This window comes from Lathyrus oleraceus, chromosome 4, assembly GCF_024323335.1.
Source record: "Lathyrus oleraceus cultivar Zhongwan6 chromosome 4, CAAS_Psat_ZW6_1.0, whole genome shotgun sequence".
NCBI classification, from domain to species: Eukaryota; Viridiplantae; Streptophyta; class Magnoliopsida; order Fabales; family Fabaceae; genus Lathyrus; species Lathyrus oleraceus.
In genome coordinates, this window is record NC_066582.1 from 359942901 (window position 1) to 360014989 (window position 72089).

Sequence of the window (72089 nt, forward strand, 5' to 3'; positions counted from 1 at the left end):
GAAATTTTTTGTCAAACTTTGTTTGACCTTGTTGAACTTGGGATAAATCACTTGGACCTTTCAAGGTTGATTTGAAGTGATTTTGAAGTTTGGTCTTTCTTTTATTTTTAATTCAAGTTTATTTTAATATTAAAAATGCCAAAAATATTTTGCTTATTGTTTGATCTCCAATCTTCATCTCATTTCTGATTTCTCATTGTTTGACTTTGACTTTTAATGTCATTTGGTCAACACACATGGATTGGTACATTTTATTTCACCTTATGCACTTTATTCTTTCCATTTTCCTTTTCCATCATTCATCTCTCTCTTCTTCTTCCTCTTTTTCTTTTTGATCAATGAGTTGAAGGTTGATAAGTTAGCATTGACTAAGGAGACTTAACCTTCTTTGATTCAAATCTAATTCATCTTGATCAATTGATCAAATGAATGGCTTTGCATTAAAGATAGGTTGTTTCCTAAATCATGCAAAAGGCTTAAACCAATACAAGATCAATTCTCTTCTTCTTTTTGGCATGGCAAGTTGTTGGAACTTGGTTCACTAATCAAGACTTCTAACTTGTGTTGTTGCCTACATTATTATTGACCGGCCTCAGATAGTTGTGACTTCTACATAAGTCCAATTACGATTGCTTAACATAGCGCTAAATTTGCCTTATGGCACACTAACTACTAACACTAACTATTGACAATTAACATTTACTTTTTGCTCTTTACTTTTATGCAATTTACTATTCTTGTACATATTATCCATTTGCTTTTCTCTTTACTCACTTGAGCACATGTTTATGTTAATGCCATTTGTCTTTTGCTCACTTGAGCACATAATTGTGTATATACTATTGTGCTTGTGTTTTGTTTTGATTGTTGTGAACCAAATGGAGAATTGGACTTAGATTCTAGGACTTTCCCTATGCAAAGAAATGGAGAATTGGACTTAGATTCTAGGACTTTCCTTATGCAAAGTTGGAGTAAAAGGATTTTAATGATGAAGATGGATTAAAAGGACCAAATCTCTAAACTCACTCTTGTCCATTCTTGTTTTACTTCATGGAACTTTTGATGTGTGTGCTTTTGTGCTAAGAGTTTCCATTTGAGCTTAAATTGGAGGACCATTGCCATGTTCATCCAAAGTGAAAGACACAAGATACATTGAGGATCTCTTAAGAGACTTGTTTGATGAATGCTTAAGCTTTGTGTGATTGCTTATTCCAAAGGATGGGAGTTACTTGGATCATCAATATGATCTCAAGAGAGGAACTCCATTGTGGTTTTGTTTCTTCTTCCCCTCTCTTTTTGCTTTACTTAGGATTTAGCCCTTCTTCTTCTTCTTCTCTCCACTCTAACCCAAGCCAAAACCTTTTGTGCAAACATTCAACTATTGTTTTCAAACATTAGAAACCTAAGCCTTATGCTTTTGATTTTCAAACTTTCTTTTCACAATACTTATTTTGAATTGAATCTTTAAGTCAACTTTGACCATTTTTATATATACTTCTAATTGGTAAATATAACCCATTCAAATGTCTTTTGTGGTTCCAATGGCCACTTTCTTAATCAAATTTCCCATAACTTTTAGCTATTAGGTTTGAGTTATCCTTGTGGTAGATATAATACTCACCTATATCCTTAGTGAGGGACAATAAGTCTTCTATGCTTATTATAGGGTTAACCCCTCACTAGCATGTTGAAGCTATCCTCACATGGTGGATTTGTGGTTTGGTTGAGTTTTCTCCCTTTGATAACAAAAGACCTTAAGGCTTTTGGACCAATCAATTCACCAACTCATTTTGAAATTTTTACCCCGAACTACGAGGTTTTGATCCTAATCTTTTTTAAGATGGTACGTAGGCAATGGGTTTATCCATCCAAACACAAAATGTAAATAAACTTGTATATTCTCCTCTCATCTCTTCAATCATGTTTGCACAAATTTTTCACAAAAAACAAACAACCTTCACAACAAGTATGAAAAGGGCTCCGTAGGAGTACCTAGGATGTTTTGGGTGCCTAACACATTCCCATTGCATAACCAACCCCCTTACCCAGATCTCTGTTTCTTTTACTAGTTTTTGTTAAAACTATTAGGTTTTTGTTCGCTTTCTAACCATTCCTTTGGATAAATAGAAGTGCGGTGGCGACTCGACTTGTATGATTTACCTTGGATTTAGTCAATATCTCTAATGGTAACGAATACCCCGCTATAGACGGGAAGTCAATTGCTCTAGCAGCTTCTAGTTCTAAGTCCTCTAATATAGAGCAAGATGATAGTGGAACTAGTGATGGTGAGTGTTCGTATGATGAAGAAATGAGATTGTTTGTTAAAAGGCACCATAAGTATATCAAGAGAAATGGAGTGAAGCACTCCGACAAGAATCTCATCAACTATAGAAGGCAATCAAATACCTCAAAGCAAGACAAAAACATGAAGGAAAAACCTAAAGGTTCATGTTATAATTATGGAAGAGCCAGTCATTACAAGCCAGATTGTCCATTTCTTAAAAAGGATAAAGGAAAGAGCCAACACAAAAAGTCTAGCAAGCCTAGAAGAGCATATATTGTAACACCCCTTTTTCTACCCCAAAATACTTAACATATAATCAGAGTAAATAAGCACGCATATAAACAAAAGGGCGTCACATCGACGTTTTCAAAAACTAAAAGCTTTCAAAAACCAAACATCATTCATCATCAATATACAATACACCTGGTCATTTAAAATAACACATTTCAATCATCATGAATATTCAAGAATATGCGTTCGCAGCGGAAAATAGTGAATATCCATGCATTTCATAAAATGATCCATGTCCCATACCATGATCATCTCTCAATAATCTCTTCAACTAAACATGTTCATAAGTAATAACATAATGCATAACCAAATACGATATGAGTTCAATACTACCAATCTACCCAGTGTTACATGACCAGAGCATTGACTCACTACTTAGTCTCTAAACGAAGTACCGCAGCTCTCCAGCTAATCTCGAGTGAGCTACCGTCCACTTACTTCAGCGATACTACTCCTGAGTATCTGTGTGAAACCCATGTAAAGGTAACATTCAAACAGAAAGGGTGAGAATTCAAATCATTATGAAGAAGTATTAATCAAGCACAATGATTAAATCAACAATTAAAGGAATTCATCACACTTCATATAACCATGTAAATAATATTAACCAACATTTATTTCACATGTTTCAAGCACACATAAAAACTCAAGGAGTATAATATTCAAATCCAATATTATATTCTCAAATATACACATAACTACAATTATCACATAATCACATATTAAGTCAAGTTATGTATCCAAACATCATCAAATTCAATTACCATATCTCATACACACATCACAATCACATCAATACAAACATTCAATTATCACATAACTCTAATGTGACTCAATGCAAGACATGTGACTCTATGCATGTGGTACCGCAATGTGAACCTAACGTTTCACCGCTTTCCGATTCAATATCTAGAATCCAAGCCACTACGTCTATTTCCAATTAAGGATCAACGTCTGCTACGCCTATTTCCAATTAAGGATCAACGTCTAATACCACGTCTATTTCCAATTAAGGATCAACGTCTGCTACGCCTATTTCCAATTAAGGATCAACGTCTAATACCACGTCTATTTCCAATTAAGGATCAACGTCTACTACGCCTATTTCCAATTAAGGATCAACGTCTAATACCACGTCTATTTCCAATTAAGGATCAACATCTGCTACGCCTATTGCTAATTAAGGATCAACGTCTAATACCACGTCTATTTCCAATTAAGGATCAACGTCTGCTATGCCTATTTCCAATTAAGGATCAACGTCTAATACCACGTCTATTTCCAATTAAGGATCAACGTCTGCTACGCCTACTTCCAATTAAGGATCAACGTCTAATACCACGTCTATTTCCAATTAAGGATCAACGTCTGCTACCATGTGAACCCACAGTTTCACCGCTTCCACAATGAAGCCGACCATGCCATGAATGAATGTACAAATACCAACACATATGCAATTAAGATCATCTCTACCATCTTAACATTCCACATATCACCATAATTCAACTCTATGAATTACCCATCAATGATATATATACACATCCATAACAATATATCATTCACAAATCCACCAATGGTACATATACACATCCATAACAATATATCATTCACAATCCACCAATGGTACATATACACATTCATAACAATATATCATTCACAATCCACCAATGGTACATATACACATTCATAACAATATATCATTCACAATCCACCAATGGTACATATACACATTCATAACAATATATCATTCACATAATATGCAATTAAGATCATCTCTACCATCTTAACATTCATAACAAATACATCATTCACATAATATGCAATTAAGATCATCTCTACCATCTTAACATTCATAAAAAATATACCATTCACATAATATCTATTATAGTCACCTTTCTAATGCCTTAAACCCCAACCCAAAATGATTCACGAGTTGAAAGTTATGAATAAAGCCGTGCACGAAGGCGTTACTAAAAAGTTGTTGTTTTCTAAATTTTCCAACATAATTTTCATCTTCTTCAACCCCAAAAACGTCCATGAAATAATCTCCAAAATTATTTTATTCCTGAAACAAAGTTATAGCCTTCTGTTTCAGATGTCCAACGCTTCAAACGGCACTCGATTTGGACTTACGGATCAAAAATTATGACCAAAACGATTCCGACCGAAAAACATAAAAAACGGCTCGCGATTGCGACGGACAGCATGTAAAATTTTCTGCGGTTTTCATCGTTGGAGGACTTCCGGACCTCCGACTTCGATTCCGTAAAAAGCCAAATGTTCAGGAAATTACAATCCATGCAATACTATAATCATCTAAGATTAACTTTCAGTTTTAACATAATTAAATCATCACAAATCAAGAATACTCATCAAAATCTAACAATCCTAAAATCATGCAAATTAGGGATTTAAACCTAAACATACATCTACCCATTGACCCGATCATACTAACCCATAATAATAAGGATTTCCCCCTTACCTCTTCAATTTTCTGGAAACCCTAGCTCCTCTCCTGTTCTTCCCCTCTTCTCCTCACTTTTCCTCTTCTCTTTCTCTATTGTTGTCAAATGATCAATGAATCCTAATTCACACTCTCCTCCCCTTTATATACTAGTATTCTATTTGGGCTTAAAGCATGATACTTCTAATTTAATTAATATGCCCAATAAGACCTAATATTTAAATATCTCTAATTAGTTCAAATAAATCAAACCAAATTAATTAACACACCAAATTAATTAATATAATCAGTTATTATACTGCCTAACAACCAATTAATTAATTAACACTCCACATAATTAAAATAAAATATAATAATAATAGTATAATAAATAAATACTAAAATTGGGTTGTTACATATATCGCATGGGAAAATGATAGTGAATCCTCAAATGAGTGTAGCTCAAATGAAAGTGATGAAATGATAAATATTTGCCTCATGGCCAATCACAAGAATAAGAATGTAAGTCATTCCAAATAGGAACCTATTGATAAAATATCTTATTTCGAGTTACAAATTGCTTTTGAAAACCTACATGGTCAATCCATAGAAGTTATTAAAATATTGACTTCAAATAAAAGAATATGTTTAAACTTAGAAGCCAAGGTTTTAGATATGGAAAACAAATGGAAGCTCTTAAACAAACCATTTTAGACGCTCCAAAATTTAAAATTGAGGATGAGAAGTCTTCTTGGTTTGGTTGTGAAACTTGTCACATTTGGGAAAAAGAAGTAATTACTCTAAAAGAAAAATCGACCAAGGCTTTAGAACCAAAAGTTACCTTCGCTATTGATTCAACAAAATTTAATAAATCTTTAAACGTACAAAATAAAAAGTACAAATTTGTTGTAATGGAATCAAATAACAAAAGTCACTTTCATCATCACTTAACTTGTCACTATTGTTACAAGAAAGGTCATACCATTGCTAAATGCAAATTTAGGAGATACTTGGTTCCTAATGGTGTATTTCAATGGTTGCCTAATTGCAATAATGTTTCCACTCACTCTCAAAGACCCAATGAAAAGTGGATACCTATCACTCTTGTTTGATCTTGTAGGTTGAATGTCTTGACTTCATGAAGAGAATGTTGTTTCTCGATAGTGGATGTTTAAGGCATACGAAGGGTGACATTTCCCTATTCACTGACTCCGTGGAAAAGAAGAAGGGTTATATGACCTACGGAGACAACAATAAGGGTGATATGCTTGGGAAAGGTAGTGTAGGTAATCTCTCTTCTATTATTGTCTCTGATGTTATACTTATTGAAGGTCTTAAACATAATCTACTTAGCATTAGTCACTATGTGACAAAGTCTATTAAAAAACTTTCACAGATAGTTATTGATTGATTAAACATAATGAAAAGAAAGATTAATCGTTTAAGGGCTTGAGGGTAAATGATATATATATATATATATATATATATATATATATATATATATATATATATATATATATATATATATATATATATATATATATATATATATATATATATATATATATATATATATATATATATATATATATATATATATATATATATATATATATATGCTTAACTTGAATGGTGTATCATTGACAAATACTAAGTGTTTAGTAACCATGAGTGAAGACTCTTGGTTAGCCCTTGTGGAATTTAATTTACTAAACAATCTGGTCTCAAAGGATCTAGGTATTGGTCTACCTAAAATTAAATTTTCAAAAGACCACTTATGTGACGCATGCCAAATGGGAAAGCAAACAAGAGTCTCTTTTAAATCTAAAAATGTTGTTTCAATTTCAAGACATCTTGATCAACCATATGGATATTTTTGGTCCTTCAAGGACAAAAAGTTGAGGTGGAAATTACTATGGTTTTGTTATTGTAGGCGATTATTCTAGATTTTGTTGGACCATCTTTTTGCATAGTAAAGATGAGACTTTTTCGACTTTCACACATTTTGCAAAGTTATCCCAATATAAAATGCGTTTAAACATAGTTGCAATACAAAGCGATCATGGAGGTGAATTTGAAAACCAACTTTTTGAGGATTATTTTGATAAATGTGGAATTGAACATATTTTTTCCGCTACAAGGACTCCACAACAAAATGGTGTTGTGGAGCGTAAAAACCAAAATTTAGAGGAGTTTCCAAGTACTATGATCAATGAGATAAGTCTACCTAAATACTTTTGGGCGGATGCAATAAGCACGATGTGTTATGTTTTAAATAGGATACTTATACATCCTATTTTAAACAAAACACCTTATGAACTTCTCAAAGGTAGAAAACCAAATTTATCATATCTTCATGTCTTCGGATGTAAGTGCTTTATATTAAATAATGGTAAGGACAACCTTGGAAAATTTGATTTGAAAGCTGATGAAGGTATCTTCCCTGGTTACTCTCAGTCAAGAAAAGATTATAGAGTGTATAATAAGAGATTACTTACTATTGAAGAATCTGTGCATGTCACTTTTGATTAATCTTATCCGAGAAATGTCGGGAAAGGTATTTCTTTTCATGACACAGGTGTATCTTCAGAAGATATACTCAAAGACACCTAAGAAGGAATTGATAATCCCGAGGCAGTGAAACCTGAGAAGGAAGAAGATGACGAGCTTGAAAAAGAGAAGGAATAAACTCCAACTAAAGTGGATGACCTTAACCTTGCATAGAAAACTGCCAAAGACCATTCATTCAATAACATTCTTGGAGACATCACCAAAGGTGTAACTACACTCTCTAAGATAAGTAATTTCTGTTATCTTTTTGCATTCGTGTCTCAAATTGAACCTAAAAGCGCAAAAGAGGCCTTAATTGATGAGCATTGGCTTATGGCCATGGAAGATGAGTTGAATCAATTTAAAAGAAATGATGTGTGGGAGCTCTTCCTACCTCCGCGAGATCATAAAGTTATATGCACTAAATGGGTTTTTAGGAAGAAAACAGAGTGATAATAAGGAACAAGACCTGACTAGTGGCTCAAGGATATAACCAAGAGAAGGACATAGATTATGAGGAAACTTATGCCCTGGTTGCCCGACTCGACGCTATATGCATTTTACTAGCTTTTGCATGCTCTAAAGATTTCAAATGGACTTGAAAAGTGCTTTCATTACTGGTTATATAACTGAAGAAGTGTATGTTTCACAACCTCCCGGTTTTGAAAATCATGAGTATCCTAACCATGTTTTAAAACTAAAAAGAGCTTTGTATGCTCTCACAAAAACCCATAGGGCTTGGTATAAGCAACTTAGTAAGTTCTTACTTGATTAAGGATACTCTAAAGGGAAGGTTGATACAACACTTTTTATTAAACGTCAAGGAAAACATATTATTCTCGTTTAAATTTATGTTGATGATATCATATTTGGTTATACTAACATTAAATTGGTCAAAGAGTTCTCAAAGCTAATGTAGGGAGAATTTGAAATAAGTCTAATGGGAGAGTTGACTTACTTTCTCGGACTTCAAATCAAGCAGCTCAAAGAAGGGATGTATGTGTGTCAAATAAAATACTGCCAAGAGTTGCTTAAACGCTTCGGAATGGAAGATGCAAAGTCAATCGACACTTTAATGCCCACTAACGGGAACTTAGACAAAGATGAAAGTGGTAAAGATTTTGACGTCGAAATATATAAAGGTTTTATCGGATATATTTTATATCTTACTGCATCTATGTCCGGTATTATGTTTAGTGTGTACATGTGCGCTCCGTATCAATACGCTCATAAGGAATCACATTTAAAATCTATAAAGCACATTCTTAGATACCTTCATGGTACATCTAAGTATGAGCTTTGGTTTTCTAAAGTTAGAAACTATAGTTTGGTTGGTTACTCTGATTTCGATTTTGCTAGTTGCAAATCAGAAAGAAAAAGTACTAATGGAACTTGCCACATGTTTTCAAACTCCTTAGTTAGTTGGCATGACAAGAAGCAAGTCTCTATTGCTTTGTCAACTGCCGAGGCAGAATACGTCACAACCGGTAGTTGTTGTGCTCAAATTTTATTGCTCAAATAATAACTACTTGACTTTGAAATTAAACTTCAATGTATTCCGATAATTTGTGATAATACTAGTGAGATTAACCTAACCAAAAACCTGGTGTTACACTCTCGTACTAAACACATTGAGAAACATCACCATTTGCTGAGCGACCATGTTGAAATAGACAATGTCGTTTTTGAACATGTTGATAGGAAAAATCAACTTGCGGACATTTTCACAAAATCTCTTGCGACTGAGCTATTTTTCAATATTCTACGGGAATTGGGCATTCTCGATATCTCAAATCTTGCCTAAATATTTTGTTATATACACTCTTCATATTATATTCAAGTTTCATTAGAAAGTTCCATTTCATGTGAGTTCATCTGTCGTCTCTCATCCTACGAGGTAGTATTGTTTCACTTATCTTTTTGTTCGTGATTTTTTTTATTGCGTGTTTATGTTCCAAAAATGTTTGATATATTTGATAAATGATGCATTTCATGTATGCTCACTTCCAAAAATTTCATTGTTAAATCATATGTTTTCAATCTATAAGTTTATAGCGACTTCATGTTATTATGTCATTATCATATGTGTTTCATGCTATTATATCTTCACATTAGAGGTATTTTTGAAGCTATTGATGTTTGTGTTGGTGTAAGCCCTAGAGGCCAATACTTTTGGTACTTGTATCGAATTATTTAAAGGCATTTTCTTTATTATGGTTGATTAATAAATTCCCTGGAATAGATAGTCCGTTTAATGTATTAAGTGTGACTTAATCATGAGAACACATTAAACATAAGGATACTATTCTTAAAGTATCCGTAGTCGAGCTTTAGTGTGAAGTGGGATAACATTAAAGCATTGAGACTATTATGTTTGTAGACTGATGATCACATCTCATGGATCATGGATAAAGAGTTATCAAGTCTTAAACATAGGTATGAATATTAGGAGTAATATTTATACCGGATTGACCCGCTATGAGAATACTATATAAAAAGTTATGCAAAGTGTCATAAGTTATTCTCATGGTGATAATAGTGTATACCACTCTTCGACCTGAAACCACTATGGATCCTAGATGTAGAGTCGAGTGCTTTGTTGTTGATCCAACATTGTCCGTAACTGGATAACCATAAAGACAGTTGATGGGTACTCCACGAAGCATGCTGAGGGACATGAGTGTCCTATATGGAATTTGTCAATCCTGCGTAACAGGATAAATGTCTATGGGCCCAATATTGAACTGGACAAGGGTGACACGGTCTATACCTTGTGTTCAATATAGACATAAGGGCAAAGGGGTAATTATACACATAATTATTATCACAGGAGGTTTTGTCAGATCACATGACATTTTCGTGACTTGGGTAGCAGTGATGTGTTGCTAGATACCGCTCACTGTTTATTATGTTAAATGCGTGATTTAATATAATTGCCAACGTCGCGAAAATCTATAGGGTCACACACAAAGGACAGATTGATGAGAGATAGAATAATTAAGGAACATCGTAAGGTACGGTGTACTTAAGTAGAATACGAAATATGGTAAGGTACCAAATACTTAAGTGATTTTGGCATATTATGAGATATGGGCCAAAATGCACTTAAGTGGGCTTTTTGGCTTGAAGCCCACACAAGTGGTTCTATAAATAGAACCCCTTGGGTAAAAGCATTGTCACTCAACTCACTGAGACAGAAAACACAACTGAAGAGTTGGAATTTCGTATCTCTCTCTCTCTCTCTCACTCAAAGCCTTCATTCATAACAGCTAGCACTGCGATTGAAGGAATCCGTTCGTGTGGACTGAGTAGAGACGTTGTCATCGTTCAACGTTCGTGATCGCCCCGTGGATCTGTATCAAAGGTTTTGATCATTATCAGAGATCTGTACCAAAGGTTTGAATCGCCACAAGAGGTAACGATTCTATCACTGATCATGCCCATTCGTAAGGATCACTAAATGGAGAAAATTTTAAATTCCGCTGCGCCTTGGATGGCAATTCTCCTACAGTTTGAGCATGTTATTTATCGACTCTTGCATGAAAAATGGCATTTTTGCATGAATTTTTCCAAGTCCACATTGTATGCCTCAACTCAATCCTTTAGAGGTCGACATAAAGCCTTCAAATTTCTAAAAAATAATAATATGTATAGTATGTGTCGACACATAGGTGCTTGAGGGCGACACATAGCCTCAATTTCTTATTTTTTATGTTTAGTATGTGTAGACGCCTACATCGTATAGGTCAACACATAGCTTAAATTTTTTATTTTAAAAAAAACTCGATTTTCAGATCGACTCCTTCCTCTAGTAGGTCGACACATACGACCTTTTATCTATTGTTTTCTTTCCACGTGTTTATTTCCCTATTTCAATATCTCTTCATTTCCTAGAAAACGTAGAACACTTTTTCCCTTTCCTAGAAAAACCTCTTCATTTCCTCCACTCCATTATACCACATTAACTTCATTCTTCATAAAACCCCATTATCACCCATTTCAAATTCTCACTTGTTTTCTTATACTCTTTTCATCTTTGTATGTTTAGAAATCAATTATCCTAATTTGGGTTAGTGGGTATCTCATATATCACTCAAACTCCTAACCTTCTATTTCACACATTTCATCAACCACCTATTATGCATACCCTTTTATCTGAATTTCACACGGATCTTAAGTTAAACAAGGGTAAAGGTGTTGTGGGTACATCCTCTTATGCATCAGTAAGTTCCCTTTCACTCATACATCCTTCCTATGTTGATGAATTTGAGAAGAATTTCAAAAGTCAGATTGTCATGAAACAACACGTGTATGAGCCTAAAGTTGTTGCTCGGTTACACATCCTGAAAATTACACGTCTTATGGAGTATCAACATATAAATTCGTGTTTGAAACTCTCCACCAACTACAATGAAGATTTGATAAGGGTTTTCTATTCTGGGTTGGGATCCATGGGTGGCTCTACCTTTAAATTCAAGATGGGAAAAAGTACATATATGGTTATGGAGGACTTATGGAAGGAATTATTTGGTATTACCATCCTTCGTAATCAAACCACCTTGATTGATCATGCCCTTCATCAGGATTTTGATTGGAAGGTTAACTTGAATTCAATTCTTAAAGCACCAAGGCCGGATGACAACTTGGACAGGTTGACCACGGGATACTTGAAAAGGGATCCTCACATTCTTCATTGGATTGTTACTCATGTACTATGTAAAAAGAAAGGTGGTCATTCACAGATAAACCATGCTGAAGTACATCTTATCTACATTCTTCTAAACAAGATTAAGATAAATTGGCAACACTATACTGTAGCAAGAACGTTTGCTATTAAGGATTGTAATAGAGGATCTTCTTTGTGTTATGCTTCCATAATCACAACAGATATCAAGTATTTTTGTATTGGTGTGTCCAATCTACTTCATATTTCACCCGGTTCGTCACACGAATTTAAGAAAATCACCATGACCAAAATGTGGTATCATTTTAATACCAACAAAGTGTACTCTTATCAAGTGAAGGGTTCAAGTAAGGTCATTTACAATTATGATGATCCACGTGAATTTTCTTCAATCAATGTTGAATAGCAATCGGTTAATGACCAAGCTCACCATGTTGGTACATAGATGGTTGATACAAACAATGGGGATGATGAGGGTGGCCACTTGATGAAAAGCAACACGAAGATCCACAAGGATAGGGTTAATGACCATAAAATTCTTGGACTTAACATGTCACGACATATAGGAATAACCCTGGAATTGACTCGAGTGGTGACGAATATTAGATTATCACCATGCTAGAGAACATACATGTTGAGAAGCACGAGTTCCACTAAGAGGAGTCACATAGGCGTGACGCGTTTGAAGCGGCTCAAGAGGAACACTTCTGATTAGTTCAAGAACACATGAATGCCCAAGACACCAACTTTCACAGCTTTGTCACATATTCCACTAATCAGTTTAATCAAATTCTCCAAGACACGGCATTCCACCATGGTTCCACTATAACCGGCATGAACAACATGATTGCTTTTGAAAATGAGAGTCACCATCATTACATGTAATTTTACTAGGAGATGTGTGACTTTCTGGATGTCGGGTAAGGAAACGAAGGTATGACTTGGTATCGAGGTAGGAGACCAGAAACTAGGGGTAGAAATGAGGCAAATTGGGGGTTTTAGACATTAGTTACATTGATTGTGGACAAGGTCTTGGATACTACTTTCATGTTTTTATGTTTTGTCTTCATGTTTTATCTTTTGACATTGTAATGATATATTTGTAATGAATTTCACAACATTTTGTCTAAATTGCATGTTAATTTAAGTTTAGGAAATCTTCACTTTAACGTCATTCTAATGATATGTGAGTGCACGTTAATATTGATCAATTTATCTTTGCAATGCCTCTGAGTGTTATATATGTTTTTGTAAGTTTTACATGATACTTCTCATGTTTTTGACTTTATCTCTTTTTGATGTTTTCAAAAGGGGAGAAGTTCATACAAGATCGAAGTATTTAAGGTGCACATATTCAGGGGGAGCTATGATCAAGACATCAAATACTTCGTACATTTGGCCATCATAAAAAAAGGGGGGAGTATATGAATGCACTATGCTTTTAGAAATGTTTTAAATGATGTCATAACCAAGACGCTTAGTATTTGTGTATATTGGATCTTATCCTCTATGTCTATATGTGTATTTTCATCTTAGAATACTTAAAATCAGGTTAGAAACATTTTTACAAGTTAAAATTGAGTTTTTATGTGAAAAACTAGGTTAAAGGTCAACACATCCAAGCTATAGATCGACACATACTGAAGGTTTACAAAACCAAAGTTGTTGTCTTCTATGTGTCGACACACAAGCTCTTTAGTTCGACATATAACATGTTTAGGTCGACACATGCCCACTTGTGGTCGTCGCATGGTGAACCTTTGGCAAAACCAAAATCTCTACTTGCTTGAGGTTGATGCATCGATTGTCTTATGTCAACACATAGAAGCTAAAATGCTTCTATGGATGGGACACACTCATGTCTTAGGTCGACACATACTATTTTGGAAATTCCAAATACTTGTAAAAAATTTAAGTCCTACATTTTCTATTATTCACACACACACACACACACACACACATTACAAGTTCGAAACTTTGTCTTAACCATTAAAGAACCATGTTGAACCACGATATAAACACGAATCATAAGTTTTGTTACCAATTTTCAAAATAACGAATCCCTTCAAAATCCCATTCAACTTTGGGAATAAACTCAATCGTGCTCACTACCTTCTAAATTCTTGAAAATGAAACCATCAACGCAACCATAAATGAGCACATTTGAATAACAACAAAAATGAGAGTTCTACAATGAACAACATTAGTTGAAGCCCTAAGAGTCGACAGTGGCATGGCAGGAGCGACTAGCAACCCATCCAGAGGTAACCCTAACTTCATCCATGCAGTTGTCACATGTGGTGTTTGAATGTGAAACTGTGATAGTAAACCCCAAAACTAAAGCATTTTGAAAGGTTTGTGGTATAAACATATGATCAATAGTTTCGATTTCAGGTCCCGTGGTTCCGATTTCATATCTGATAGTTCCGATTTCAGATTCGGTGGTTTCGATTTCATATCCGGTGGAGAAGAGAAGAACAGAGAAGAACATAAGAGAAAAGAAGAGAACGGAGGAGAAGAGAAAAGGCATATAAGGAGTAGAAGAGAGAAATCAGAGAACGAAAGAGTAGAAGAGAGAAGTGAGAGAACCCACCACCTTAGAAGAATAGAAGAGAGAGAAAAGAAGCTTCAAAACGAGAGTTTATAATTTACAACCAATATATAACTTGAATAAAATATTATGATTATATTACCAAATAGTGTGTAAAGACAATAAAATCATAAAATTTAATAGGCATTGCAGAATTAAGGATGATCAATTTGGAATTTTTTTACACAAATAACCCTATTTTTCAAAACAATTCCCAAAATAATTTACTTTTCAAATTTTTCCCCAAAATACCCCACTTTGAAGAGGATGCGCCAGATGAATTGACGCCTGCTCTTAAACTTAGAGAGGATGCGCCAATTGGATTGGCTAGTGCACCTAGTGCTGCCAATCCAATTGGCGCCTGTGTGTTAGGTTTTAAAGGAGGCGCCAATTGGTCTGGCACCTGCGTGTGTTTCGTATTTTTTATAAAAAATATTGTATATTTTAGATAAAGTCGAAATCAGACCAATTCATATTAATATTAATACGCGTTTACACAAAAAAGACTAATGTCAATGAACGAGATCACCTAACCGACCTCCGGTCCCACATCCCCTAGCTACCCGAACTCGTGGCCCTAACCCATGTTGATAATTCACCCCAGGTGTTTAAGTATCTGAGGGCCCAGAAACATCACCACCAACTGCAGAAGATTGCCTGAGATAGTCATAAAAATCAGCGTAGTCTAGTGTATGCATCGAAGGGGTACCGCCATAGCTGAGTTCATGACCCATGCCAGAGTAGTTGGGCTATGTTTGAGTTGTTGGAGGGCGACCAGGACGATTGAAGGGAGACAATGGTGTAAATGATGCGTCGAGGAAAGGTTGAAATGATTGTTGTGGTGTTTGGTAGACATATGGTTGTTGAAGGTTTTGGTTTTGAGATGTTTGAACTTCTTGGCTATAGTAGGAGGAGAGATGGTTGGTATCAAATGTTTTAAAAATCGAACCGGTCATCAAATCAACGAGGCTACTTGGTTATTGGTCTATTGATCAAACCACTGAGTCACTGATCGAATGGCTAAATTAGATTAAACTAGATAACATGATTAAACCAGAATGACTAAATATCTAAAAATATCACAATATCTAAAAAAAAATTCAAAAATTCAAAAAAATCATAGTTTTACATGTTCATTCTTTAAATCAAAATTTTAACATAGTCATTACATACAACAAAATACAAATCCAAATAAAATTTAAACAAAATTTAATTGTAACTTAAACTCGATAACAAAATAACCAGCGGTGTCTCAAAAATTTAATTTCTAAAAAAATGTTTTGAACAAAATCTATTTATAATATAATTTTATTTTTAAAAAAAAAATATTAAAAAAAAATATTAAAAATACCATCATTTTTTAGGAAAAAAAGACACCCATTTAACCCGCCGATTTATCGGTTTTGATCGATTCTGATCGGTTTTCACTGATTCAATAATTTATCTGATCGAATAATTAGATAAGACTAATGTCTTTTTCGATTTTCGACTCAATAAATTCGACCATCCGATTTGATTCAATTTTAAACATTGAGGAAGACCGTCCAACATAATTCCCAATTATCAAAGATTATCAAAAATTATTTTTCGGGAGATTTTAAAATTAATTAATTAAGATATGTATAAAGATATTTTCTAAAAATGGAAAAACAATATTTTTTCAATTTGATAAAACTTATAAAAACATATATGTGTAATGAACAATTCCTTAACTTGTTTAATCCGGACTCTGTCCAAAAACGAACTCTTATAATTTCTAGTAAGATGATAAATTTTATAAATAATGAAAAAGAAGGTAGTAGTTTATAAAAACAATATAAAATTGACGATCTTCTTTAATAAAAAATGAAATTTCTCTCAACATTTTTTACTAATTTTATCTCATATTTTAATATGATTAAGGGTTTGTTTGTTCTAGGTTTAAAAAAAATAGTTTTTGTTTTGTATTTAGAAAATAATTTTTACGAATATATTTTTTAAATATTCAAACTTTTTTAAATTTGTTTTTTTTTATAAATTAAAAGATTAATTTTAATATTCAGTAAAATAAATATATATTAAAAAATAATTGAAATAATAATTTTTTCAAATAAATATATTTAAAAAATAATTTTTATGATAAATTATTTGAAATAGTTTCAAAATAAAATAGTTTTTTTTTAAAAATTTTGATATCTAAAAAAAAGTTATAGTAAAATCATAAAATATTTAAGATAATATTTTAAAAATAATTATTTAAATAAATCTTTTTATTCAAAAAATTTATTAAAATTTTTATTATAAACTTTTTAAAACAAAAACATATAATATTATAAAAATCTTTTAAAGAAAATTAAAATAAAGTAATCCTAAATTTAAATAGTTTGAATTAAAAAAACATATCATTTTATAACATCAGTGATCTTGTGTAAGGCTATAAAAAAGGTAGACCATTCCATAGCACTTGTTATGGAAAGCTCTACTAAAACTATGTAATATTATTATAATTATCTAATAATTGGTCTCTCAACATATTTTACACTAAAAAAATTTATTTGTTACCCTTCAAAATATTTTAAATTTTATTTTTAGTCTCTTAAAATATTTTCATTAAAAAATAACTACTTTAAAGTTTTCTTTTAACATATTTATTCGTTAATATTAAAAACATCATTAAAATTATCATTAATTCAATAGTTAAATAATAAATTATTATTAAAATTATCGTTAATTCGATCGTTAAATAATAAACCGTCACTAAAATCGTTACTAAATTGAATTCTTAATTTATAAAAACCGTCAAAGTTGTAATTGAGACTAGAAGTGTAGATAATTTTGTTTTAAAAAATCATTTTTAAAAGAAATTTTTTAAAATAAAATTTAAAATATTTTGAATAAACACAACTATATTTAACCCATTTAAGTAATAGTATGTATTGACTTGGTCAAATTAAAATAATATTGATAGTAGTAAATGTCATATGCTGAATTCAAGTTCAAAAATAAGTGTGTACTCATTTATCATAATTAGGAATGATAAAATGGATATGAATAGGATTACTAATAGATCGATAAATTTTTTTATTAATCCGGTAACAATCTATTAATTTTTTTTAAAAAAAATATTCGATCCAATCTATTAAGGATATCATCAAATTCATAAATTACCATTTTTTTGATAGATATTCATCAATAAAAAAATTGTTTTTGATTTTTGATTTTTTAAAATTAATTTTGAATTTTTTTTTCACATATTTTCAAAAAATTATTTTTTTTATTTTTAAAAATAATCATTTTTTATATTGAAAAAATTGACTTTTTTATCCAAAAACATCATTTTTTTTAATTACGGAATGACATCAATTTTTAATGATTTTTTGTATGTATTAGAAAAAAGAAATCAATTTTTGGTATTTTTTGGAAATATTTTGAAAAAATCGTTTTTTTTTAATTTCAAAAAAAGAAATTGTATTTTTATAAAAAATGATTTTTTTCTGAAATAAAATTGAGGTTTTGTATTTTCCAAAACCCGATTTTTTTTTCATTTTTGGAAAACCCCATTTTTTGTTTTATCCGGATAAAGATGATTTTTTTTTAAAAATTGCCTTTTTATATTTTACATAAAATAATTAATTTTTAATTAAATTTTTTAAATATAATATAATATAAATTAAAATAATTTATTAAATCATTAAAATATATTGGAAGGATTGAATTAATTCATAAATACAAATGTATGGATTTAGTTTAATTTATTGACTTACCTTTATAAGATAAATGAATTGAATATATTTTTTATTGATTGAATGAATTTTATCTTAATAGATTTAATCATCATTAATTATAATGGTCTATTTTGAATGATTAATAAAAGATTTTGTAAATAACTTAATGTGATTGTCATGAAAGAGTGATAATTACCAAAATTTTCAAAATAGGCTCAAAAGTTGACAGTTGCGTGTTCAAGTCTTGTTTTGCTTAGACAGATAAATGAGATAGAAAGATACTATTTTGAAAACCAAATTTGGTTTAATTGATAAAACATACTCCAATGTAATATGGACCGTTGAAAAGAAAATAAATAAATTATTGATTAGCTTTATGTATATTGGAAAATAAATAGACCACACAATATACATGGGATTCTACAACGAGATTCAACTAATATATGATATTTTATAAGATTTATAGGACCGGTTTACTACACTTTTTCATCTACAAATTAAAATTTTATATTCATATTTTTTAATATATCCGTTTTTTTTTGTGAAGTCATAAATATTTATCAGTTTAAATAAAAAAGATGAAGTATTTTTAAGTCCGCTCCATATCATATTTATTTTTCATGATTGAGAGTTATAAAATAGATTCAGCGTGTTTTATATGTTTGTCTTATTCGTATTTTAATGATACACTTCTGAACTAAAATAGACATATTCAAGAATTTAGACTCTCACCTTCTAATAGGTCCGTTTCACCTCATCTCATTTTCTTCGTAGATTTTTTAGAGCACAAATATTTATATAAACTTCTGTAATTTTAGAATTAAAAGATATAGGGATGTCGAACTTTACTCGTTTTCTTCAATTATGTTCATCTTATCTTATCTTATCCCATCTTTCCCTTCTTTTAGAACTTTTATAGGACAAACTTAAATAAAACATACATGTCCGCTAATCATACTTAATCACTATTTTAATTTTGTAAGTTCAAAAATATTTATCTCACCCATTCCATTTTCTTTGTAGTTGTAAAGCAGGTTTATATGAGGCTGAAATTGCCAGTTTGTCATTCCTCTATTGCCTACTCATGAAGAGTACAATTTGTACAATATGACTAAGCTATTGTCGTATAGCATCAAGTGGACCTTCTAAACATTAATTGCAATATTATTATAACATGGTTGTGATAAAAACACATAATGAAGATACAAACAAAAAGCATGAAACTGCCTCGAAACCTCGTTTTCTTTAACTTATTAGAGAGAATGAATGGGACATATATTCCATATTTGTCATGTCATGTCACTCATTCATCCTGACAATAACATATATTTTTCGCTTCTTTTCAACAAAAATTGTATTTAAACATTCAAATATAATATTGTGTTTTTTTTTTTTCATTTTCTTTACCTTTTACACACATTTTGAATATATATATATATATATATATATATATATATATATATATATATATATATATATATATATATATATATATATATATATATATATAATTGAAATACACTGACAGTTTAAAACGATTTTACACCGTCAATTAATCCTAGACATTGGATATTAAAATAAGTTTGACTTTTATTTTAAAAATATATAAAGTAATCCAAACGGGTGATGGTGATGAATCTACAATGTAATTTTTTTTACACGGATAGTGCATAGTATCTCTATATCTCTCTCTCTCTCTCTCTCTCTCTCTCTCTCTCTCTCTCTCTCTCTCTCTCTCTCTCTCTCTCTCTCTCTCTCTCTCTCTCTCTCTCTCTCTCTCTCTCTCTCTCTCTCTCTCTCTCTCTCTCTCTCTCTCTCTCTCTCTCTCTCTCTCTCTCTCTCTCTCTCTCTCTCTCTCTCTCTCTCTCTCTCTCTCTCTCTCTCGCTCTCTCTCTCTCTCTCTCTCTCTCTCTCTCTCTCTCTCTCTCTCTCTCTCTCTCTCTCTCTCTCTCTCTCTCTCTCTCTCTCTCTCTCTCTCTCTCTCTCTCTCTCTCTCTCTCTCTCTCTCTCTCTCTCTCTCTCTCTCTCTCTCTCTCTCTCTCTCTCTCTCTCTCTCTATATATATATATATATATATATATATATATATATATATATATATATATATATATATATATATATATATATATATATATATATATATATATATATATATATATATATATATATATACACACTTAAATATTCAATATCTCACGTAAAAATATCAAAAGTGACACTACTCTTATTTAATACTTCATCCGTCTATCTCATTTATGTTTTTTTCTCTTTTTTAAAATAATTATTCTTTTATAATATCAATGTAGTATTTATTATTATTTTTTTCACTATCATATTCTTATTTTTTAATTTGTATTTTATTCAATCACTCGTTCAACTATAATTAATATGAATATTTTAGTAAATGATATTAATTTTATAATCAAAACTAATATATATGATATTTTTTATAAGAATGGGAAATAGTTATTATTTGAATGAAATTAAGAGAAACACACGGAATGTACTTTAGCCAATGGTACCCTCGTTTAATAGCATCCCAAATAACTGGCATGCTATCGTTTTTCTTCCTCTAATCACGTATGCATTTTATTTGGATAAACAATAATTTTGTTTTGCAAGACCTCCAAAGGCGAAAACCCAATCACATAAGAGTCCGATTTAAAAAATAGGCGTTCTTTTCATTTTTAGTGAAGAGTTATTCTAATAAATTTCGAAATTGTTCTTTCAACATTTTAAAAGTACATTTATGAATGTGACTATTGCACACCAAAATAGATCGTAAATGAGGCATCATTCATTTTATTAAAAAATAATCCGGAATTGTATCACCAAACTAATTCTTTTATTGATTATGTTTATTTAACAATTCAATCCATAATTCAGAAGTACAATTTTAGATTTATCAAACATAAAATTGAATAAAACATTACCACTATTATAAAAAATACATCTTACCTCAAACGCGAAGGAGATTTTACATCGATTTTTCAATCAAGATAACAAAGAACGACATAAAAATTTGCCACTTTATCCCTCAATTTTCGAATAACCAAAGAGATAATTGAAATTGTCACTAGTTCGATCCCTATCAACATTTTTTTTAAACTGTGTAGCGCGTCACATACCTCTCGATTTTTGTTAATAACCGAGAGAAAAAAGTCAATATTTACGCCGGTTTGGGGTATAACCTATTTTTTGTCATTAATAATTTGTTTTAAATCTTATATTTACTGGTCTATATCATTTTTCTTACACAAAAATTACAAATTTATATTTTGTGACAAAATACCAAATTTATAAAACATAAACATAGAATATCAAGTTTTCGTTATTTACAAAACTAAATGTACACATATCCAAAATGGTACACCAAGAGAACCTATACATATTTGAAAACATAATCATATAATGCTTACAATACTTATAATGACATTCGAGATACATAAAACATCTACCAAGAGAACCTATACATATTTTTATTAGAAGTAATTCATATTTATTAGTTGTACTATTTTCTTAGCCCCTAAGTTTGTTAGAGGGTATTTTAGTATTTTATCCTATTCTAGTAACCCTAGTTTTAGCTTATAAATAGGGTGACAATCATTGTAACTTTTATCATGTTTTTTAGCCGTCATTCTCTTAATAGAATATTTCCGTTCATCATTTATTCTACCTTTGCACAAACAATTGGTATCTAGAGCCCCGGTTCGGATTCATTGGGAAACACGGGAAACACGAGTGAACGTGAGGTCTTGTGTGTTTGATTTTGATTCTTAGATTCGTGTTGAATCTTGAACAAAATCTGATCAGAATTTTAATTCTGTGGGTTGGGAAACACTGTGAGAAATCTGAGTGTACTGTGCAAGGTAGAAAGATGAACGAAAACAGCAACATGAACACCAAACTTCCAGTATTTGACGGTAAAAACTGGAATCGTTGGATGATCCAAATGCGTGTACTGTTCGGTGCTCAAGATGTTCTAGATCTTGTCACTGATGGTTATGTTCCGGTAGCAGCAGATGCGACGGATGAACAGAAAAACGCGCAGAAGGAAGTAAGGAAGAAGGATCAGAAAGCATTGTTCTTCATTCATCAATGTGTTGATGTAAATGTGTTTGAGAAGATTGCAGATTCAACGACAGCAAAGGCTGCGTGGGACATACTGGTTAGATGTTATGGTGGTGACGCATCAGTGAAGAAGGTGAAGCTTCAGTCCTTGAGAAAGCAATATGAGAATCTCAACATGAAGAATAATGAGAAAGTTTCTGAATACATCTCCAGAGCGATTCTGATCACTAATGAGATGAAAGCGTGTGGAGAAACTATTTCTGAAGAAACAATCATGGAGAAGGTATTGAGATCCCTTACCTCTCAATTTGATTACATTGTGGTAGCAATAGAACATTCCAAAGATCTGAGCACCATGAGAATTGAAGAGCTGCAGAGCAGTCTAGAAGCGCAAGAGTTGCGTTTGACTGAGAGAACTTCTGAAAGGGAAGTAGAGCAGCAGGCTCTGAAAGCAACTTCTGATAGTAGGTATCAGAAGCAGTCAGAAGCCAGGAGAAGATATGATGGTGGTCAGAAGTCAGAAAGCTCAACCTCTGATAGATAAAAGAATGCTCAAAAGGGAAAAGAGAAGTATGACAAGAAGAAGATCCAATGTTACTGTTGTAAGAAGTTTGGTCACTTTGCTAGAGACTGTTGGTCAAACAAGGAGAGAAAATCAAAAGAAGCAAATATAGCCAGAAGTTCTGATGATGAATCTATGCTATTGATGGCCTCTGAATCTGATGATATGGATCTGATAGACTGGTGGTATATGGACACTGGCTGTTCAAATCATCTTACTGGAAACAAGAAATGGCTGGTTGACTTTGACTCTGAAAAGAGGACAAAGATCAGATGTGCTGATGACAAATATCTTAATGCAGAAGGTATGGGAAATGTCAGAGTGATTCTGAACAATGGGAAAACAACATTGATTCAGAACGTGTGGTATGTACCTGGCATCAAAAGCAATCTGATGAGTGTGGGACAATTAATTGAGAAAGGTTTTTCAGTTACCATGAAGGACAATCTTCTGAAGCTGTATGACTGCAATCAGAAGTTGATTATGGAGTCAGAACAGGGAAGGAATAGAACATTCAAGGTGAATGTCAGAACTGCAGACTCAGAATGTCTTAGTGCAATAAGTGCTGAGAAGGAGAGTGAGCTGTGCCACAGAAGATTTGGTCATTTGAATTTCAGAAGCTTAAAACATCTGAATTCAAAGAAGTTGGTACATGGAATTCCTGCAATTAAGAAGCCTGAAAAGTCATGCAAAGTTTGCATGGAAGGAAAACAACCACGATTGCCATTTGCGTCAGAAACTGCTCCAAGAGCAAAACATGCCTTGGGAGTTGTACATTCTGATGTGTGTGGTCCATTTCCAGTAGCATCGATTGGAGGGAATAAATACTTTGTGTTATTTGTTGATGAATTCACAAGAATGACATGAGTATCCCTTATTAAGTTTAAACACGAGGTGTTTGATGAATTCAAGAAGTTCAGAATGAAGGCTGAGAATCAGAGTGGTCAGAAGTTGAAGATTCTTAGAACTGACGGTGGAGGTGAGTATAACTCCAAAGAGTTCCAGAAGTTCTGTGAAGAGAATGGAATTGAGCATGAGGTTACTGCTCCTTATACCCCTCAACACAATGGTCTTGCTGAAAGAAGAAACCGCACTTTGCTTGATATGGTGAGAAGCATGCTAAAGGAGAAGAAACTTCCTCAGAAGCTCTGGGGAGAAGCTGTTTCCACTGCAACGTATGTACTCAACCGATGTCCTACGAAGAAGTTGAAGGAAATAATTCCAATACAGAAGTGGACTGGAGATAAGCAAAGTGTTAGTCATCTGAAGGTGTTTGGTTCTGTTTGCTATAAACATGTTCCAGAAGCCAGAAGACAGAAGATGGATGATAGAAGCAAAGTGATGATTCTGATAGGGTACCACAGTACAGGTGCATACAAGCTCTATTGTCCAGAAACCAATAAAATTGAATTCAGCAGAGATGTGATTGTGAAGGAATCATAATTTTGGAATTGGGATAAGTCTCAATCTGATTATGATGTTAGAACTTCTGAAGAAAGGTCAGAGTTAAGAATTTCTGAAGTTGGAGTAAACTCTGACGTTGACTCTGATTCTGATAGTGATTCTGACTCTGGAGAAGACTCAGAAGATGAAGGTGACTCTGATGATCCAGACTCTGATGACCCAGACTCTGATGGTAATCCAGATTCTGGTGACAATTTAGACTCTGGAAATATGCCAGACCCTGAAGATGGTCAAAGCTCTGAAGGATGTCAGCCATCTGAAGCTAGAAACTATGAAGCTCAAGACTCTGAACAAGTTCAGAGACCACAAAGAATCAGAAACATCCCCAAAAGATATGCAGAATTTGACATGCTGCAAGACACTGAAGTAGACTCTGAAGGAGAAGTTATTCAGTGTGCCATATTAGTAGACTCTGAACCCATAAGTACAGAAGAGGCTCTTAAGCAGAAGCTCTGGCTGAAGGCCATGAAAGAAGAACTTGATGCTATAGAGAGAAACAAGACTTGGAAGCTGACAGAACTTCCAAAAGACAAGAAAGCCATCAGCGTCAGATGGGTTTTCAAGCAGAAGTTAAAGCCAGATGGTTCAATTGGCAAACATAAAGCAAGGTTGGTAGCCAGAGGATTTCTACAGAAACCTGGGCTGGATTACTCTGAAGTGTTTGCACCTGTAGCAAGACATGAAACAATCATAATGGTGATTGCAATAGCTGCTAACAGGAATTGGCCTCTGATGCATTTAGATGTAAAATCTGCATTTCTGAACGGTCCATTAGAAGAAGAAGTTTACGTGTCACAACCTCCTGGATTTGTGAAAAAGAATCAGGAAGGGATGGTGTACAGATTATACAAAGCTCTATATGGATTGAAACAAGCACCCAGAGCTTGGAATCAGAAGATTGATTCATTTTTCAAGAAGCAAGGCTTTCAGAAATGTGAGATGGAGTACGGTGTCTATGTTCAGCATACTTCTAAAGGAAATATGACTCTGGTATGTTTATATGTTGATGATATACTGCTGACTGGAAGTTCTGAATAGGAGATAGCCAAGTTCAAGAAAGTTCTGATGAGTGAATTCGAAATGACTGATCTAGGCAAAATGACATACTTTCTAGGGATGGAGTTCAGATATTCTGAGAAAGGTATTATTTTGCATCAGCTCAAGTATGAATTAGAACTTCTAAAGAGATTTAATCTGAAGAATTGTAAGATTGCTGTCACACCTTCTGATACAAATCAGAAACTGGATTCTGACTCTGATGGAAAGGATGTGGACGCTACAACCTTCAAATAGTTGGTTGGTTCTCTGAGGTATTTGTGCAATACCAGACCTGATATTTGCTATTCAGTTGGGATGGTTAGTAGGTTCATGAGTAAACCTAAGTGGTCCCATTACCAAGCTGCTGTCAGGATTCTGAGGTATATCAAGGGAACTCTGAAGTATGGAGTATTATTTCCTTCTGGAAGAAAGGATGAGTCAGAACTTCTGAGTTATTCAGATTCTGATTGGTGTGGAGACAGAGTTGACAGAAGAAGTACGTCTGGGTACTTATTCAAATTTCTGGGAGGTCCCATTTCTTGGTGTTCCAAGAAGCAACCTGTTGTGGCGTTGTCAACTTGTGAAGCTGAACACATTGCAGGTGTTGTTACTGCATGCCAAGCTGTGTGGATTCTGAATCTATTGCAGGATCTGAAGATTAAAGTAAACAAACCTCTGAAGTTGATGATTGACAACAAGTCTGCAATCAATCTTGCCAGAAACCCAGTGTTGCATGGGAGAAGCAAGCACATTGAGACCAAGTATCATTTTCTGAGACATCAAGTTCAGAGGGGAGTGTTAGAAGTTGTACACTGCAGCACTCAGAAACAGTTGGTAGATGTTCTGACGAAAGCTATCAAGACTAATCAATTTCTCAGATTAAGGGATGGAATTGGTGTTACAAGTTTTGATGGAATATGAATTAAGGGATGGTATTAGAAGTAATTCATATTTATTAGTTGTACTATTTTCTTAGCCCCTAAGTTTGTTATAGGGTATTTTAGTATTTTATCCTATTCTAGTAACCCTAGTTTTAGCTTATAAATAGGGTGACAATCATTGTAACTTTTATCATATTTTGTAGCCGTCATTCTCTTAATAGAATATTTCCGTTCATCATTTATTCTACCTTTGCACCAACAATTTTCACCTATAATGACAAAACCTTTGTACAATGCTTACAACAACCAAGAAAAATTAGTGTTGTTGAGATTCATAATAAGATAGGAAGACACTGACCCAACGTGATTGAATGTTATTTATGTCCTCTTGTGAGAATGGTACTTCGTCTAAATGCCTATAATTTGAGCAAAACTTAAATTATGATAAACTTACAACAATAATAGTAACTTAATAAATATAAATAAATTTCATGTATATGGATAAAGTTAATACCTTAAGTCATGAACTGACAATGCCTTTGGAGATAATATTTAACATATGTCGCATAACATAATATCCATAAGAAAAGTTGTCGGGTTATTTTTGCGATTATAAATATTTTTCATAAAATTACTAATTAATAGTGTAATGAACATAATATAACTACGCCATTTTGCTTCGGACATATAATAATTAGTTGTCAATGCGAATTGCATAAACATTAAGAATAATTAATAATATGTACAATTTTTTTATATAAATGAACACACAAATTAATATACACTTACGCATGGTAAAACGGTCTCAGGTAATAGTCTTTGTTCTCATCAATCAACTTGTTTTATATGTATGTATTGATATTGTTTGCTACCATATCGTGAAAGTTAATGTTCAATGGATCTAAGAAACAATAATTTCTTAATTTACTTTCAACACACATCTCATGCATGAAACTAATTAAAAGTTGATGCAAAAGTTACATTTTTGTGTTAAAGTATGTCCAACCAATCACTCGCCTTCAAAAATTCCATAATAAAACATTTATGAAATATATAAGCTTATTATGGTTCATGTTTTAATGTAATAAACAGGCATATATTTGGAATCTCCTTTATCATCCTTGGTAGTGTCTGGGCGTTATCTAGTTAAGGTGGTGTGGTCTCAATATTGTGATGCAAGGAAGAATAACTACCTTTCGTGCTTGCACCTCCCATAAAAACTTTCTCAACTACTTTCTCGGGTATGTCAAATTGATCTGCAATTGGGTGATTGAGTACACTCATTAATTTCAATTGATGCATCATAAAACAACCGAAATACAATACAAAAATTAAAAGTACACAAACAATAATGACAACATACAATATGCAACACACATTTTTTAACGTATACTTATACCTCAATCACATCAGGGTTGTAACAGAGGTTGTATGGGAGGTTCTTGTTGAATCGCTCATGTTTGTGTAAATTAAGAAAAATAGAAACATATAACAGAGACACCAACATGAACTTCAAATCCACATCACACAACGCTTCATCCAAAATGATTAAGACCACACAAACATACTAACTAGAAATATGCACTGGAGAGAGACCATAGAAACATACTAACTAGAAACATACACAGTACTTCATCCAAAATGACTCACAAATTTATGTTATAAGAAGACACAATATTGAATATTTCTAAGTTTTAACACATAAGTAATAACACAACACGTGATTGAGTTCTAACACACATTAAAAAATAGGTAATAAGAAGACATTGCCATACCCCAATCTTGTCCCTAGATCAATAAATTGGTGCATTCACGTGGAATTTGCATCATCTGCATATCATGACATTCATTTCTTTTACCATAAAGCTTAGAAAAAAATGGTGCAACATGTGGTTAATTTGTTTGCGTAGAAGTTGGGTGTTTGGTATTTGTTGGTTCTATGTGTTGGCAACAATTTTAGTAAAACCTAGAGTGTTCACAAGTTGTCACAAGTGTTGTCTTGACATAAGATAACATGTAACTGTAGGGTGTTTAAAATGTGAAAGTGCAGGATTCTACTGAGATGTCAGACCCGATGTCATGACATCTGTATACAGAACATTCAGTCTGAATGTTATGTATTATGTGATTACGTTTTTCATGCTAATCTATGTGTGATTGATGTAATGATTGGACGCGCCCTCAATCAGTAATTACAACCAGATTGAATTATTTTCCAATGAGATATAATCAGCTGTCATGAGAAGATATGAATGGAAAATAGTTTTAGGGTTTTATGATGTCCAAGCCCAGCCAAACACTTCTATATAAAGGACATGGAAAACCTGGTTTTATACACAAGAAATAACGAACGAAATATTGAGAGAGAATAAGGGTTTGAGTCTTGTGTGGTCGTGTGTATTGTAAGCCGTTCATTCATCCATAGATGATTGAATTGGACAGAGTTTTGAGTTGTAATTTTTCCACTCTAAGCTTTGAAGCATGAGTGTGTCTTTACTTGATTGAAGCTCTTAAGCAAGATCAAGTATGTGTCTTTGAAGAATGTCTTATTTTCATTGTAATTCTTGTTTTATATCACTGATGTGGTTGAGGGGGAGTGAGTAGGATCTCATATATAAGAGTTCTTAGGTAGAAATCACACGGGTAGAGATTAGGTGAAAAGACTGTAACTTGAAGTTGTTTACTTAGAGTCTTTGAACTAGTTCTGTTTAGTGGATTTCCTTCCTGGCTTGGTAGCCCCCAGACGTATGTGAGTTTGCACCGAACTAGGTTAACAATTGTTTGTGTCTCTTGCATTACTGTTCTTTATCTTTTATCATGTTTATATTGTTCAGATATTAGTGTCGTGACATTATCTTCGACATCTCATATCTGATACCAGAATTTCAATTGGTATCAGAGCAGGCATCCTGCTCTGGTTCTGGGTGAGATCTAGGGACGTTACTTTCTGGTACTATGGATAGAGACAGAGGATCTGTTCACAGACCACCTATTCTGGATGGATCCAACTATGACTACTGGAAACCTCGAATGGTAGCCTTCCTAAAATCTTTGGATAATAAGGCTTGGAAGGCTGTTTTAACAGGCTGGGAACATCCAGTTATTACTAAGGAAGGAGAAGCTACAACTGATAAGAAGGCTGAGGAACAATGGACCAAGGAGGAGGATGATCTAGCCCTTGGGAACTCTAAAGCATTGAATTCTATATTCAATGGGGTTGACAAGAACATCTTCAGATTGGTGAACAACTGTGAGGTGGCTAAAGATGCTTGGAATATTCTCAAAACCACTCATGAAGGCACCTCTAGAGAGAAGATATCTAGACTGCAGCTGCTCACTACCAAGTTTGAAAATTTGAGGATGAAAGAAGATAAAAATATTCATGAATTTTATATGAATATCCTTGAAATTGCCAATGCCTCAGGAGCCCTGGGTGAGAAGATGTCAGATGAAAAACTAGTGAGGAAAATACTCAGGTCACTTCCTAAGAGATTTTCCATGAAAGTGGCAGCCATAGAAGAGTCTGCAAATCTTGTGACTGCATTGACTGAAAGATGGGGTTCTGATGAAGACTCAAGTGATGATGAAGTAACCTTTGATGAGTTAGCCACTACCTACAGAAAGTTGTGTCACAGAAGTGAAGAAGTGTGTCAACAAGTTGAAAGTCAGAAGAAAGTGATAACACAACTGGAGAGTGAGAAGGGAGAACACTTGGAAAACATCTCTAAGTTGAAGATTGAAGCAATGTTCTTGAATTCCAAACTGGATGAGATGACAAAGTATGTCAGAATGCTAAACAATGGATCTGGCACCTTAGATAAAATTCTCCAGACTGGACAAATGGCAGGAGACAAGTCTGGCCTTGGGTTCAATGAATCCAAACCTGAGTGTAGTCACACTGGTAGCAAACCAAAGATGTCACAGCATGTGTCACAACACCATAAGGAAAGACAACATAAAGGAAAACACCAAAGATGGAAGTCTGGCCTTGGGTTCAATGAATTCAAACCCGAGTATAGTCACACTGGTAGCAAACTAAAGATGTCACATCATATGTCACAACATCATAAGGGAAGACAACAAAAAGGAAAACATCAAAGATGGAGATGTCACTACTGTGGAAAATTTGGTCACATAAAACCATTCTGCTTTAAACTGTATGGCTATCCTAGTCCTTCTCATCATCAACCTAGACTCAAACATCACATCACTGTCAACAGAAAACAATGGGTTCCTAGGACTGGTGTTACTAACCTAATAGCTCACACATCCTTTAGAGTTTCAGCCAAAGAAGACTGGTATTTTGACAGTGGATGCTCCAGACACATGACTGGAAACAAAAACCTGCTAACTGACCTTCATCCTCATGCCACCAGCTATGTAACCTTTGGTGATGGAGCAAAGGGTGAAATCAAGGGAATTGGAAAGCTAAACTGCCCTGGAGTCCCTAACCTTGACAATGTCCTACTTGTTAAAGGACTGACTGCAAACCTAATAAGCATCAGTCAACTATGTGACCAAGGTCAAACTGTAAACTTCACAAAAACTAAATGTCTGATTACTAATAAAGAAAATGAAGTGATCATGAAAGGAGTCAGGTCTAAGGACAACTGCTATATATGGAGTTCCCAAGAAACTGGTTACTCTTCAATGTGTACTCTAGCCAAAGAAGAAGAAGTGAAGATATGACATCAAAAATTGGGCCATCTGCATCTTAAAGGAATGAAGAGGATTATATCTGTTGAAGCTGTCAGAGGAATTCCAAACTTGAAGATTGATGAAGGAAGAGTTTGTGGGGAATGTCAGATTGGAAAGCAGACAAAGATGTCACATCAGAAGCTCAGACATGACACCACTTCCAGAGTGCTGGAACTTCTCCACATGGACTTGATGGGACCCATGCAGGTGGAAAGTATTGGTGGGAAAAGTATGCTTATGTGGTGGTGGATGACTTCTCCAGATACACCTGGGTCAATTTTATAAGAGAAAAATCTGATGTATTTGAAGTCTTCAAAGATCTTTGTCTAAAACTTCAAAGAGAAAAAGAAAGCCAGGTTATCATAATAAGAAGTGATCATGGGAAAGAATTTGAGAACAACAAATTTGATGGATTCTGTGCATCAGAGGGAATTAGTCATGAGTTCTCATCTCCCATTACTCCTCAGCAAAATGGTGTGGTAGAAAGGAAAAATAGAACTCTCCAAGAATCAGCCAGAGCTATGATTCATGCTCAGAAATTGCCCTACCACTTCTGGGCTGAAGCTATGAACACAACCTGCTATGTTCACAACAGAGTAACCTTGAAGAAAGGGACTCCTACTACCTTATATGAAGTCTGGAAAGGGAGAAGACCTACAGTCAAATACTTCCATGTGTTTGGTAGTAAATGTTATATCTTGACTGATTGTGAACAAAGAAGGAAGATGGATCCTAAGAGTGATGAAGGAATATTTCTGGGCTACTCAACAAACAGTAGAGCATTTAGAGTCTTTAATTCCAGAACAAAAGTAATGATGGAATCTATCAATGTTGTGGTTGATGATCAATAGACTGATGTCACAGACGATGTTGAGACATCCCTAAATGATTCCTCAGCTGATTTCCCAGAAAAAAGTAATGAGAGTGAACTCACTCAAGCTGAACCTGAAGCTGACAAAATTAATAAGGGACCCTCTATCAGAATTCAGAAAGATCATCCTAAAGATCTCATTATAGGAGACCCAAATAAAGGGGTCATAACTAGATCAAGGGAAGTGATCTCACATGGCTGTTTTGTGTCCAAGATTGAGCCTAGGAATGTCAAGGAAGCCTTGACTGATGAATTCTGGATCAATGCCATGCAGGAAGAGTTAGGCCAATTCAAGAGAAATGAAGTATAAGAACTTGTTCCAAGACCTGAAGGAATAAATGTCATTGGAACAAAGTGGGTGTACAAGAATAAATCTGTTGAACAAGGGGTGGTTACTAAAAATAAAGCAAGATTAGTAGCACAAGGATACACTCAAGTTGAAGGAGTTGACTTTGATGAAAAATTTGCCCCTGTAGCTCGCCTTGATTCCATTAGACTATTGCTTGGAGTGGCATGTATTCTGAAGTTTAAACTGTTCCAAATGGATGTAAAAAGTGCCTTCTTGAATGACTACTTAAATGAGGAAGTGTATGTTGAACAACCTAAAGGGTTTACAGATCCAAATCTTCCAAAGCATGTGTATAAGTTGAGAAAAGCTCTCTATGGTTTGAAACAAGCTCCTAGGGCTTGGTATGATAGACTCACAATGTTTCTCATTAACAATGGATACAGGAAGGGAGGCATTGACAAGACCCTATTTGTTAAGAATGAAGGAGGAAAACTCATGTTGGATCAAATATATATGGATGATATTATGTTTGGTGGGATATCAGATCAGATGGTAGAACATTTTGTTAAACAAATGCAGTCTGAATTTAAAATGAGCCTTGTTGGAGAGCTGACCTATTTTCTTGGGCTACAAGTCAAACAGATGGAGGATTCTATCTTTCTATCTCAAAGCAAATATGCCAAAAACATTGTTAAGAAGTTTGGCATGGAGAATGCAAGTCATTAAAGGACACCTGCTCCTACACATCTGAAAGTCACCAAAGATGAAAATGGTGTTAGTGTAGATCAAAGTCTCTATAGAAGCATGATAGGAAGTCTGCTATATCTCACCGCAAGCAGACCTGACATTGCTTTTGTTGTAGGTGTGTGTGCTAGATATCAAGATGAACTAAAGTTAGTCACATAAACTAAATGAAAAGGATATTGAAATATGTCAATGGCACCAGTGACTATGGGATGTTGTATACTCATGGATCTGGATCTAGACTGACTGGATACTGCAATGTTGACTGGGCTGGAAGTGATGATGATAGGAAAAGCACATCAGGAGGATGTTTCTTCTTGGGGAACAACTTAATATCATGGTTTAGTAAGAAATAAAATTGTGTGTCTCTGTCCACTGTTGAAGCTGAATATATAGCAGCTGGAAGTAGTTGTTCTCAACTGGTTTGAATGAAACAGATGCTGACTGAATACAATGTCACGCAAGATGTAATGACATTATACTGTGACAACCTGAGTGCTATAAATATTTCTAAAAATCCTATTCAGCACAACAGGACAAAACATATTGATATTCGTCATCATTTTATTAGAGAACTAGTGGAAGAGAAAATCATAGCCCTGGAGCATGTTACTACTGGAATGCAATTAGCTGATATAGTTACAAAGGCTTTGGATGCTAATCAATTTGAATGTCTAAGAGGGAAATTAGGGATTTGTATCTATGAGAATTTATAGCAATTAATTTGGAATGGAAAAGGTAATAACAATATTGTCTGCCCACTTAAAAGAAAGTGCCCCATTTATGGTAAATCATTACCTAGTATTGGAACTTCCGTCTATAGCATTTTCACACGCAACCTCTACTCAAACATTTCCACCTTCTTTCAACTTCATCAACCTTATCTGCTAGGGCAACAAAAATCCTTCCACAAGAACAACAAGATGTCACAACATCCTTCACCATTTGGTTCTAAAAACACCAAACCTGCGCACAAAGCTAGAACACCCTCTATGGACTTTCTTAATGAAGACATTTTGGAAGTGATTCCCCTGTCAGTCATCCCAGGCGACGCTCCTGGTTCATCCTCCACTGCTAACCATACTCAAGGCAACAATTCTAACACCCCTAGCTCTAAGGATGACATGCATCATACTGATCGTGTCATTAGAAATCTTGTCACGAGGATCCTAAATGAAGGTCACTCTGTAAAGGGAGTTTCTACTCCTCTATCTAGAAGGGACCCTTCTCTTGAGGTTGGACCTCACAATGAGAAAGATGATGATTCATCTAGGTCTGAGAAAGATATTGCTGCAAAAGGATTGTGTTCTTTAGGGCAAACTTTGCCTAGTAAGAAGTCTGTAGCATCACCTACTGCAAATGCTTCTCAGTCTAAGAAGCATGACTCTGCTAAGAAGGTGATTGACCTGGAAGATGAGAGCTCGGATGATGAAGATGATAGTTTGCTTCATCACTTGAAGCCAAGTGTATCTAAGAGGATGAAGACCAGAAAGGGTATGTCTGTGGCTGAGATGATGACAACCAAAACTGCAAAGAAGGCTACTACTGTAGGCCCCTTAAAGTCTTGGAGTAAAGTGGAGGTGAAGAAGAGAAAAGTAAGAGAAAGTTCTGACTCAGATGAAGATTTTGAAGAAGATGTCCCCGACATCTCTCTTGTCAAGAGGTCAACTGTTAGGAAATCCCCTGCAAAAGTTACTATTATTCACTTTGATAGTATTTCCTTCCATCTTGAAGATGGAGCAGCAAAGTGGAAGTTTGTAATCCAAAGGAGAGTGACAGTGGAGAGAGAACTGGGCAAGGATGCTGTGGAGGTTAAGGAGGTCATGGACCTGATTAAATCTGCTGGATTAATGAAAAGTGTTACTAGGTTATCTCAGTGTTTTGAAGGTCTTGTTAAAGAATTTGTGGTGAACATCCTTGAGGACATTGCTGATAAAAACAACAAAGAGTTTTGTAAGGTGTTTGTTAGAGGGAAGTGTATCAAGTTTTCTCCAACTGTGATTAATAAGTTCCTAGAAAGAGGAACAGAAGGTGTTGGTGAACTAGAAGCCACAGACAACAAGGTATGTAGGGAAATAACTGCTAGACAGGTCAAGGAGTGGCCTAACAAGAAGCATCTCCCTGTTGGAAAGCTAACTGTGAAATATGCTATCTTGCACAAGATAGGGCCAACAAACTGGATACCAACCAATCACATCTCTACAATCTCAAATGCTCTTGGAAGGTTCATATTTGCTATTGGAACCAAGCTTAATTTTGATTATGGAAGATTCATGTTTGAACAAATTGTCAAACATGCGTTTACAAATGCAGTGAAGCTGCCCATAGCTTTTCCCTCAATGATTTGTGGGATAATCCAGAGCCAGCAACCTGTAATTCTGAGCACAAGTGATATTCCTAGTAGAAGAAAACCCCCCTGTCAGTTCATTACAAATTATTTGAAGGCAGTCATGTCAATGACATTGTCATGACATCTACTGTGAAGAAGCCAACCTCTCAAGATGGTCTGATTGCTGAATTGAAAGAAACTTGTAAGGAATTGGGGACTGGGATAAGGGTAGCTAAAGCCAGGAAAGAAGCTTTGGAGGTTCTGATTAATAGCTTGGAGCAAGCTGATAGAGAAAATGTTGGACAATCCAAGGAAACAGAAGCCCACACCTCTAGTGAGAGGTCTGAATCTCAAGATAAATCAAGTGGCAGTTCTGGTTCTGAAGCTGATGAAGATGCTAGCTCATCTGACTGAGTTTTGTTGAAGATTGTTCCCTACTGTTCTGATGATGTGCTGTTCTAATGGTTTTTTTTGACAGTCTTGTTTTGATGCATTGATGTAATTTTTGGGTTCTTTTTGATTTCTCTGGATTTTATCTCAGCTTATATAGATGTGTTTGTTTGTGGTTCTGTAACACCTAACAATATGTTATGACATTCTATGTGACATTCTGTTGGACTAATAAACATTTATTTTGTCTGATTGGTCTCTTTTGGCTAAAAAGGGGGAGAAGTAGCTAAAGGAGCTATAGCTAAAGTAGCTATGCTATAAACAGATGACATCTGATGTTGAACAGGGTGTTTTGTGTAGTACAGGTGATGTTAAAGGAGATGTCAGATGGGTTGGTGGATGTTACAGGTGTTGTTGAAGGAGATGCCTGTGTTAAGTAGACTGAGGGGTAGAAGAAGCACATATGTGTTTAATATGTGTTTACTAGTTGCTATTATAACTAGTAAATGTGTGTTTTATTACTTCTGCTGCTAAATTGCTGATGTGTTTTTTTGACTGTTGTGAACAAATGGTCTGATGTATGTTTTAGCCAAAATTTGCCAAAGGGGGAGTTTGTTGGTTCTATGTGTTGGAAGCAATTTTGGTAAAACCTAGAGTGTTCACAAGTTGTCACAAGTGTTGTCTTGACATAAGATAACATGTACCTGCAGGGTGTTTAAAATGTGAATGTGTAGGATTTTATCGAGATGTCAGACCCGATGTCATGACATCTGTATACAGAACATTCAGTTTGAATGTTATGTATTATGACGAGACTTTGAATTTCTCTCATACGTATCTCCAGGTGCGCTGGATAACTCAATGCTACGTAGTTCTGGGTAGAAAATGTTTGTTTGTTGATCTATTTCAACGAAAGTTATTTTGTCACAATTGAAAGAAAAACATTGCTTACCCAAAATAGTGGATAAGGGGATATTTGTATCACAGCAAAATGGATTAATAAATCAACATTCACAGGAAAACGTCACTTAGTTCGCTCACACATATTATAGGACAAGGCGCAGTTTTGCATCGTCTCGAGACGAAAAATATTTTGTTTACAAAAGTGTTTGAAGTGAAAGCCAAAAGGCAAAAAGTTTTCATGTGTTTGATTTATATTTTAGTGGATGATGAATATTTGAATAAGAGCTAATTGCGGCTAGCACTTAAATAGTCAGGAAAGAGAGAAGAAGTTACTTTCGCCCCAATCCTTTTTTATCCACATTATTTAGGAAATTTGTGAAGCGAATTAAGTTGTAAGTATTTTATCGGAAGAGGAGTATTCGAACTAAAGCTAATTACGGCTAGCACTCAAATACTTGGGGAAAAGAGAAGAAATTATATCTGCCCCATTTTTTTCTTCTAATAACGACAAAAACTAAATTTGGTTAATTTATTGTATTTTTTATAATCAAATATTGAAATAAAGAGTACAAGGGGTACTCGAACCCAAATCAAATTAAAAATTTAAGACTTCCCACGAGCTTAAACACCAAGCATAATAATCGAACTTTACCCTAGAATTGCTACCAAATCTTTCGTCCCGAGAGAAAAAATTAAACAAAGCTGAAGCGTGCACGAACAAAATATCATAACGCGAGGACGCAAATTGAGTTTCACGTAATGCGAGAACGTGCGATGCAAAGCTACTAACATAGAAATTAAGTTGAATTTTAATGTAACGAAGTCGAATCGTTGTATGTCAACACAAATCAAATCACAAATTGCTAACGTGAAGCGTGATCATCGCAAATAAATTAAACACAACGAAGTATAACATCACGAAAGCGAAAGTCACTTGTCGAAAATGCAAAGTAGCGAAAAGAAAATGCCAATTGTCGTTATGCCAAATATCAAAAGTGCAGACAAATTTGAACTCAAACGTGACGAAAACCGATTTGTAAATATGGAACTGTAAACAAAAGCTAAACAAGCATTGAATTGCTAACGCAAATTGCAATCATTGAAATCAAAATCAAATCGAGACTAATGATAGCGTGCGTAATATTTTCGGAATTGACTTTGACATAACACAAACAAGAGCAGCTAAAACACAAAACAAATATTACAACATCAAAAATATTGTAACAAAATCAAAATCCAGCAAGCCACTAGTATCAAATACGCATATCATGATTGAATCAAAATGCAACCGACATATCACAGGTCATAACGTGGAGTTGTTGACAAAAGCGGGTTCGATTTAAACAATACTGAAATTCTGGTATCAGATATGAGATGTCGAACGTAATGTCACGACACTAATATCTGAACAATATAAACAGGATAAAAGATAAAGAAAACAGTAATGCAAGAGACACAAGCAATTGTTAATCCAGTTCGGTGCAAACTCACCTACGTCTGGGGGCTACCAAGCCAGGAAGGAAATCCACTAAACAGAACTAGTTCAAAGACTCTCAGTAAATAACTTCAAGTTACAGTCTTTTCACCTAATATCTACCCGTGTGATTTCTACCTAAGAACTCTTATATATGAGATCCTACTCACTCCCCCTCAATCACAGCAGTGATATAAAACAAGAATTACAATGAAAAGAAGACACTCTTCAAAGACACATACTTGATCTTGCTTAAAAGCTTCAATCAAGTAAACACACACTCATGCTTCAAAGCTTAGAGTGGACAAATTACAACTCAAAACTCAGTCCAATTCAATCATCTATGGATGAATGAATGGCTTATAATACACACGACCACACAAGACTCAAACCCTTATTCTCTTTCAATATTTCGTTCGTTATTTCTTGTGTATAAAACTAGGTTTTCCATGTCCTTTATATAGAAGTGTTTGGCTGGGCTTGGACATCATAAAACCCTAAAACTATTTTCCATTCATATCTTCTCATGACAACTGATTATATCTCGTTGGAAAATAATTCAATCTGGTTGTAATTACTGATTAAGGGCACGTCCAATCATTACATCAATCACGCATAGATTAGCATGAAAAACGCAATCACATAATACATAACATTCAGACTGAATGTTCTGTATACAGATGTCATGACATCGGGTCTGACATCTTAGTAAAATCCTGCACATTCACATTTTAAACACCCTGCAGGTACATGTTATCTTATGTCAAGACAACACTTGTGACAACTTGTGAACACTCTAGGTTTTACCAAAATTGCTGCCAACACATAGAACCAACAAATACCAAACACCTAACTTCTATGCAAACAAATTAACCACATGTTGCACCATTTTTTTCTAAGCGTTATGCTAAAAGAAATGAATGTCATGATATGCAGATGATGCAAATTCCACGTGAATGCACCAATTTATTGATATAGGACAAGATTGGGATATGGCAATGTCTTCTTATTACCTATTTTTTAATGTGTGTTAGAACTCAATCACGTGTTGTGTTATTACTTATGTGTTAAAACTTAGAAATATTCAATATTGTGTCTTCTTATAACATAAATTTGTGAGTCATTTTGGATGAAGTACTGTGTATGTTTCTAGTTAGTATGTTTCTATGGTCTCTCTCTAGTGCATATTTCTAGTTAGTATGTTTGTGTGGTCTTAATCATTTTGGATGAAGCGTTGCGTGATGTGGATTTGAAGTTCATGTTGGTGTCTCTGTTATATGTTTCTATTTTTCTTAATTTACACAAACATGAGCGATTCAACAAGAACCTCCCATACAACCTCTGTTACAACCCTGGTGTGATTGAGGTATAAGTATACGTTAAAAAATGTGTGTTGCATATTGTATGTTGTCATTATTGTTTGTGTACTTTTAATTTTTGTATTGTATTTCGGTTGTTTTATGATGTATCAATTGAAATTAATGAGTGTACTCAATCACCCAATTGCAGATCAATTTGACATACCCGAGAAAGTAGTTGAGAAAGTTTTTATGGGAGGTGCAAGCACGAAAGGTAGTTATTCTTCCTTGCATCACAATATTGAGACCACACCACATTAACTAAATAACGCCCAGACACTACCAAGGATGATAAAGGAGATTCCAAATTTCTGCCCGTTTATTACATTAAAACATGAACCATAATAAGCTTATATATTTCATAAAAGTTTTATTATGGAATTTTTGAAGGCGAGTGATTGGTTGGACATACTTTAACATAAAAATGTAACTTTTGCATAAACTTTTAATTAGTTTCATGCATGAGATGTGTGTTGAAAGTAAATTAAGAAATTATTGTTTCTTAGATCCATTGAACATTAACTTTCACGATATGGTAGCAAACAGTATCAATACATACATATAAAACAAGTTGATTGATGAGAACAAAGACTATTACCTGAGACCGTTTTAGCATGCGTAAGTGTATATTAATTTGTGTGTTCATTTATATAAAAAATTTGTACACATTATTAATTATTTTTAATGTTTATGCAATTCGCATTGATAACTAATTATTATATGTTCGAAGCAAAATGGCGTAGTTATATTATGTTTATTACACTATTAATTAGTATTTTTATGAAAAATATTTATAATCGCGAAAAGGTTTGATATATTTATGTGTTTATGAGATCTGATTGAAAAAAAGGTTTGACAAAACTGTGTTGACCATCTTGAATGATGGTGAGAGCTAAGATGGGCGAGATATCCATCTCGAATCTTAGTCTCAGGAGTGCATGGTATCCACCATGTTCCATTTCCATCTTTATTGAAAAATGTTAAATAGGAATTAAGTATTTTTGAGTTTTTATTATGAAGATGGCTTGACGTTGGATTAAGCATTTGATGAGCGATTGGGAAAGATTTGAATGACATGGTTTGAAAGAAAAGGGGATCAATGGAAATGGATTGATTTGTTTATTGCAAAAATACTCGACGTTGGATCGAGTCATTACTTTTGATCTTTTTTTGAGAAGAATTTGATTTACTCTTGTGTCAGTAACTATCTAAACAGTCAAGCAAATAAAGAAATAAAATAGTGAAATTATTACACATCATGGGAGTAGGGGTACATTTTGTCGAATGGGGATTCAAAATAATGAAACAAATAAGTCGGGCCCGATCAACAAACAAATAATGCATGCGTGTAGGTGCAAGAGTAACGTCTCATTGTAAGAAGGCCCAAGAGTAAGCGTGGTGTGTGCGTCTAAGAAGCTACGTACGGTTGGTTGTGATGCTTAAAAGTGATCGACTTATGGTAGAAGATGACTCGTAATCGAGTATTAGTTCTTTTTGAAATGGTTTTTTTATGCATGAGAGAGATAATCAAACAAAGATAAAAAAAGTAAAGTTTAGAATTATTTACAGTAATAGGGAGAGGAATACATTTTTTATCAAATGGGGATGAGACCACAATCTTCTAAGTCCGCTATTTATTTATTTTTTCATCCTTTTAATTTTATCATGTTTTTGTATTTTGAATAATAGATGAAAAAAGTCAACATGCACTATGTACAAAGATGATTAAAAGATGAATTAAAATATATTATAATGTATAAATAAGAACAAGGAAAATTAAAATCGAATTGTGCAAAGAGGGATAAGTCGTATCAATATGAGAATAACTCGCAAATTGCTAGCGCTCAACGCGATCGTGGCAATCGAAACGCAAATGCAAAAATAAAGAAGCGGATTATTACATGCAAATTGAATCTTGATTCATGCACGGTTTATAACGCAAAGTCGATTAAAAGACGTAGTGACAATAATTTGAATGGTATTACACACTTACGCAAAACAGAATTGAAAGGTGCTAACGCAAAAGCGGTCCTTGCACAAGTAAATAAAACGAGAAATATATCTACATCATCAATTTACTATATTAATAATAATATTAGTATATATAATATAATTATAATATTAATATATACAAACCTTCTTTAAAATATATAAAGTAATATATATATATATATATATATATATATATATATATATATATATATATATATATATATATATATATATATATATATATATATATATATATATATATATATATATATATATATATATATATATATATATATTTACAATAGGTATAGAAAAAATAATATGGACAACATTACATTACTATATTATGTATAAACCAATAAATGAACAAAATAAGTGGATGGAAACATAAATAAATAAGTGGATAGAAACAAAATATGTATAAACCAGTAAATAAACAACATTACATTTCTATATTACTAGATGAGCTCAAAAATCTACATTTTCAAGCCCAACCATTAATAAACAAAATAAATAAATAAAAAAACAAAATAAATAGAAATAGTAAGATTCTAATTTAAAATAGCAAATAAAAACAACAAATAAGTAAGTGGATGGAAACGTAGACAATAAATTCAGCAAGCAAACGCAAATGGAAATGCTCATTTTCACACGGCCGGTTTATGCTCAATAAATGTTTGAGTTGAAAGAAAAAAGGGTTGACCAGAAGGTAATCGCGGCGGGTGGGTAAAAAGTGCTTTCAATGAAACAAAGCAGTAGCAGAAACAAACCATTATTGCCACTGTAAGCAACTCAATGTTCTAGAAAAACTAAAGCACGACCATGAACGCATAATCTCAAGATTAAACATAAACCTCAAATAAAATAAAAAGAAGAAAAAAACAATCCAAGATCACAAAGAAACAAACAAGATTTCCAAAGAACCAAACTATTAGGACAAAAAAAATGTCATTGAAATGAGCCGCAAACAGATACAATCGTTAACGGGAAACACTCAGAGTATTACCACAAAGTTGAACACTCCTCGGATCTGGACTTGATGCCGGATAATTGTGCTTCCAAAATGGGGACACCTTTGACGCGAACGACTGAGTTGTTGTCGTCGTTGTTCTGTTTTGACGGAGGCGAAAACAACGACGACATGATTAAGGTCGAGTTGTTGTAGTTGGTGTGAACGGTGGGAGTTTATGCTGGTGATCATGGCCGCTACTACGGAAATGGTGGAGAGCCGTGACCGTTCACCAACTGAGGTAAGGGTTAAAACGGCGGTGGATAGTGTAACACGGTGGGAGAACTGACTTTAGTTAAATGTTGCGGATAGCAAGAGTCGCCACCGACTTTTATTTTATCCAAAAGGAAAGGACATAAAAGAACAGGAAAGACCTTGAAAAGATTTTGAGTTCGGGGGTAGGTTATACAAAGGGAAGGTATTAGCACCCTTTATATCCATGGTTATCCATGGGCTCTTAGTTACTTAGCTCACTTTGTTTGTTTGCAAGAGTGTAGTGTGTGATTAGAAAAAATTCTTTAAGTACTTTGTAATGACCCTCGTATGGGTGTATACAAAGCCTAGTTTAGAAATTGTGAGGTGTAAAAGTAATTTTGAAAAGTGTGAGCAAGTAACTATGAGATACCTACCCTAGATTAAGTCTTTCGTGTTCTCGTATATTCTTTCAATGGTAAGACTGTCCCTATTATTAAGGATTAGGTAGTCATTACCTTGGATGTGTTTAAGGGACGGGCGTAGGGTCATCGTATGGTCAATGAAGGCAACATAAGGGGTGTCTTTAGCAACTCGTAGGGACTATCATCATATTTACCGAAGGGACAAGATCATTATATCATAGGCAACCTCGTAGGGACTTGATCTTTTAAGTTTATAGGGACTTGATGATTTTTCTGTTTGAAGGGACTTTGCTTAAGACACCCCTATTTTCGAGGGACTTGACCATTTAAAGAAGGCAACCAAGAGGAATACCCTAGGAAGTACAGATGGCGATCAAAGATCGACTTACGTGTGTGAGTGTTATTTTTCAGATATTTGTCTTGAATTTAATTTTCTAAGTTCAATTATTTACAGTTAGTTTTTTGCACTCCCTAAATTACTAACCACGCAATAAATATTTAAAAAAATAAAAGCAAGAAAAATAAATTCCTAAACTATTACATGGCTATGGGACAGATACATAATAATCAGGCGAGAAAGAATAAATTTACAACCTATACATTTGTTCCTAATATTATAAATAAAACAAAATTAAAATAAGGAAAATAATGAAGCAAAAATAGAATAGATAAAAGCAAATAATAATAAAATAATAAATAAACAATGGTAATAAAGCAATAATAAAATAACAATAATAATAAAGTGATAATAAAAACGTTAGGATTTTAAAAGAAATTATTTTAGGTTAAACAAGTTAGATTTTTTTTAGAAGTTATTAGAAAAATATGAGTTTAAAATAAATTAGTAATAATAAAAGAATTTAAAATACATTAATGTACAAATTATAAAATAAAAGAATTATATGAAAAATATTAAGTTAGTTATTTACAAAATAAATAAAGATTATAGAAAATATCAAATTATTAGATTAATAGGTTTATTATTATTATTCAATTAGAAAAATGGTCAATTAGATTTTATTTACAAAATATATAAGGATTTATTATTATAAGTAAGTAATAAAAAAGTTATTAAAATAGTTAGTATTTATTATTTATTTACAAAAAATATAAAGGTTATAGAAAAATATTAAATAATTAATTTAGTAGGTTTTCACGCCCTACATTACTAAACCACGCAGTTAATATAGGATCAATGGCAGGAATTTAAATGGCAGAAAAATAAATGGCAGAAAAATAAAATGGCAGAAAATAAATGGCAGAAAATAAAACCCTAATTATTACAACGCTTTGGTGCAGTTACATAATAAAGATGGCGAAAAGTAAAACTGAAAATATTACAAGTTAAAACTTAAAATATTACAAGGGCGAAGCAGTTACAGTGTATGAATAACATAAATATGAGCGAAAATAGGAAATAATAATAAGGTTTGTTAAGGTTTAAGAAAAGGTTTATGGTTTAGAGGAAATAACACGGTTAAAGTTTTAGGTTTGAAATTTAGAATTTGTGGCGAAATTATCAGGGTTTAGGAAAAATCAGGGTAGTTAGTTATGAAAAAAAAAATGTGCAGATCTAAATATATGTATATAAAAAAAATATGAATTAAAAAAAAACAACGGCGTTGCTAGCGCAAAATTGCGATCATCGCAACTGGATCGGATAACACAAATGTCACGCCTCATACACGTATATGTGAAAACGGCGTATTGACACGATCCGATCCGAAAACATAATCAAATTATAAAATAAAATAGAAATATATATATATATTTAACACACTAGTTACATATTATAAATTATATATTATATGATCCATATGCATTTTATTAACAACAAAATTATTATTATATTATATTATATATTATGAGACATGTAAAACTTATATAAAAACAAACACATCAAATACATAATACAATGAACCAAATTATTATACATGTTATACTTATGTGCATAAAAAAGCAAAACGGCGATATCCTGATATATTTAACCAAACCGCATGTATCTGGAATACATAACACAGTCACACATATGAACATGTATTTGAAACACAGTAACAAATATATCAACAACATAGATAAAGTATATATCATATATAAACTATTACCAAACTGTGTGTACGATAGTATAGATCAGCCACTCTCAGTTTCTCTTTTTTGTTCTGTCTTTTTGGCCTCCTTCTATCAGTCATGCTAGTAAATATATATAGGAACAAATTAGGTTAATGATAATGGGCCTAAGTTTATTTTGAAACCCAATATTAAATTAAAAACTGAATAAAGTTAAATAATTAAAATAGTTAAAATTAAAATAAAAACTAATTAACCTATTTATTTATTCTAGACCCAATATAAAAATAAATAAACTCAAAAAAAAAAAAGTCGGGCACCAAAATGCTCGAAAAAATAAAATGAACACGTCAAAATAATCAGCGCGAAATAAATGACTCGGAAAAATACAGCGTTTGGTCGGATTTTGAAATAAAAATTATGACCGTTTAAACTGCTCAGACTGATCAACATATGACCAAAAATAGTCGTAAAAATATTTTTAGCATGTCAAATTAAACCACGTGAACCGCAGATTAATGTTACCGACATTTGCAAACTTAAACTTGACATTTTTTCGTTGGCTAATTTTAGGCACAGTTAAAAAGTTAATTTGACCAGTCTGTTTGTAAATTCCGAGAAATTATTCCGGCTAATATTAAGACAGAAAAAAATGTTATGCTATGAAGATGATGCAAATGAATGTGAAACAAAAAATTGGTTAGAGTTAAAAATAGAGGGCAAATTTTGGGGTGCAACAGCTGCCCCTGTTCAATTTTCTGAAACCTGAGGAGTTAGATTGGCCTGTGTGTCATTCGTGACTTGGAAGGTTGAAGGGGATTGAACACAAAAGCCCAAAAATTTGCACTCGCCGGTGCGTAAAGTAACACTGATGACTGGTTGTATATGCTTAAGTGGGCTTGAAGATGCCACTTGGAAGAACTGGAGATGGGCTTATAGATGCCATCCATAATATCAGGAGGTGATAATATCTTGATGTTGATACTGGATATCAGTACTAGGTCTTCGTATAGGCCGTCTCTGAATCGTATCTAAGAACATACTTTTAATTTAAGTGTCAGAACCAAATCTTCGTGGCGATTTCTTTCTGAATTAAGTATCAGCACTAGACCTTCGTATAGATCGTCTCTGAACTGTTTTGAATTGTTGAATAAACCAGTAGAAATAAATCTTCGTGATGATTATCTCTTCTGGAAATATCCTGGATTAGGGAATAGATCTTCGTATAGACCGTTTGCCTAATATCCAAGAACAAAAGAGTGTCAGGATGAAATCTCCTGAAAATATCCTGGACTAGGGAATAGATCTTCGTATAGACCGTTTGCCTACTATCCAAGAACAAAAGAATATCAGGATGAAATCTCCTGAAAATATCATGGACTAGGGAATAGATCTTCGTATAGACCGTTTGCCTACTATCCGAGGACAAAAGAGTATCAGGATTAACTCTCCTGAAAACATCCTGGACTAGGGAATAGATCTTCGTATAGACCGTTTGCCTACTATCCAAGGACACCTTGAGTAATGATTAAGTATCAGCACTAGATCTTCGTATAGATTGTTTCTGACCTGTTGTGAATTGTTGATAGTATTTTATCTGTATATAACCATCCTGCAAGGAAAAGGTTAGTTTATGCAATATGTATGCATGCATGGCATGGTGCATCTAAGTAAATGTATTATGCACTTATGGATATGCCATGGTATGATGTAAATGATGTATGTATGAATCATGCGGCCTGAAGCGTCCGGATATCTTTGTATAACAACTGCTGGCTAGGGAAAATAAATCCCGATTCGTTGCTGAAGAATATGAGGAACTCGTTCCCGTCTTGTTTGATAGTATAGTATTTGTCACTTCCCGTATTCGTTCGTCGTACTTCTATTGAAGGAATAAGTTCCTGAGTATCCCGACTGAGGATAAAAGAGATGGACATAAATTCAAGGGGAGACGTAATTCGAAGCATCTATAAAGATAGATTTCCTCTACTGGGGATTTGTAGTGGGGATGAACCGGCGAAGCTTCGTTGAACTACTACCCTCTTTCGTCCTTAGTAAATACTATTACTGCATTTTATGCATTTCTGGTAAACATCAATCGTATTCAAAAGCATACATACATTCAAACACAACCAATGGACGTATTCGCTTATGTAAATAGAGTAAAAGTAAATCTGGATTCAAAGATGAAATTTTATTTATATCACAAAGTGACCTATACATAGGCAAGTTTGTACAAGGAGACAGAAATCCTAGTAAGAGGAATTCGTCGTAAATTTTTTATAAAACAAAGAAAACAGCTATGTGAAAAATGATCCTATTGAGTTTCAATTCTACTATTGCCATTATCTTCAAATATCTCATCTTCTGCTGTTGAGACAGAAACGATTGGATTGATCTTTATCTGTTTGAACTTGATTTAGGTAGCACCATCAGTTGAAGTTACATGAGTGATCCAAACGAGACATAGTCATACGCTTTAATCCCTAACTTTTGCCTGGATTGCCCATTCAGGTTTTCAATCCACCGGGATACCCTTTTTTGCCCAAGCCGCCTTTTCAGGTTTTCGACTTGCCGGGTGTACATTTTTTTATATATATCCCTAATTTTTGCCCGAACCCTTTTGGTTTGCCGGGATGCCCTTATTTTTGCCTAGGCCAGTCAACCTAGCGGGTCTCTTTTTATGCGTAGTATTTTTTAACTATGTCTGCGTTTACAGGCTGTGGAAAGTCTTCACCATCCATAGTAGTAAGCATCATGGCACCTCGTGAGAATACTCTTTTGACCACAAATGGTCCTTCATATGTAGGAGTCCACTTGCCCCTAGGATCACCCTGTGGTAGTATGATACGCTTGATTACCAAGTCACCAGCCTGATATACCTTTGGCTTAACCTTCTTATTGAAAGCTTTGATCATCCGTTTCTGGTACATCTGACCATGACAAACAGCTGCCAACCTCTTCTCATCAATCAAATTTATCTGGTCGAGTCGAGTCTAAATCCACTCATCTTCATCCAAGCCTGCATCCTTCATGATTCTTAAGGAAGGGATCTGAATTTCAATGGGCAGAACTGCTTCCATACCATAGACTAAGGAGAATGGGGTTGCCCCTGTTGAAGTACGTATTGTAGTACGATAACCATGAAGAGCAAATGGTAACATCTCGTGCCAATCCTTGTAAGTAACAGTCATCTTCTGTAGAATCTTCTTAATGTTCTTATTAGTAGCTTCTACTGCCCCATTCATCTTCGGACGATACGGAGAAGAGTTGTGATGCTTAATCTTGAACTGCATGCAGAGATCAGTAATCATGGTATTGTTCAGATTAGAGCCATTGTCTGTGATAATCCTTTCAGGGATGCCATACCTACATATGAGATTATTCTTAATGAATCGAGCCACAACATTCTTGGTAACAGATGCGAATGAGGCTGCCTCTATCCACTTTGTAAAGTAATCAATAGCAACTAGGATGAAACGATGCCCATTAGAAGCAGTAGGCTTGATCTCACCAATCACATCAATGCCCCACATGGCAAAAGGCCAAGGAGCAGTCAACACTTTTAATGGAGCCGGAGGTATATGCACTTTATCAGCATAGATTTGACGCTTGTGACATGTCCTGGAATGTTGATAGCAGTCAGCTTCCATGGTAGACCAATAGTATCCTGCTCTCAATATCTTCTTTGTCATAGTATGACCACTAGAATGAGTGCCAAAAATCCCATCATGCATGTCTTCCATAATCTCTGTTGCTTCCTTCTTATCCACACAACGAAGCAAAGTTGAATCATGATTGCGTTTGTACAAAATTCCATTACTCAAGAAGAACTTAGCAGAAAACCTCCTCAGAAACTTCTTATCTTTGACAGATGCCCCTTCAGGGAACTCCTGAGTTTCAAGATATCTTTTTACTTCATAGAACCAAGGCTTTTCCTCTCCTCCTTCAGTATCAATCTCATTGCAGTATGCAGGCTTCTCAAATCTATCAATAGTAATCTTGGGAGCTTCATCATCCCAGCTAATCTCAAACATAGATGCCATGGTGGCTAATGCATCTGCCAACTGATTCTCTCCTCGTGGAATGTGTCCAAAGGTAATCTCTTCAAAATGTGGGATCAAAGACAGCACATGCTCTCTGTAGGGAGTAAGATTTTCATGCTTGGTATCCCAATCTCCTTTAATCTGACTCACTACCAGGGCTGAATCTCCATATACGTCCAGGAACTGAATTTTCATATCAATGGCAGCTTTGATGCCCAGGATACATGCCTCATACTCAGCCATGTTATTGGTACAATAGAAACAAAGTCTTGCAGTAATCGGGGTATGACAACCTTCAGGGGAAATGATCACAACACCAACACCATTACCAAGTGCATTAGAAGCTCCATCAAAAACCATAGTCCATCGGGACCCTTGTTCAGGTCCGTCATATTGTCCAGGTTCTTTGGTAATAATCATAATGTCTTCATCGGGGAATTCAAAACTCATTGGCTGATAATTATCCACTGCCTGATGAGCCAAATGATCAGCTACAACACTTCCTTTAATGGCCTTTTGAGTAATGTACTGTATATCATATTCTGTTAAGATCATTTGCCATCTCGCTATTCGTCCGGAGAGAGCAGGTTTCTCGAATATGTACTTGATTGGATCCATCTTCGAAATCAATAAGGTAGTATGAGTCAACATATACTGTCTTAGTCGGCGAGCAGCCCATGCCAAAGCGCAACAAGTTTTCTCGAGCAGTGAGTATCTTGTTTCACAGTCGGTAAACTTTTTGCTAAGGTAGTATATTGCCTGTTCTTTTCGACCAGACTCGTCATGTTGCCCCAACACACACCCCATTGAGTTGTCTAATACTGTTAAGTACATAATCAAGGGTCTTCCATCAACTGGTGGCATCAAAATTGGAGGTTCTAGGAGATATCTCTTGATTTCATCAAAGGCTGTCTGGCACTCATCATTCCACTCCATTACCTGATCTTTCTTTAACAACTTGAAGATTGGTTCACAGGTAGCAGTTAATTGGGAAATAAATCTTGCAATGTAATTCAATCGTCCCAAGAAACCTCTAACTTCCTTCTCAGTACGGGGAGCTGGCATCTCTTGTATAGCTTTCACTTTTGCAGGGTCTACTTCAATACCTTTTCCACTGACAATGAAACCCAGGAGTTTACCAGCCCTAACTCCAAAAGTACACTTGTTTGGGTTTAATCTCAATTTGTATTTCTTCAACCTTTCAAACAACTTATGCAGATGATCAAGGTGTTGCTCTTCATTCTGGGACCTGGCTATCATATCATCCACATATACCTCTATCTCATGATGAATCATATCGTGAAACAAAGCCACCATAGCACGCTGATATGTTGCCCCGGCATTCTTCAAACCAAATGGCATCACTTTATAGCAAAAGGTACCCCACTATGTAACAAATGTAGTCTTCTCCATATCTTCAGGTGCCATCTTGATTTGATTGTAACCAGAGAAACCATCCATGAAAGAGAATACTTTATGCTGAGCAGTGTTGTCTACCAGAACATCAATATGAGGCAGTGGAAAGTCATCTTTGGGGCTGGCCTTATTCAAATCCCTGTAGTCTACACACATACGTACTTTACCATCTTTCTTAGGTACCGGTACCACATTTGCAACCCATTGAGGATAAGAAGTCACAGCTAAGAACCCTGCATCAAATTGTTTCATTACCTCTGCTTTAATCTTTTCTGACATTTCAGGACGCATGCGACGAACCTTCTGCTTCTTTGGACGACAATCTTCTTTTACCGGTAAACGGTGAACCACAATGTCCGTATCCAACCCTGGCATATCTTCATAGGACCAAGCAAAGATTTCCACATAATCACGTAACATTTGAATTAATCTGCTCTTGACACCATCTTCTAATTCAGCTCCTATCTTGACCTCTTTCCTGTTTTCTTCAGTTCCCAGATTCACAACTTCGATTGGCTCTTCATGTGGCTGTATAGCTTTCTCTTCTTGTTGTAATAACCTAGCAAGCTCTACAGGTACTTCACAATCTTCATCCTTTCCATCTTCAGCTTGATAGATCGGATTCTCGAAATTATAATTGGCAATAGTAGAACTGTTATCAACAGGATCCAGAGTGGATGAGGATCTGCATTTTAGTGATGTGGGTGTGTGTAAGAACACATAGCTGATGAAAATAAAATAAAAGAAAAACAAAGAGCCCAATATTTACGAAAACGAAACGTCCATTGATTTTTATTGAATGAAGTATGCAAATGAAATGACATCCCGAAACAAGCATACCATTGTGCCCCGGGTAAGGCACAAGGCTTAAAAGTTTAATTGTTCAAACAACACAGTAATAGTATTTACTCCTGACTAAAGGAGATAGGAATAACGTCTTCAGTCTTCCAATTGTTGAGCCCATCACCCACAGTAGGAAAAATCCAGTTATCCAGATTGTAGTCTTCATTATAGTCACCCACAGCATTGATTTGATCTTTCATGTTCCCTGGATTGGTGATACGAACAGCACGAGCACGACGAACAGCCTTCTGGGACTCTGCAGTGAAACCCAAACCAAACTTGTCAGACTTGTAAGGAATGTCGGGAAGCTGACCCCAAATAGTGCAACCACCTTCTTCAACCACAGCTCTAGCATCTTTGAGGGAAGCCATTGTAGGAGGTACTCTGGTAACCACAGGAACTCTTTTAACCACAAGAGGAGCTTCAGTAGCGGGAACGACCCAAGGAACTACTTCAAATGTCTGGCAAGGAGTCTCAACATATTCACCTTCCACTTCAACATACTTAAATGTATTCACATGACTGACCATATATTCTTCCTCTCCATAAACAGTTACGATCTTTCCCTTCACTGGATATCTCAACTTCTGATGTAGAGTGGAGGTCACAGCACCTGCCCCGTGGATCCAGGGGCGCCCAAGCAAACAAGAGTACGCAGGACGAATATCCATTACATAGAAGGTAGAATCGAAGACTTGAGAGCCTACTTTGATCGGGAGATCTATTTCTCCATGCACCACTCTTCTTGAACCATCAAAGGCTCTCACCACTATATTACTTGGTCTTAACACAGCATCTTCAGGACTGAGCTTGTTCAGAACCTCTTTGGGAAGTACATTCAATGAAGAGCCATTGTCTATCAACACATGAGACAAGGTAGTGCCCCTACATTCAATGGAGATATGTAAAGCTCTGTTATGGTTTCTTTTGGCAGGAGTCAAGTCAGCATCAGAAAAACCTAACCCATTATCATAAGTCAGATGTGCAACACAATTTTCAAATTGATCCACAGAAATTTCATTTGGTACATGAGCAGTCCTTAAGAATTTGATCAAGGCTTTAGCATGAGCCTCAGAACACAGCAACAAAGACAACATGGAAATTTTGGAGGGAGTATGCCCCAACTGGTCAACAATATCATAATCACTCTTACGAATGATCTTCAGCACTTCTTCCATCTGTTTAGAGAGATTTTCAGCAGTCGGTGCTTCAGCTTGCACAGGTTCAACCACAGGACCTTTGCCTCGAGCATCAGTACTTGGCTCAGAAGTGGAGGTAGTAGTTGGAAGAACTGTATTTTTTGAGGTAGCTGGAGGAGAGAAAATTCTTCCACTTCTGGTGATCTTACTAGATCCAGCAATATTATCAACATCAAGGTTATCATCAGTAACAGGTGTATCAGTCAAAGGTTCCTGCTTAACACCATGGATATAAACATCAGAACCGTAATTCCAGGGTATAGCTTTATCAGAAGTATAAGGAATAGGGCCAGGAGTGGTAATAATCATGGGAGGCACTCTAACTTCAGCAACAGTCTTCACCAGGCCTTCAGCAGTAATTTTGATAGGACCCTTGGAAGTGATCTTGACAGGGCCTTTGGAGGTAATCTTCACTGGCACTTTATCAACCATATCCACATCTTCAAACTTCTTACCTCGAGTTAGGTGTTCACACATACTTTCCACAGAAGGAGTTCTCTCAAACAATATAGTGTAATTGTCCATGAGGCGTTGAATACCATCTTTCAACTTCCAGCAGCTATCAGGTTTGTAGGCACAATAAAAACAGTCTTCGTTGCAACCTGGAAAGAATCCAGCCTGCACCAGCTTCTTCTTGATAATAGATAAGGGAGTAGTCACATCTGCTACTGAGGAAACATATGAAACTTCATCAACATATTAACAGTCTTCTCATGATTGGGCATGGGAGCAGTAATCACATTTGGAGTCCCAGGAGGGTCAAATTCAATCTCCCCAGCTTCAATCATATCTTGAATCTTATTTTTCAGCACCCAGCAATTGTTGGTGTCATGTCCCGGACAATTAGAATGATAGGCACATCGTGCATTAGGATTGTACCGAGGAGAGGAAGTATTAGGATTCTGAGGAGGGTCCTTCAAAGTAATGAGTTCCCCTTTCAACATGTGTTGCAAGGCTTGGGCCAGTGACATGTTGATCTTGGTGAATTGTCTTCTAGGCTTCTGTTGATTACTCTGTGGTAGCTCTGGTGTTGCAGGAGTAGGATTAGAAATGTGAACTGCTCCTACGGATTGGTGACTTCTGTTACGGCCAGGTTGACCATACACAGCATTAGACTCCTTCTTTCCACTAGGGGGCTTCTTTGCAGTGCTTGATGAAGAGGCACCCACCTGTATCTTACCACTTCTTATGCCACTTTCCACACGCTCTCCAGTCATTATCAGCTCAGTGAAACCAGATGATGAGCTTCCAATGAGGTGACTATAGAAAGGACTATTCAGCGTACTCATAAACATATCCACTAGCTCCCTGTCAGTCAGAGGAGGTTGAACTCTGCCAGCCAGGTCTCTCCATTTCTGGGCATACTCCTTGAAATTCTCCTTAGCACCCATTGACATGCTTTGTAGCTGCATGCGAGTAGGTGCTAAATCAGCATTGTATTGGTATTGCCTGTAGAAGGCCTCAGCAAGATCATTCCAATCACGGATATTGACACTCTCCAATTGATAGTACCATTCCAATTGAGCTCCAGACAAGCTCTCTTGGAAGAAATGAATCCATAACTTCTTATCAGCAGTATGTGGTTGAATCCTCCGGACATAGGATCTTAAATGCAGCTTGGGACATGAGACACCATCATACACCACAAAAGCAGGAACCTTGAAACCAATAGGTATAACCACTCCAGATATTAAACTCAGATCTTCAAAATCCAGCCCAGAAGATTTTTGTAACTCCATAGCATTCATTCTATCCACCAGCATCTTGTACTTATCTTCATTAGGATCATGATAATAATTTGCTTCAGAATCAGAATCTCCCACAGTATCATGGGGACTACCTCCCTCTTTCTCAGAATTTTCAGACTCATAATCATCAACCTGTTCCTTTGTCTTGATAGGGCCTCTGAATCTTCTTCCCAGATTGATAAGGCCTCCTGATCTTCTAGTCTTCTTCTTCTTCTTAGCCAGCAATGTCTTCAACTCATCTTGCCCCTTGGACAAGTTCAGAATCAACTCTTGGAATTGTGCATTCTGAGCCTGGAGATCTTTGACAGTCTGTTCAAGAGCCATTTCTGCTGAGGTAAACAGCGAGAAGATAAGATACCTGTTCATAAGAAACCTGTGATGCAATAATATGGTATGTAGATGCTTATGCAATGTTTTCAAGGACCGTAGGATTTAAATTTGTTTAAACCACCAAAAAGTAAACTTTTATTAGTAATAAACTTGTTTGCCCCTTGGGCTTACAATAAAAATGAAATGAATACAAAAAATGGGGTTTTAAGTCTCCCATGGACGTTTCCTCTTTGTGTTGAGGTATGAGTTGAGATTCCGCTCCTCGTGAAGTTGTTTTGTTAGCTCCAGGATTCTTTCCTGACTTGCCTTGTAATGAGTCTCAAAAGTATCTCTTTGCTCCTTCAACTGGATCCAGGACCTCTGTAACTCTTCCATGTCAGTGGGCATGTCTGGATGAAGAATGATGTAAGAAGTATCTCCTTCAGCAACAGGCTCCATGGTAACTGGCAGGATAGCAGGATATGGCATCATAAGAGTCTGAGCACGAGATCGTACCCATCTGAGATATGGTTCCATAGGAATAGTGTACTTGGGTTCCAGAGTCTTGCTGTCAACCTTGTTCACTTTACCCCATGCTCGTATGAACCTTTGACGGTAACCTTGAAGATCGTTGTCGTAGTCGAACACAATACCCTGAATAAGCATGTCATGAGGACCATCAGTCCGAGCGTAACCAAACTGACGTAGAGCTAAAGAAGGGTTGTATGTAATGCCCCCTCTTATGCCAAGGAGTGGCACATTAGGGAACTCCCCACAACGGTCAATGATGGTAACATTCTCCATAGATCTAGAGCACCAATGAATATCTGAATGAGAAAGTGACATAATCCTCTTGGACCACCTGAACCCTTGTTCATTCTTCATCACTGATCGAGGAAGGTGAGAAATAAACCACCTAGATAATAGAGGTATGCAACACATCAGAGTTCCTCGTGCCTTCGTAGTACGGGTATGAAGAGAGTGTAAGATGTCTCCAAGTAATGTAGGCACTGGATTGCGAGTCAGAAATATGTTGATGGCGTGTACGTCTATGAACTGGTCTGGATTGGGGAACAGTACTAAGCCATAAATCAATAGGGCTAAGATCTCCTCAAAAGCATCATAACTCATAGCCTTCAGGAATACTTGAGCTTTCTCCACCAATACCTTAGCAAGAATACCCTTAACTCCACTCCTTGTTTCTAGGACAATGTCTGATTTCTTTAAATGTAAGGCTGCAGCAATGACTTCAGGTTTAGGCTCTTTTTCCAAGCCTGTGAAGGGTTTCTGATCAAGAATAGGTATACCCAGAAGCTTGGAGAACTCTTCCATTGTAGGAACCAGCTGATAGTCGGGAAATGTGAAGCAATGATGTTTAGGGTCAAAGAACTGAAACAGGACACTCATCATGTCTTCATTGAACCCTGAAGTGACTAGATCCAGTAGGTGACCATGCCTCTTGATGAACTGGGAGTTTTCAGAAACTTGAGAGACCAATTCCTTAAGCTTAGGAGGTATTCCTACAAAGTTGATCCGGATAGTATTCCTACGAGCAGAAGCCATGACCTGCAATAAAGATAAATCCTTTGGTCCTTGAAATGGTTAGTGAAAATGCTATGCTTATGATGCATGATGATGCTATGATGTTATGCTCAATCACAAACATGTGGCACACATAAACAAGTCACACAATAGCCCTAGGTTTGAAGGCTTGCATGAGGTTTAAAGGTAAGTACCCTCCCCTGAAGTTTAGTTGATTCATCCTATCCTACAAAAGTAACCAGGTTCTAAGGGATCTCAAAATCATTGATCCTTCACAAGGGTGGTTGTTCAGTAGGCAACTTACTTGCCAACCAAAACCCTCCAAGTTTAGGATCTCAATGAGTGTAGTATCGAGTATCAACCAACTTCAGTCTTCACCAAAGCCGGTTATCTCACTACTTTCTAAAGGCCAAGATGGGATGACTAGGGTTCTAAAAGTCAGTTAGTGTATTGACAACATATGGCAGCCTCATATTATCCTCAACTTGCTTAAGGAACATAAGCACCAACCAAGAAGTCACACTAACTATGGCCACCAGATCAACCATATCGATATACGCCGTACAGTTTTCTTGGTCTATTGCCATTTACCTAAGGTACACTAGATCCGGGTTAGGGTCTTTCACACATAAGAGCACCCAACAGATAAGTATAAAGCAAACAAGGCAAACAATTTTAAAGTGATCTAATTCCTAAGGGTACCCCTCTTTTATTAAATCCCCAGTGGAGTCGCCAGTTCTGTAACACGGTGGGAGAACTGACTTTAGTTAAATGTTGCGGATAGCAAGAGTCGCCACCGACTTTTATTTTATCCAAAAGGAAAGGACATAAAAGAACAGGAAAGACCTTGAAAAGATTTTGAGTTCGGGGGGTAGGTTATACAAAGGGAAGGTATTAGCACCCTTTATATCCATGGTTATCCATGGGCTCTTAGTTACTTAGCTCACTTTGTTTGTTTGCAAGAGTGTAGTGTGTGATTAGAAAAATTTCTTTAAGTACTTTGTAATGACCCTCGTATGGGTGTATACAAAGCCTAGTTTAGAAATTGTGAGGTGTAAAAGTAATTTTGAAAAGTGTGAGCAAGTAACTATGAGATACCTACCCTAGATTAAGTCTTTCGTGTTCTCGTATATTCTTTCAATGGTAAGACTGTCCCTATTATTAAGGATTAGGTAGTCATTACCTTGGATGTGTTTAAGGGACGGGCGTAGGGTCATCGTATGGTCAATGAAGGCAACATAAGGGGTGTCTTTAGCAACTCGTAGGGACTATCATCATATTTACCGAAGGGACAAGATCATTATATCATAGGCAACCTCGTAGGGACTTGATCTTTTAAGTTTATAGGGACTTGATGATTTTTCTGTTTGAAGGGACTTTGCTTAAGACACCCCTATTTTCGAGGGACTTGACCATTTAAAGAAGGCAACCAAGAGGAATACCCTAGGAAGTACAGATGGCGATCAAAGATCGACTTACGTGTGTGAGTGTTATTTTTCAGATATTTGTCTTGAATTTAATTTTCTAAGTTCAATTATTTACAGTTAGTTTTTTGCACTCCCTAAATTACTAACCACGCAATAAATATTTACAAAAATAAAAGCAAGAAAAATAAATTCCTAAACTATTACATGGCTATGGGACAGATACATAATAATCAGGCGAGAAAGAATAAATTTACAACCTATACATTTGTTCCTAATATTATAAATAAAACAAAATTAAAATAAGGAAAATAATGAAGCAAAAATTGAATAGATAAAAGAAAATAATAATAAAATAATAAATAAGCAATGGTAATAAAGCAATAATAAAATAACAATAATAATAAAGTGATAATAAAAAGGTTAGAATTTTAAAAGAAATTATTTTACGTTAAACAAGTTAGATTTTTTTTAGAAGTTATTAGAAAAATATGAGTTTAAAATAAATTAGTAATAATAAAAGAATTTAAAATACATTAATGTACAAATTATAAAATAAAAGAGTTATATGAAAAATATTAAGTTAGTTATTTACAAAATAAATAAAGATTATAGAAAATATAAAATTATTAGATTAATAGGTTTATTATTATTATTCAATTAGAAAAATGGTCAATTAGATTTTATTTACAAAATATATAAGGATTTATTATTATAAGTAAGTAATAAAAAAAGTTATTAAAATAGTTAGTATTTATTATTTATTTACAAAAAATATAAAGGTTATAGAAAAATATTAAATAATTAATTTAGTAGGTTTTCACGCCCTACATTACTAAACCACGCAGTTAATATATGATCAATGGCAGAAATTTAAATGGCAGAAAAATAAATGGTAGAAAAATAAAATGGCAGAAAATAAATGGCAGAAAATAAAACCCTAATTATTACAACGCTTTGGTGCAGTTACATAATAAAGATGGCGAAAAGTAAAACTGAAAATATTACAAGTTAAAACTTAAAATATTACAAGGGCGAAGCAGTTACAGTGTATGAATAACATAAATATGAGCGAAAATAGGAAATAATAATAAGGTTTGTTAGGGTTTAAGAAAAGGTTTATGGTTTAGAGGAAATAACACGGTTAAAGTTTTAGGTTTGAAATTTAGAGTTTGTGGCGAAATTGTCAGGGTTTAGGAAAAATCAGGGTAGTTAGTTATGAAAAAAAAATGTGCAGATCTAAATATATGTATATAAAAAAAAATATGAATTAAAAAAAAACAACGGCGTTGCTAGCGCAAAATTGCGATCATCGCAATTGGATCGGATAACACAAATGTCACGCCTCATACACGTATATGTGAAAACGGCGTATTGACACGATCCGATCCGAAAACATAATCAAATTATAACATAAATAGAAATATATATATATATATATATATATATATATATATATATATATATATATATATATATATATATAATATATATATATATATATATATATATATATATATATATATATATATATATATATATATATATATATATATATATATATATTTAACGCACTAGTTACATATTATAAATTATATATTATATGATCCATATGCATTTTATTAACAACAAAATTATTATTATATTATATTATATATTATGAGACATGTAAAACTTATATAAAAACAAACACATCAAATACATAATACAATGAACCAAATTATTATACATGTTATACTTATGTGCATAAAAAAGCAAAACGGCGATATCCTGATATATTTAACCAAACCGCATGTATCTGGAATACATAACACAGTCACAAATATGAACATGTATTTGAAACACAGTAACAAATATATCAACAAAATAGATAAAGTATATATCATATATAAACTATTACCAAACTGTGTGTACGATAGTATATATCAGCCACTCTCAGTTTCTCTTTTTTGTTCTGTCTTTTTGGCCTCCTTCTATCAGTCATGCTAGTAAATATATATAGGAACAAATTAGGTTAATGATAATGGGCCTAAGTTTATTTTGAAAACCAATATTAAATTAAAAACTGAATAAAGTTAAATAATTAAAATAGTTAAAATTAAAATAAAAACTAATTAACCTATTTATTTATTCTAGACCCAATATAAAAATAAATAGACTCAAAAAAAAAAAAAAGTCGGGCACCAAAATGCTCGAAAAAATAAAATGAACACGTCAAAATAATCAGCGCGAAATAAATGACTCGGAAAAATACAGCGTTTGGTCGGATTTTGAAATAAAAATTATGACCGTTTAAACTGCTCAGACTGATCAACATATGACCAAAAATAGTCGTAAAAATATTTTTAGCATGTCAAATTAAACCACGTGAGCCGCAGATTAATGTTACCGACATTTGCAAACTTAAACTTGACATTTTTTCGTTGGCTAATTTTAGGCACAGTTAAAAAGTTAATTTGACCAGTCTGTTTGTAAATTCCGAGAAATTATTCCGGCTAATATTAAGACAGAAAAAAATGTTATGCTATGAAGATGATGCAAATGAATGTGAAACAAAAAATTGGTTAGAGTTAAAAATAGAGGGCAAATTTTGGGGTGCAACAGATAGAAACGGATGTGAATGGACGTGTTGTATGGTGGCTGGTGGTTTGATTATCGACGGCGAAATGAAACGAGGGGAGAACGTGATGTTGACAGCGGTTTGGTTAGGATGATGAAAAATAAGGAGAGATCCTAGTGAGATTATGACGTTGCTAAAAAATGGAGTCCTTTTTTCTAAAAAATGAAAGGTCACACTACCTTCTAACTTATCTGTTTTGAAATCCCACCCAAAAAATGACGAAAAAAAAAAGATTTCTAGCCACCCCCTCTTGCCCAAAAACATATTCCTCCTTATCTAAGTTGCTTGGTCCCCTCTTATTAGTGTACTATCATTCAATTAGGTGTTGCCGCGTGGATTAAAAAAAAGGGCTCCTTGGATCCATTAAAAAAGCCAGCTCTCTCATTGCTGTACCCAAACCAAGAATCACGTGGAGAGAGACAAAGTGGTGAATGTAGCTGTCATCCACTACTCTAATTTGTCTGCTTCCTATCTTATCCTGAAAATCTTTTAATAAAAAATAACCAAATTTCTAGTAAAATCAACTCAAATAACTCAAATTTAGTATCTAAATACTCATATTTAAATTGGCAGGTTAATTTGACTCAAAAACAAAAATAAAAGTCGGACATAAAAATGCTCAAAAAAATAAAATGACCGCACCGTAATGATCAGCGCGAAATAAACTTATTAGAAAAATACAGCGTTTCTTCCAATTTTGAAATAAGTTTTGACCAGTTAAACAGGCTCGAGCAGGTCAAAAATGGCCAAAACATTAGTCGTAAAAAACATACGAGCATACCAGATTAAACTACGCGAAACATAGATTAATAAAACCGATGTCTGCAAGCTTAATTTTTAAAAAATTTGTCTACTGATTTGACGCACATCTATCAATTAATTCAACCGATTTGGCCGTAGATCCGAAAAAAATATTTCGACTGATACTCTAGGCACTATGTGGTATGGAATGCATGTTATGCCATGTAGGAATGCAATAGTTGAGATGAATGTGTTGAGTCGGGCGATTCAGGGTCAAAATCGGGGTGTGACAGTTGCCCCTATTTAAGTATCTTCAACCAGAGAATATGAGGTAGGACACTCTTCATATGATCATAGTGGGAGATAATTAAATACTAATAAGACCCGAATTTTGATCCTGAAATGCAAATGATGTGACATGATATGATATGCATGGATACAAGAGTCTCTTTTTCGTGATTTTTATCTGCTAGAGATATGATGAATCCTAACAGGAGATTTTATGCAAGACAGACAAATCTGTGGGGAATAACAGACACCAAGGTATTGGTGGCCCACTGGAAACGACAATGAGGGTAGAAATTCGTTGGGGATAACAATCCTGCTGGAGAATCAGACACATACTGGGGAGTATTAAAAGTGAAAGTTGACAAACGACACTTTAAAAATACAAGAGATTGCGTCAACAGGTTCAGACCTGACCTGACAACACCAGAATGAAAACAAAGAAAAGTTCAATCAAACAGGTTCAGACATGACCTAGAACCACCTGAGCAATCAAAGAAAATTAGTCAACATGTTCATACATGACCTGACAACGGTGGAATAAAAAGGTTCCATCTACAAGTTCAAACATGACTTGTCAACACTGGAAAACAAATAAATAAATTTTCAGCAATAAGTTCATACATGACCTGACAATCCTAGGGGATATCAAAAAAGTTCTGACAGCATGTTCAAACATGACCTAACAACATTAAAAGATTCAAATAGAGCATATCAACAGGTTCATACATGACCTGATGATAACTTGAACATTCTTGACAAATCCGAAGATTTCTCACAAGAAAATCATCCGATTAAAAATTCTGGAAATTCCTATCAATGAAAGAGTCCAAACGACAACTTTCTAGGAAGCACTAGGGCTAGCAGGATAGAAGAACTCTCTATAGGTGCCAACAACAATTGGACTTATACCGTAAGCGTAGGTTACAACCAACTTCAAACGGATTGGTGCCAGTTGCAACAGGACTTCAAGGGTGCTGGTGACGACCATACTTAAAGATACCATTTACAAATGGATTTTAACATAGCGCCAGTTACAGTTGTGCTTGAGATACCAATTACAATTGGATTTTGAAAACAAGATGCCAGTTATAACTTGACTTGAGAGGTAATGCCAATAACAATTGGGCTTGCAAATAATGTTGGTTACAACCAGACTTACAGGTACCAATTACCATTGGATTTTGAAAACAAGATGCCAGTTACAACTGGACTTGACAAAAGATGTTGGTGACAACCATATTTAAAGAGATGCCAGTTACAACTGGATTTGATCAAAGATGTTGTGGACAACCAGACTTAACAAACGACACCAGCAACAACTGGACTTAGAGATTGAGGAATAAAAATCAACAACGAAACCTGAGATTATGCAAATGAGCACGAAGTACTTCGGGTTATGCATAATTTTGATTTTGCTTACATGCATGACAAATGAATGATCATGATATGCAAATGATGATAACATGCAAACTGGGAGTTTAAAGAAGGCTTTATGGAGGTACTGAATCCTCAACACCAACAACTCAACAAAAGGAGTGATGATAGATGCATCACAAGGGGATCTATCAAGATGAACAGTTACGACTGGCTCAGTAATCCTTTCGGAGAATGGTGAATTATGCTCTCTGAAGATATATGTTGATTATTCCAGGAAAAGTCTTGCAAATTGAGACTTATGGGGAAAGATGAAAATTTACTTTTAATATTTCCACATGTCAAAGCAAAAATCGTGTTTCTCAATATGCTGAAAAATTATTTTTAAGTTTAAAATTTCATTATTAACAAATAAATGGCATTTTGCATAACAAAGAAAAATCTGAGAAAAACAACAAATGATAGAAATTGATAGGCAAACTTGTATTTATTCAAGAATGGTAGCACATAAATGGTGTAGCTCCATGGAACGTTACAAATTTGAAAATGGAAACTGAGAATAGGTTTACATTGAATCACAATGAAAACTACTATCCCTAGTAACAATGACTCCCCAAAACCTCGCTTCTGAAGGGGGCAGTTGGATTGATCTTCCACCTTTAGCTCTTCTGTGTTGATTAGTGACAACTAATGCAGTTTATGCCTTTTGTCCCTAATTTTTGCCTTGATCTCCCTTTCGGGTTTTCAGTCCACCGGGACGCTCTTTTTTGCCTAAGTCATCCTTTCAGGTTTTCAACTTAGCGAGCTACCATTTTTAATTATCCCTAACTTTTGCCTGGACCGCCCTTTCGGGTTTTCAGTCCACCGGAATACCTGTAAGACCCTAATTTTGACCCTAAGATCCCTCATGGCATTATGTTATTGCACAAGTGCATTGCCTCAAGGATCTTAGCATGTTTGGCTCCTTAACCCTAGGGTTGGGACCTGTTTGAGTGTTTTGAGACCACCAAGCGTGCTTGTATTGTATATTATTGATTTCTTATTTGATTACTAACCAAAAGCACAAAAATATGTCACTAACTCTTTTTGTTTTGAAGCTCAAGTGATCATGTGCTCCACATTGCTCCCAGGAGGCTCATAAGCCCAATGCAATGACTAGATGAAGATGAGAGAAATCATGACATGAAGGAGAATAGCGATCCAAAATGCAGCGGAATTTAAAATTTCTCCTTTAGTGATCTTTACGAATGGGCATGATCAGTGATAGAATCGTTACCTATTGTGGCGATTGTAACCTTTGATGTAGATCTACGAAGCGATCATGAACGTTGAACGATGACAACGCCTCTACTCAGTTCACACGAACTAATTCCTTCAATCTCAGTGCTAGCTGCTACGAATGAAGGCTTTGAGTGAGTGAGAGAGAGAGAAACGTAATTGCAACTGCACAAATGCTTCTACACAAGGCTTCTATTTATAGAACCACTTGTGTGGGCTGCAAACTAAAAAGCCCACTCAAGTGTATGTGGCCCATATCTTATAATATGCCAAAATCACTTAAGCGCGTGGTACCTTACCATATTTCGTATTCTGCTTAAGTACACCGTACCTTATGATGTTCTACAATTCACTTAAGGACACCATACATTACGGTATTGCTTAGTTACTCTATCTCTCATCAATCCGTCCTTTTGTGTGTGACCCTGTAGGTTTTCGCGACATTGGTAATTATATTAAATAACATATTTAACATAATAAACAGTGAGCGGTATCTAGTAACACATCACTGCTACCCAAGACACGAAAATGTCATGTGATCTGACAAATCCTTTTGTGATAATACTTATGTGTACAATTACCCTTTTGCCCTTATGTCTATATTCACTACGCCAAATAAGGGAAAAGAGGGTGCTTTTTTTGGCCTATAACAGCGCTTTAAAGCGCCCTCTAATCTGGCGCTGGCATAGGTAAAGACAGCGCTTTTTTTTTTCTGGTGAAAGCGTTGTCTAAAGTGGCTCTTTAAGCCCTTTAAGGGCCACTTTAGAGGGCACTTTTTAAAGAAAGCGCCCTCTAAAGTGGAAACATTTAAGGGTTTAGAGGGCGCTTTTACTGGAAAGCGCCCTCTAAAGTGGAAACTTTTAAGGGTTTAGAGGGCGCTTTTACTGGAAAGTGCCCTCTAAAGTGGAAATTTAAAGGGTTTAAAGGGCGCTTATTTTGGGAAGCGCCCTCTAAAGTGGGGGGTTATTTAATTTTTTTTTTTAAAAAGCGCTATATTTATTTATTTATTTTAGACAACCTGTATATTGAAGCAGTACACCCAAAACTGTATAATTTGAAGCTCTTTTTCACACATTGCATTCAACAAGCCTTATATACAACAATCCATACATATACAACAATCCACTGATATATAATCGTTTAACTTCTAAAGATTCTAAATATACAACCAATTCATAACTTAAAAAGAAATAAAACTAAGTAGCAAAAGCATCTCTGAGATGTATGTTTTTTTTGCTAGCAGTAGTCTTCTTAGCAACAACCTCTTTTTGTTCAATATCAATAGCATGAACCTAAAATATCATAAAATTAGTTAGGTGAAGTATAAGATCAAGAATTAACATTTTCTATGCATAAATATCATATAATTGTGTTTATACCTTTTTTTTTATGCAACTGACTCGATTTGCTGCGTAATCCCCTTATATTTTTGGTCCCTTATCTTTTGAAGATAGAATTGATATTTGTTTAGATGGACATGTTCCATTGTCGTAGAGGGATACTTTCAAATATCCAACATCATCATCTACGCGAATGAGGCTTGACGACAATGGAACATCTCCATCTAAACAAATATCAATTGATACTTTCAAGTATCCCTTGCCCCTTGGTATTTTTCATATTTAACAAGACCAAAGAGCACAAAAATGAATTGAGTTGATTTAGAAAAAAAAATATGAATGTGAATACATGAGTGAACACTAGCTGAAGTGCTACTCGAAAGGAAACTTCATCTGAAAAACTGTTGTATTTCTTCAAGAGTTTTTCCCTTTGTCTCGGGGACCCAAATGGCAACAAATCCTGCTGTGAAAACACACATTGCAGTATATATTGTGAAGGTTCCTGATAAAAACATAGGAAGCTTCTGGTTAGAATCAATATATATTTATAGAAAATTAACATAGGCAATGCACACAAACCTCCCGAACTCCAATCCAAGAGCAAATTTGCTGTTAATGTAACCAACCAGGAAAAGAACCAATTGGCAAGTGTTGCAAAACTTCCAGCTAGGCCTTTGATGTTAATCGGAAGAATCTATTATGTAAAATATATTCAACACATCAACTATCACATTATATTACAACAAAGGTTTGTTCATATAGGGTTGTCATGCATATTATTATTGAAGAAAATTGTACCTCAGACATTATAATCCATGGCATTGCTCCTAATCCCAGAGAGAATGCAATAACCATGACCTGAAAGAAATTGAAAGTTTATAATAATGAAGTTAGGGAAACAAACAATAGAAACCATCATTTGTGTAATAAAGTTGTATTTACACACCACAACTCCAGCCACCGATACGAGGCTCAATGTCGCATATAAATCAGAATCTGGTGATATATATTCTTGAGAGCAAATTCAACATAAAATATATTATCCATATAAAAAAACCAAAAATATAAAGAAGAATTTACTGATATATAATCCTGTGAATCTGTGTTACAAATTTCTGAACATTTATGCATGAATGCATGTGTAATATCTAGTTAATGTATTATGTATATATAAAAATAAACAAAAAAAAATGTTCAAAAAATATAACAAACAAAAAAATTATTATTACCTTCAAGTAGAATGATATTGAAACAACCAAAAGACTCAAAGCCATTGCAGATGAAGAAACCTGTAATAGGAGATTTTGATTAATCTCTTATTACCCTCCAAACAAATAGTAATGTGAATGCAAAAATTATCGAAAAAGCTCAGACTCACAATAAGTAAAAGCCGGCGACCAGATTTGTCTGCTAACTACAAAGTTAAAATCGTAGCAAGAACCTAAATGACATGTAAATATTGTTCAGATTATGGTCTGATAAATTTGGAGCGTTACAAATTTAGTTTCCTTTCGGTCGAACCTGAACAGCACCAAAAATGAACAATAGCGAACGTCAGAAGAGAAACCAAGTAATATGAAGATTAGAAAAATACCTATGGTGTCAAAATCGAACAGCTAACAACGAATTAATAGAAGGAGGAAACTTCGTAGATCTAACAGAGGTGGAAGGAGAACGCCTTAGAAGTAGCGAAAATCGTAGCAGTGAGAACCCTAACGTGAAAAAGAACGAAAATAACAGAGAGTGAAATAACAAAACGTGCAGTATGTTATAATTTTAATGTTTACTAAAGGGGACCTTAGAGGGCGCTTGTGGAAAAAAAGCGCCCTCTAAAGGGGGTCTAAGAGGGCGCTTATGAAAGCGCTCTCTAAGGCTTTCCAAAAGCGCTTTATAAACTGGAAATGCACATGGACTTATAGAGCGCTTTTTTAAAAGCGCCCTCTAAGGGTAACCTTAGAGGGCGCTTTCTAAAAAGCGCCCTGTATTGTTGTCCCTCTATCTCCTCCTTATTTTTTCGCTTCACCTTAGAGGGCGCTTTATTACAAAAGCGCCCTCTAAAGTGCGCTGTCTATTCCAGTTGTTCGCTCCTTATTTTTTCGCTTCACTTTAGAGTGCGCTTTTGTAATAAAGCGCCCTCTAAGGTGCGCTGTCTATTCCAGTTTTTGGCGTAGTGATTGAACACAAGGCATAGACCGTGTCATCCTTGTCCAGTTCAATATTGGGCCCATAGACATTTATCCTGTTACGCAGGATGGACAAATTCCATCTAGGTCACTCATGTCCCTTAGCATGCTTCATGGAGTACCCATCAACTGTCTTTATGGTCATCCAGTTACGGACAATGTTTGATCAGCAATAAGGCACTCGACTCTACATCTAGGGTTCATAGTGGTTTCAGGTCGAAGGGTGGTATACACCATTATCACCATGAGAATAACTTATGACACTTTGCATAACATTCTATATAGTATTCTCATAGCGGGTCAATCCAGTATAAATATTACTCTTAATATTCATACCTATGTTTAAGACTTGATAACTCCTTATCCATGATCCATGAGATGTGATCATCAGTCTATATACATAATAGTCTTAATACTTTAATATTATTCCACTTCACAATAAAGCTCGACTGCAGATACTTTAAGAATAGTGTCCTTATGTTTAAATGTGATCTCATGATTAAGTCACACTTGATACATTAAACGGACTAGCTATTCTAGGGACTTTATTAAACAAACATAATAAAGAAAAAGCCTTTTATTATTAATAAATAATTCGATACAAGTACCAAAATTATTGGCCTCTAGGACTTACACCAACAATCTCCCACTAGCACTAGAGCCAATCAGGCATACCCCTAATGCCCATAGATCTAGTATGACCATCATGCTTCTGCTGCGCAAGAGGCTTTGTCAGTGGGTCAACAATATTGTCAAGTGTAGGTACTCTGCATATTTTCACATCTCATATATCTATTATCTCTCGAATGAGGTGATAATGCCTAATTATGTGTTTGGATCGTTCGTGAGATCTAGGCTCCTTAGCTTGTGCGATAGCACCATTATTATCACAATAGAGACCAATGGGATCCACAATGCTAGGAACTATGCCAAGTTCACTAATGAACTTTTTGATCCAAACAACTTCCTTTGGTGCACTTGAGGCACCAATATACTCGGCCTCAGTTGTAGAATCAGCAACTGTATCTTGCTTTGAACTTTTCCAGCTCACAGCCCGACCGTTTAAGCAAAACACATAACCAGATTGCGATCTAAAGTCATCCTTATCTGTCTGGAAGCTAGCATCGGTGTATCCAATTACAGCCAGCTCTCCTGACCTCCATATATCAAGAATGAGTCCTTAGTCCTTCTCAAATACTTAAGGATATTCTTGACAGCTACCCAATGAGCATCACCAGGACCAAATTGGTACTTACTCGTTGCACCTAAATCATACGAGACATCTGGTCGAGTACATAACATGGCATACATGATAGATCCTATTGCAGATGCATATGGAATCTTATTCATGCGATTCCTTTCTTCCTTAGTTGAAGGGGATTGTGTTTTTGATAGACACAAGCCTTGTTGCATAGGTATGAATCCTTTCTTGGAATCATGCATATTAAAGCATCTCAGTAATTTGTCTATGTACATACTCTGACTTAGGCCAAGCAGTTTTTGTGATCTATCTCTATAGATTCTGATTTCTAATATATAGGCTGCTTCACCTAGGTCCTTCATAGAAAAGCATTTCCCCAACCAAGACTTTACTTGTTGCAGGGTAGGGACATCATTTCCAATGAGTAATATGTCATATATATATAATACCAGGAAAACGATCATGCTCCCACTAACCTTCTTGTAGACACAAGGCTCATCTTCGTTCTATATGAATCCATATTGTTTTACTGTTTCATCAAAACAAAGATTCCAGCTTCTGGAAGCTTGCTTCAATCCATAGATTGATCTTTGTAACTTACATATCTTTTGGGCTTCTTCTGGTATGTCAAATCCTTTAGGCTGTGTCATGTACACATCCTCAAGAAGATTCCCATTAAGAAAAGCAGTTTTGACATCCATCTGCCATATTTCATAATCATGATATGCAGCGATAGCAAGTAAAATCCGAACAGATTTAAGCATTGCAACTGGTGAAAAGGTTTCATCATAGTCAACCCCATGAATTTGTTTATATCCTTTTGCAACTAGTCTTGCCTTATAGGTATGTACCTTACCATCCATGTCAGTCTTCTTTTTGAAGACCCACTTGCATCCTATAGGGTTAACTCCTACAGGAGGCTCTACCAAGGTCCAAACTTGGTTTGTGTACATGGAATCCATTTTAGATTTCATGGCTTCTAGCCACTTCTCAGACTCGGGACTAGTTATGGCCTCTTGGTAGGTCACAGGCTCATCTTGATCCATGAGTAATACATCACATTGATCAGTTATGAGATATCCATATCTCTCAGGTATGTGACGTATCCTGCTTGACCTACGCTGGTCTTGTTCTACTTGAGCAGGTTGCTCTTCCATAACTACTTGTGTTTCCTTCTCTAATTCCTCCATAGGTGTATTGATGCTTTGTGATTCTTGAATTTCTTCAAGCTCTACTTTCCTCCCACTGATTCCTTTGGAAATAAAATCCTTTTCTAGGAAAACTCCAGTTCGAGCGACAAACACTTTGCCCTCAGAAGGATTGTAGAAGTAATACCCTCTTGTTTCTTTAGGATACCCCACAAATAAGAATTTGTCAGATTTGGGCTCAAGCTTAGTTGAAATTTGTCGTTTCACATAAACTTCGCAACCCCAAATCTTCATGTAAGACATATGTGGTTTCTTACCACTCCATATCTCATATGGTGTCTTCTCAACCTTTTTGGATAGAACACGGTTAAGTGTGTAAGCTGCTGTCAATAATGCATGTCCCCAAAAGGAATTTGGAAGATCGACGTGACTCATCATGGATCGGACCATGTCTAACAGGGTTTAATTTCTTCTCTCAGATACACCATTCCATTGGGGTGTTCCAGGAGGAGTAAGTTGGGATAGGATCCCACACTCTTTCAGATGGTCATCAAACTCTAGGCTTAAATACTCACCACCTCGATCTGATCGAAGAGTTTTAATATTCTTACCTAGTTGGTTTTGTAATTCATTCTTGAATTCCTTGAACTTTTCAAAGGACTCTGATTTGTGTTTCATTAAATACACATAACCATATCTACTGAAATCATCAGTAAATGTGATGAAGTACTGAAAACCTCCTCTGGCTGGTATGTTCAGTGGTCCACATACATCAGTATGTATGAGGGCCAAAATATCATTAGCTCTTTCACCTTTTCCTGTGAATGGAGACTTTGTCATCTTTCCAATTAAACAAGATCTACATGTCTCATATGATTCATAATCAAAAGAGTCCAAGAGTCAATCTTTATGGAGTTTGGAAATGCGTTTCTCATTTATGTGGCCTAATCGACAATGCCAAAGGTAAGTTAGATTTAACTCATTAGGTTTCATCCTTTAGTATTAATGTTATAAATAGGCATTTCAAGATCAAGGACATATAGTCCATTGTTTATTTGTGCAGTAGCATAGAATATATCATTCAAATAAATTGAGCAACAATTATTCTTTATTATAAATGAAAAACCAAACTTGTCCAAACAAGAAACGGAAATAATATTCCTGCTAATTGTAGGTACATAATAACAGTTCTCTAACTGAATTATTAAACCACTATGTAAAGTCAATACATAAGTTCCTACGGCTAAAGCAGGAACCTTTGCTCCATTGCCAACTCGTAGGTCAACTTCACCTTTTGCCAAATCTCTACTCCTTTTTAGCCCCTGCACATTGGTACAAATGTGAGAATCACATCCAGTATCTAATACCCATGATGCAGAAGTAGATAAATTAATTTCAATAACAAAAATACCTGAAGTTGAAGTCTCTACTCCATTCTTCTTATCTTCCAAGTACTTTGGCCAGTTTCTCTTCTAGTGTCCGGTCTTACCGCAATGGAAGCAGGTACCTTCCTTTGCTATGCCTCCACTAGGCTTCAAAGCAGCAACAGTGGGTTTGGGTTTGGCAACTTCCTTGCCTTTCCCTTTATCACCCTGCTTGGTGGGTCTTTTGTTCTGTCTCTTTCCATTTTCGATCATCAAAATGGACTTCCCGTTTGACTTCAGATTCTGCTCAGCAGTTCTTAACATGGCTAGCAGTTCAGAAAGAGATTTGTCCATATCATTCATATTGAAATTTAGGACAAATTGACTGAATCTATCTGGCAACGATTGCAAGATCAAATCAGTCGCAAGTTCCTTTCCGAGGGGAAAACCCAACCTCTCAAGGTTTTCCACATACCCAATCATCTTGAGCACATGGGGACCTGCAGGGCTCCCTCAGCTAACTTTCCTTGAAAAAGGGCTTTTGGAACTTCAAACCTTTCATGCCCTGCTTGCTCTTGATAGAGCATCTTCAGGTGTTCGATCATATCGAACGCTGCCATGTTCTCATGTTGCTTTTGCAACTCTGAGTTCATGGTAGCTAGCATGAGACAAGCAGTTTCATTGGCATCATAGACATGCTTCTTATAAGCATCTCTTTCTTC

The 72089-nt window shown here is 35.0% G+C and overlaps 2 protein-coding genes across 2 annotated transcripts; both read left to right on the forward strand.

The window, feature by feature from the left end:
* Window positions 1–5704: 5704 nt before the first annotated feature.
* Window positions 5705–6429, forward strand: LOC127137416 (uncharacterized). The gene is made up of 2 exons (XM_051063880.1): window positions 5705–6043; window positions 6139–6429. The coding sequence occupies exons 1-2, from the start codon at window positions 5705–5707 to the stop codon at window positions 6427–6429; spliced, it is 630 nt and encodes a 209-aa protein (XP_050919837.1).
* Window positions 6430–8508: 2079 nt separating this feature from the next.
* On the forward strand, window positions 8509–9090 carry LOC127137417 (uncharacterized mitochondrial protein AtMg00810-like). Its single transcript, XM_051063881.1, has one exon. It carries the CDS (start codon window positions 8509–8511, stop codon window positions 9088–9090), a length of 582 nt encoding a protein of 193 aa, XP_050919838.1.
* Window positions 9091–72089: the final 62999 nt, after the last annotated feature.

Excerpts from the sequence above, each read along its gene's own strand:
- LOC127137416 (XM_051063880.1), top strand. The coding sequence starts at position 5,705 with ATGGAAGCTCTTAAACAAACCATTTTAGACGCTCCAAAATTTAAAATT. Across the intron at positions 6,044-6,138 it reads GATACTTGGTTCCTAATGGT|GTTGAATGTCTTGACTTCAT; the intron begins GTATTTCAATGG and ends TTGATCTTGTAG.
- LOC127137417 (XM_051063881.1), top strand. The coding sequence starts at position 8,509 with ATGGGAGAGTTGACTTACTTTCTCGGACTTCAAATCAAGCAGCTCAAA.